General features: G+C 54.5%; 1 protein-coding gene across 1 annotated transcript; it reads right to left on the bottom strand.

Moving 5' to 3' along the window:
- Positions 1-1,279: 1,279 nt before the first annotated feature.
- PRKCD (protein kinase C delta) lies at positions 1,280-30,462 on the bottom strand. Its single transcript, XM_059076003.2, has 19 exons — positions 30,234-30,462; positions 26,793-26,906; positions 14,218-14,351; positions 12,880-13,079; positions 11,508-11,568; positions 11,173-11,335; positions 11,044-11,075; positions 9,814-9,899; positions 9,428-9,557; positions 8,690-8,790; positions 7,499-7,595; positions 7,221-7,318; positions 6,882-7,055; positions 6,495-6,586; positions 5,863-5,925; positions 4,734-4,872; positions 4,392-4,580; positions 3,671-3,799; positions 1,280-1,736 (listed from the first exon to the last, which is right to left on the bottom strand). The coding sequence occupies exons 3-19, from the start codon at positions 14,330-14,332 to the stop codon at positions 1,578-1,580; spliced, it is 2,028 nt and encodes a 675-aa protein (XP_058931986.1). The 5' UTR covers positions 14,333-14,351; positions 26,793-26,906; positions 30,234-30,462; the 3' UTR covers positions 1,280-1,577.
- Between the last annotated feature and the right edge of the window lie 28,671 nt (positions 30,463-59,133).

Consider the following 59,133-nt stretch of genomic DNA (forward strand, 5'->3'; position numbering starts at 1 on the left):
CTCCTCTCCAGCTGTGGAAACTTGTACCTCAGCCCAGAAAAATGAACTTGCTGGAAGTCAGCTGCTTGGCTGCCAGGGCCAGCCAATCCGGCACTGGGGGCACCTTGCTCACCACCAGGGATGAGGGCCGGGGGCTGGACCAGAGGGGCTGGAAGGAGGGCCCTGCCTGAGGCCTGTGCCCAAAGAGAGGTGGAGAGGAAGAAACAGGAAGCTGAGAGCGGGTGTTGAAGTGGTGCGGACAGAGAGCTGCACGCTCAGGGGGACACCAGCTGCCACCAGTTTCCTCGCTGCACATGGGCACACTGAGCAAGTCTCTCAACCTCAACACGGCCACTCGGCATTTTCTCACGTTTTTCTCCTACCCTGCTCCCCTTCCTGTCCCCAGGTAGGAAAGAGCTCCTGAGATATAGATTCTAGAACTCAGACACAGACTCCTCTGTGGAAAGGGCAGGGACAAACATGAGATGAGGAGTTACACCGAGTACCGCCTTGCTTTGTCCCCATTTTACAGATGAGGAAACGGAGGTTTCAAATGATTAAGTGACACCTTAAAAGCCATATCTTTTGGCTACTCTGCGATTTTAACCCAGAGCTGTCTGAAGCCTGAGCTGTATTTCCTTCCTTTCCCCTGTCCTCCTCCCCAGTCTGGGCTGGCCTTGACGACTTTGCTCACGTCTCCCGGCCAGACCTTGCACTGTCCTGCTTTTCAGCGCTTGCCCCCACTCTTCTGAGACAGACTCTCTGCAGCTGGTCCCACCTCCTCCCATCATCCCACAGAGACACCTCGGGCTCCCTCAGCCACCCAGAAAATTTTTCTGCTTTTGGCCCACGGCCCTAGAGCCAGAGGAAACCCATAAAAACAAACACATTTGCATGAAAGCCCAGGGGTCTGCATCTGCAGCTAACAGCTCGGTTTAACTTCCAAGACACAGCTGCCAGAAGTGGGAGCAGCAGCCACCAGCTTCCTGGGAGAAACGTGTCCCGACAGCCAGGTCGGTATCTGTTGGTGTTTATTTAGACACACAAATAAAAGAACCTGGTGGTTCAAACAGCTTGTGCTCCTTTTTTTTTTTTTTTTTTTGCGGGGGGGTGGGGAGGGTGTGTGTCATATATATAATATATATATATTTTAAAAGATCAACATATCACCAGTCCCCCACATTTTTCTCTACTGAGCAATATATACAGCATATATATATATATATATATATATATATAAATATATATATATATATATATATATAAACATATTTTTTTCAATAGATAACTACATTCAAGTAATGAAACACAGGATTTACAATTTCCCTCTGAGGGCAGAGGAAAAGCAAATTCACATACAATTCACAGAGGAAGTACCATGAAAGCCCAGCCAGACAGGAGCTAAGGCCTCTCTGGGGGAGAAAGGAGACAGGCAGCAGCAGAAATTATGACAATCACACTGCTGCTTATCGTGGGGGACAGGCAGGTGCCGGTGAAGTGGGAGGCCCTGCCTGCTCTGCCTGGACCAGGTCAGCAGGCCGTACTGGCTGACCCAGCCTCCCTGGCTGGGGTGGGTTGGGGGCATATGTCTGGCAACCTCAATTTTCCAGGAGCCTCTCGAATTTGGGGTTCACAAAGGAGAAGCCAGCAAATGCTGTTTGGTCCATGGAGTCGATGAGGTTCTTGTCGCTGTAAGAGAGGCGCGGCTTCTCGTTCAGGAACTCCTGGTCGAAGTTGTTGTAGTCTCCAGGGGACCTCTGCAAGCAGAAGGCAGGGGTACGTAAGAGGGACTCAAAGGGCAACCTTCCAGTGGGTTCCCGATGTTCCAGGGACCCATTCCCGGAGCCATAATCCCTGTTGGGCTGGGCCAAGCCAGAGCTGTCCTTATTTAGAACAGAAAAGGGAGTCTTTCAGCTGGAAGGTGGATGCTGTTACCAATGGAATGAGGGAAGCCAGCAGGGGACCTGGAGGAGGAAAGGTGGTCATCCACCCAAGCAGGGTTCTAGAAGACCACAGCCCTGGGCCAAAGCCCACCCACCACCTGTTTTTGTAGGTCCCACAAGCTAAGGCTGGCTTTTGCATTTTTTAATGTTTAGGAAAAAATCAAAAGGAGAATAACACTTCATGACATGTGAAAATTAAATGAAACTCAAAGTTCAGCATCCATAAATAAAGTTTTATTCGTACCCAACCACACCCACTCACTGACATATCATCTATGGCTGTCTTGAGACTATCTGGCCTGCAAAGCCTACGATATTTACTATCAGGCTGTTCACAGGAAAAGTTTGCCAACTCTCTGCTTCTGAAGGTACAATGAAAGGTTGATTGAAAGAGGTCTTAAGCTGGTGGCCCTCAGGCCAAACTGAGCTGCAGGTACAACCATTTTGACTAGCCATGGGTTTTAATGGCATTAAATGGCAATATTTTTAAATTGGGCAATTTGACATAAAAATCCTGGTTTCTGGCTTCTTTGAAAACTGACAGAGCAGAGCAGCCCTGGGCCCATTTCCTGGCACATCCGCCCACTCTTGGTGCTGAAACCTGCTTGGCCAGCTCATCACAGGCCCCACTTCCCACTGACAGGGGCTGCAGATCAGCTGCCTGGTGTTATTTAAAATCAATCTATTCCTCTTTCTATCAAAAGTGAGACACTGCAAGTAGGCTGTGTGATTTTCCTACAGCTGGCCTGGCCTGGTAGTGACGTGCCCAGGGCAGGAGGCACTGAGTTTGAGATCCCTGGAATGGGGGAGTGCTCTGTGGCTTCAAGACACAAACACGGGGGAACATTACGCAGGCTGCTCAGTGGGAACAGCGTGTCCTGACAGAGGAGGGGAAGCAAAGGAGAGAAAGGGGAAGGGAGGGAAGAGCTGCGATCAGAGAAGGGCCACAGAGTTCAACTTCTGAGAAGTCCAGCTTGCCTCTGCTCTCCTGCTGGCTCCTTGGTGGCTTCTCTAGATTCTAGGCCTTTATGCAAACCATCCCTCCTCTACCTGGAATACCTCCCATCTGCCCTTGGCCTGGCCAAGCTTCCCCAGCCCTGCCGACATCCCACTTCCTCTCAGACACACTCCAATCTCTGTATCTTGGGCACCTGCCCACAGACCCTCCCAATGGCAACTGACTGTGTGTGGCCTCATGACATGTCTTGTACTGCTGTCATTTATCATAAATGACCATCAGTGTGCAAGTTTCCTATCTCTCTGAGGAGCTGGGGCCCCTCTAGCTCTGGGACTGGGCCTCCCACCTCACTATGCAGCCCGGCACAGTGCTCTGCACTCAGAGGGCACTCAGCATTTCCGATATTTTTTGGAAAATATCGAAAATATCGGATAGTTTTTGGATTGGATAGATGGGTAGATGGAGGGAGGGGGGCCTTAACTCTGATCCCCAAAGCATACTCCCCTGCACACAGTGGGTTTTAAAGAATGTATGCTAAAGGGTGGCTGGATCCACTGTCACCAATGTTTGTTGAATGACTGACTGAGGAGAGATGGTGAGGATACAAGGGTAGAGGCTGTGGCTCAGTGTGCCAAGGAGGTTGGGAAAACAGATTTGCTAGAAGAAGGGAGAGGAGGAGAGCATGTGAATGATGCAGGAGAGAGGCAGTGCAAAGCAGGAGGAGTCTACCCTGGAAAGCAGTGAGGGACAACACTGAGTGGGCAGCCCCCACTGGAGTGGAATCACGTACCACTCTGGGCTTGAAGGGCGGCTCCACTGCACGTTTCTCCAGCAGAGCCCAGTTGATGGTCTTGAAGAAGGGGTGGATTTTGATGTTCCCTGTCACTCCCAGCCTCCTGGCTGTATCCCGTTCAAGCAGCTGCAACGCAGCAGGGAACCTGGTTAGCACCCGAGGGCTGTAGGAAATGGGAGCCTCAGAAAACCCCCAAGCAGGCCGAGGGGTGCCCAGGCTGGTCCAGCCCAGCCTGGTGTCACAGCCCAGGGCCTCTGGGGCTGAGAAGTCCTCTCTGGCCTCTGGTCCCAGGTCCAGTGGAGAAACAGGGCGTGGACTGGGGCTGCCAGGACTCTCAGCTGGTGGGACTTGTGAGTAAGAGCAGTAGCCCTTATTGGGTGTTTACCATCTGCCTGGCATCGTACATTTATGTTTTTTTCCCCAAAACTCTGTGAGAAAGGTTCTCTTCTGGCCTCATTTTGTAGATAAGGAGATAGACTCAGAGTTTAGCCTAAGGTCTGTCTTCTGACCCTAAGCCCATCATTGCCAGGCCAGGCTGATTCAGTGCAGGGAACATAGACAGGAGGTCCCAGGAACGTGGCAGGAGAGTGACCCCCCCAATGTGTTAGGACCAGAGCACTGGTGAGGCTGCCATCCCTGAGACAGGAGGCTTCTGGGATTCCCGTGACCTGGCATCTGCCAGCTCCTGCCCCTGTCAGCCCAGCTCAGTGGCTCCTACCTTCTCCAGGATGTCCTTGGACTCCCTGGTGATCCAGCGGGGATAATACGGTGAGTCCACACGGATGGACTCAAAGAGTTCATCCTCATCGTCACCGTGGAAGGGGGACTGACCAATGAGCATCTCATAGAGAAGGACTCCGAAGGACCACCAGTCCACGGAGAATGAGTACTTCAGGCCCTGCAGGATCTGGGGCAGAGGGGGTGCCGGAGCTGAGGCGGCCCTGGAGCACAAGCCCCGGCCAGCCCTCCTCAGTCTCTCGGCTGTGACTCGGACATCGCCATCCACCCCCTGTGGAGACAAGGTGTTGGCCAGAGGCGGGGCCAGGAGGGTACCACTCACCTCGGGGGCGATGTAGTCTGGGGTGCCGCAGAAGGTGCTGGCCTGTTTGTCCCCGAACATGTTCTCCTTGCACATGCCGAAGTCAGCAATCTTGATGTGGCCGTCCTGGTCTAGCATCACGTTGTCCAGCTTAAGGTCCCTGTGGGGAGGGGACAGGAAAAGGAGTCGTTAGGGTCCAATTCCCCTCCTCCCTGTAGTCCCCTCCCATGTGCCCAGTGTCAGCCCGGAAAGCCTAGGACTCTCTCCAGGGGACGAGGGAATGAGGAAGAGGAGGGGAAAGAGGTGCTAAAAACAGGTGCTTCCTGCAAGCCGCCCACTATGTGCTGGACACACACCATCCTACTTCCTGAAGCCCAAAATGAGGCTCAGAGAGGTGGTATCACTTGCCTAGGGTCACCCAGCTAGTCAGCTGTGGAAGCGTCCTGGATTCAGGTTTGTCAGACTCCACAAGGGCAGGGAGCCCATCTATTTTATATAGGTAGTTGAACAGATAACTTAGGCACACGGTAACAAGCACCAGAAAAGCAGAGCAGCACAAGGTCCACCTTCCACTAACCTCGCTTGCCAGGCAGGGACAGCACATTACAATGTGCATCTCACGCAACCTTTTAAAGCCTGGCCCCTAACATCCAATATGCACTGTCCCATGGATTGGTTTTCCACTTGACAACATACCTTGGGATCATCCCACAAAAGTACACACAGCACGGCCTCAGCCTTTCGGATGAGTACATATTAATCCATGGCAGGATGGGACTGTCATTTATTGGGTGAGAATTTATGAAACCAGACCCCATTGGTGGAAGCTCAGAGTGCTCAGATGCAGCTGCAGAGGGAGACTGACGGCTCCGAGGGAGGGAGACACCATACCGGTCAGTGCTGCGCTCCCGCCAAAGGTGTCGAGTACGGGCAGGGAGTTCCCAGTCCCTGGATCTGTGCCAGCCTCAGCTTAGGGACCACAAGGAATTGTAGCAATGGAGTAGGTGGTTTAAGCAAATATCCAACTAAAGATCGACTCCAAGAGGAGATGGGGCCACAGCTGGACCGGGATCCACTCAGAGCATTTCAGAGGATATGATGAGGTTGGGGCCTCCCCTCCTTAACACCCCCCACCTTCTGATCCCCACACCTGTAAATGATCCCTTTCTGGTGTAGAAACTGTAGTCCACAGACTATCTCAGCCGCATAAAACCTGGATGAGACACAAACACACACACACACAAAGTGTCCTGAGATTTCTGTAAGCAGCCCCTGCTTCTTCCTGGGTCTTCATCCCCAGCCCCAGGGACAGGAAATGCTGAAAATAACTTCACGGACAACCTGGTCCTGATCAAGCACATCTTGTATCAGGCAAGTAGGGGCTGGTAGCCAAGGTAGAAAAGAAAATTGTGAAGAAAAAAGCTCCAAATGAGACAATTCTCTGTCCTAAGAGTGTATGCATTTATACAGATATGCCTATGTGCACACACACAGTCTGGGGGTGCATGCTAGTTTGGGGGCCACCCACCTGGGTCCTGCATTGTGCAGGATCACCCACCCGCTGAGGCCCAGGGAGGGGACAGGACCTGGCATGTCTAGGTTGTGTTCCCAGCCACAGCTCACCCCTCACCCTTAGCTTCCCACACGGGGCGGGGGATGGCCCTGGCCACCCCAAGTCTCTCCAACCCCAGCTCCAGCCCAGGCTAGCCTGACCAGGGGGAAGGAAGAAGGAATGGAAGGCAGATGGGCAGAGGGCTCTTCCCCCAACAGGGCCTCACGTACGTGGCACGGTAGAGCTCGAAGCGGCCTTTGTCCTGGATGTGATACATCAGGTCACCCCCATTGAGGAACTCCATCACAAAGAACAGGTGGTCCTGTGGGGGGAGGGTGGTGAGCAGAGGCACAGAAAGTGGCAGGAAGCTCCCTCACTGAGGACCACTAGGGGCAAGCCCCAACAGGAAGCAGGGGACATCTGCTCTGGCGGATGTGAGGGGGGAAGAACGGCCCTGCCCTGAGGAGTCTGAGGAAGGGGGACTCAGCCTTGCCTTAATTGGTCTGAGGAAGAAGACTGGGCCCTGCCTTGGAGAATCTCAATGGGAGACATGGCCCTGACCTGAGCAACTGAGGGGGGCTGTGGGCCAGGGGCACTGATAGTGGGAGGGCTGGCACCTTGGTCTGGAAGGTGCAGAAGAGATGGGTGAGAAAGGGATTCTCCCCAGAGAGCGCCAGCACCCGCTTCTCCACCATCGTGCACTCCACGTCATCATCGATCAGAACCACGTCCTTCTTGAGGGCCTTGATGGCGAAGAATTCCTTTTTGCCCTTCAGCTCTGCGAGCAGCACCTGACAGATGGACAGTGGTGCTGAGCAGGGGAGGTTCGGACCAAAGGTCAGGGCGCACGGCCCAGCCCAACCCGGAAGCACCCAGGGAGGGTGGGAAGCAGGTGACCCTTGGCTACGGAGCCCAGGTCCCTCGGGCTGCCTGCCTCAGGGCCATGAGGCCCTCACCTTCCCGAAGCTGCCTTTGCCCAGGACCTTGATGAAGGTGAAGTTCTCAATGCTGCACTTGGTGCTGCTCTCCCAGATCTTGCCATAGGTCCCAGTTCCTGCCCGAGAGACAGCTGCTTCAGACTCATGTCTCATGTCCAGAGGGTGGTCCTCCCCTGCTGGGTCCCTCCCCACAGAGGTGCCTCCTCTCCAGTTGCACTCAACTGTGTGGAGAGGCTGGGTCCCATGCTGGCGTTGGGGGGTAGGGGCTTTCCTGGAAGGAATGGGCACAGCTTCACCTGGGACATCATCTCCAGAGACTCCTGGCTTCTTCTCAAAATTCTGGTAGATCCCAACAGTCTCTGCAGTCTCGGAGTCCGACCTCCGGGCAGGTCTCTGGAGGGGGGTAGGGGTTGGGGGGCCAGAGGTCATACCATGGTCAGAACTCCCAACCCAGAGGGAGGACCCCAACCATCCATAACTCTACCCTCAATACCAATGGGGGACAGCAGGGGCAGAGCCCGGGGCCCCAGGTGGTACATGTGCATGTACACATGTGTGAACAAGTGCGCGCGCACACGCGCGCGCGCGCACACACACACACACACACACACACACACACACACACTTCTGGCACAGAGACGCCTCGGTGGTCTGGAAGGCACTGATTACAAACAAAAGTTCTGGAAATTGAACCCTAACTTCCCAACCACTTACTCAATAGATTTTTATTTGTGTTGACTCCACTTGTTTTTTATTTTTCCTCACTTGTGATAGATTCTAGAATCTTAAAGTTCTGTGGCCTCCTTCAAGCTCTACCCATACCCAAACACACACACACACACACACACACACACACACACAAAACATATACACTGGACTTCCCTGGTGGCACAGTGGTTAAGAATCCACCTGCCAATCCAGGGCACACGGGTTCGAATCCTGGTCCAGGAAGATGTTACCTGCCGCGGAGCATCTAAGCCCATGTGCCACAACTACTGAGCCTGTGCTCTAGAGCCCGCGAGCCACAATTACTGAAGCCCGCATGCCTAGAGCCCGTGCTCCACAACAAAGAGTAGCCCCTGTTCACCACAACTAGAGAAAGCCCGCATGCAGCAACAAAGAGCCAACACAGCCAAAAATAAATAAATTTTTTTAAAGAAAGTAAAGGAGGAAAAAGATTTTAGGTAAACTCTTAAAAAAAAAATATATATATATATATATATATATACACATAAAGGCTTTAATTCCAAGAGTTCCAACATTTCAGTCATCCAGGTTCACTCTTGGGAAAAGCACTGCTTGAATAACTAATTTCTTAGAAGAACATGCCCACCACCCTCTAATGTCCAATCCTTGAACTGGATATTCCAGAAGTAGGGTCTTATGTATAAACGCCCCTCACTGCAGTTCCTCAGGAGTGGGCATGAGCCCTGACTCGTCCCCAACCCTGCCACCCTCTGTCCAGGGTTCCCACAGTGCCTGCCCACCTGGGTGACTTGGTTCAAGGCCTCGGCCAAGAGCTTCTGGTTGATGCCACAGAGGTTGGCCACCTTCATCTGGCACTTATGGTGCACGTTCATGCCACAATCTGGGGTGGGAGAGAAGCAGAGCCATCAGGGCCCCCGCCCAGGCAGGCAGCCAGCAGGCTCCAAGAAAACTGTCCCCTTGTCCCAGGCCCAGCCAAGAGCAGGGAGGGATGGGGGAGAGAGCAGGAGAGAGGAGGGCTTTTGGCAGGGTCTGCTGGGTTTCCTGCCTTTAGATAAAGATGTATCTGAAGCCATCACGAGCACCTCAAATCTTTCATTATTTAAAGAAGAAAAAGAAAAAACAAATGTCTGGGACAAGCTAGACAAGTCATTCTTCCTCCAGATGTCTCTCGTTTCAATGAAGCCTGAGGTGGGGGAGGGCCTGCAAGGGGCACGAACTGAGCTGGTGTGAGACAGGCCCTGGCCGAGGAGCACCTTCCGACTGCTTTCCCCTCAGTGACTCTCTGGGGCCGACTCGACTCTAACGTGGAGCTCTCAGCGGTGGGGCCACCTTCTGACGGTCACACAGCAGTAAATGGCAGAGTCAGTCGGGCCAGTGGGGAGGGGCCAGGAGGCCTCACCCACGTGAGAGTACCCAAGCGAGGGGGCAAAGGCAGCCTCAGCTGGTCTCAGCTTCCGGGGTCCGGGTGGGCCCCCCTCCCACTTCTGCCAGCAGCCCCCACCCTAGCCGGCACGCACCTTCACACTTTAATCCCTGCTTCACCAGCCCCCAGAGCAGGCTGCCGCAGTGGTCGCAGAAGGTGGGGCTCATGTAGTTATAAACCTTGAACCGGTGTGGCATGTCAATGTTGAAACGTTCTTTCTGGAACTAGGGGTGTGGGGTGTCACAGGTCAAGGGTCACATGCCAGCTCCAGCCCCTTCCTCACCCACTAACTCTCCCTGACCCAACCCCATGCATGGCAAGATCCCCAAGAGGGGTCCGTAGGGACTGGGAAATTCAGGGATCCCAGGGGCCAAGCCAGGGGAAGGAAGGAAGAAGGAAAATGGGGAGGAAGGGTGACCCCACAGGGAAGGGGTGGGGAGAGTTCGAATCCCTCCCACCCTGCCCTGGGCCAGGCCTCACTATGGTGTCCCGGCTGTTGGCTGCAGTGCCCGTACACCGGCCAATGATCTTGTCGATGCATTTCTTGTGGATGGCAGCGTTGCATTCTTGAGGAGGCCCAGGCCCAGGAGGGGGATGGGAAGGCCCCAGAGGGGCAGAGTCTGTGAGCTGGCACCCCCCGGCCCAGTCCTGCCCTCCACACAAAGCCCCCATGCTCCCCGACCACCCACACCCTCACCACACGGAGCCCTCGGCCTAGAGCTTGATTTTTCTCTCCTCCGGTCAGTCCCTGTGGGAGGAGTCTGGGAAGGATGGGGCAGGGAGGACAGGTCGATCTGGGGGGCTCTCGGAGGTTAGGAAAGGCTCAAGGAGTCCCGGTGGGCAGGGAGGGGGGCATGGCAGTGAGAGAACTGGAGCCCTCTTTGTGGCTCAGGACAGCAAACAGCTCTTAAGCTCTCTCACCCACACCCACACCCACCCCACCCCCACACACACACCCACACACACATACACTGACAGATGCACCCCAATACAAAGGCACTCAGATACACGTACACAGCATGTATAATGACAAACCTTCTTACACAGAATGCTTACCGGGCACCAGCCACACTTAAAATACAGCTTTACATATTTTATCCCATTTGATCTTCACAATGACTCTATTGTCCCTATTTTACAGATGAGGAAATTGAGGCACAGAGAGGTTAAGTAACTTTGTCTAAGGTCCTACAGCTAGGAAGTGGTAGAGCTGGGATTCAGACCCAGGCAGGCTGGCTCCAGAGCTTGTGCTCACCACCACCGGTCCACACTGCCTCATGCATGCACCGACGGCCGTAGAGAACGGTGTGCTCATACGTGTGTACCAGATGCACACAGCTCTCAAAAGAAGCACACATGCAGCCAGGGATGTGCTGGCAAAGGTCTAATAGCCTCTCTGTGGGGAAGGAGCCCCGATGTGCAGCACTGGCAGATTCTGTGTACATACTCCACCCGGGCCTATTTCAGGCCGCCAACGTGATGTCACTGAACAGTAAGCGCTGGGAAGAGACACGCTGGCTCCAGCACTCACTGACGCAGCCGCCGTCCACACACACACTACCACATGGAAAGCCTCACGTGCGCACACTCAAGCACAGGCTTCGTCCAGACACAGCGTCCCAACACAGGGACACAGGCTTCTCTGTGAAGGCACGCAGGCACATGCATGCACACACATGTGGATACAGACCGGGCTGTGGAGACACTTACGCCTGCACTTGTAGCCTTGCTTGTTGAGACCCCTGAAAGGCAAGTGCCCAGCAGGGTGAGTGAGGGGAAGCACCGGGGATGGGGGCCCTCCCTCACCTACCCCACCCCAGCGGACACAGCCGGTCTCACCAAACAAAGTCTCTGCACACAGAGCAGAAAGTGGGCTGTCCAAAGAAGGTGGCGATAAACTCGTGGTTCTTGATGTAGTGAATTTTGGCCTGTTTGATGGCTCCACGGCGGTTCATCGTTGGGAACTTGGCCCCGTCTTCACTCCGCATCGACTGCTTGCAATCTGGGGGCCGGGTAGCAGTGAAGTCAGCCCCAGCTCACAGGAGGGGCCACACCCCTTCAGTCCCTCCCAGGGCAGTCCTGGACAGAGCGTCAATGGAGGTTGCTTCCCTAAACTTCAGATCTGGCTCTGGCCTCTGAACTTCCGTCCCCAGCCCAGGTAGGGAGGGGCTTACCTATGTCTTCCAGGAAATACTGCACAGACATCAGCACCTTGGCCTGGGGTTGCAGGTCCAGCTACAGGGGTGAGGGTGGGGGAGTCAATGAGGGCAGGCCTGGGCCAAGCCAGACTCAGAACCTGCCCCCATGGTTGGTCCCTGAAGGGCCAGGGAGTCCCAGCAGCCTAGCCAGACAACTGTCTGCCCAGAGTGGGCAGGGCCCCACCCCTGAGCCCCGTCCCCAGCCCTCACCCAGGGGTATTATTACATTTGGGGAAGTAAAAGGATCCAGCCCACACCCAGCTTGGCCACATGGCTCCGGGAACAGAGTGGGAAGGGAAACTCCCCACCCCCAACCCCGGCTGCCCGCTTTACAGGATCTTAGAATGGAGGCACCGCATCCCCCCACATATGCAGACACACAGACACATGCATACTGACACAGGGTGCTGGTTCTCTCTCTCTCCCTCTCTCTGTCGGGGGCTCTATCTATCCAGTCTCCTCACACAGACTGGCTTGTCCTAAGGGCAAGACCCTCAGCTCCCCCAGGGCCTGGTGACTGACAGTGTCCCTTGGGGTAGTGGACAGAGAGCACAACAGGAGTCTCTGCCTGATTCTTCAAGGGTGGGTGCAGCCCTGGGTCAACCTCTCTTGGCCCAGTTTCTTCACCCCTCACTGGAGGCTGAGTAGAGTCTCCATGGTCACAGGTCTTTCCTGGTGGGGACATCTTGGTTGCAGGAGCCCACATGTAACCCCAGGGGGCAGGGACGCCCTGCCAGCACTGACATCCTGTGGCCACGAGGGACATATGGCCACATGTGCGTGCAGAGTCCAGGTTTCAGCAGGTGAGTGGCGGGCCATGAGCCTTCTCCTCCCTGACCACCCCTGCTGTGGAAGATCATAACTGGTGTTCCCTGATGCCTGCCTGGGTTTGGAATATCTGTGAAGATTCCAAACAGAACTGAGAACAATGGGGTTCTCTGAGAAGGGGGACCTGGTGTTGGGGCTAGGACCCACCCTTTCATACAGCTTGATATGTTTTACTATGTGCACATCCTGCCTTTGCAAAATTAAAAGGGAAAAAAGCAGCTGTAATACCAAGGAAGGCTCTCTTTAGCATCGCCTACGTGCCAGGTTCTGCAGTAAGCCCTTTGCAACCAACTGCTCATTTCATCAGAACTGACCCCACTGTAGGTCTTTTAGTAGTTTCTCCTTTAACAGATTCAGAAACAGACTCAGAGAGGCGAAGGGTCTGATGAATCGCAGGACCAGGATTCGAACACAAGGTGTCGGCTATGGAGCTGCCCCAGTGGCCAGAGTGGCCAGGTGCCCTCAGCCGTACCCACTCACTTTGCCCACACACATGCGTGACTGTGTCTGTGCCCCTCACCCAGAACTCGGCCTTGCCATTGTTCTTCTTGCAGCGCTCGGCCAGCACCGACACACCCACTGTCACCTCGGACACTGGCTCCTCCGCGGCTCGCATCAGCACGATCTGGATGACGCGACCTTCGTAGATGTGGGCATCGAACGAGGACTTCCACTCGGGGTACATGGTGGGCTTCTTCTGCACCAGCGTCTTCCCACGCTCTGCAACGGGCCAGGAAGGCAAGGTCGGGCTAGGGACCCTCTGTGCTTCAAATCCCGGGCCTTCCCACAGACTTCCATCCTATGGAATCTGCCTGCTCTCTCCCCCAGGGCCCAAGTCTCCACTCCTCAGCCCTCAGGACCATGCTCTGCTCGCCTCACCAGCCCCATCTCACTCACAATCCGCATGAGAGCACAGAAACGCTGGCAGTTTCCCCAGGGTGCCCTGCTAGGTTCCACCCTGGGCCTTTGCTCCTGCTGTTCCTTCTTCCTGTGACCCTCTTCCTCCAGCCCCTCTTAGATGTCACCTTCCCTTAGAGATTTACTCAGTGACACTGCCACAGGCTCCCACATGCCAGCCATGGTGTTGGAGGCAAGGAACATGGTACCTGTCCTCCTAAAGTCCCAGTCCTGGGCAGAGACATGAATCAGTTTACCCCTCAAGTGAACATTAAATCACAGCTGTCATGAGACTGAAGAGGGTAAGGTCACTGGTTCTAGACCCGTCCATGGTCAGGTGGCCTGTCCCAACCTAAGGGTCAGGGAAGGCTTCCTAGAGGAAGGGACAGCTCAGCTGAGATCTAAGGGATGAACCAGGGGTTCACCAGGTGAGGGCAGAAGCAAGAAGGAATGGCATGAGATGTTTGCTTCTTCCAGGATGACCTCCCTGACTGCAGCCTGGGATGGTTCCTCATCTGGACTTCCTTATCACAGGATTCACTGTCTGGCTCCTCCACCAGACTGTGAACCCCATGAGGACAGGGCCTGGTCAGCCCTGGAGCCATGGCAGTGTTCTCAGTGCCCAGCACAGGGCCTGGCACAGATGGACATGTGGAGCTCCTGCAGGGAGCCTGTTCTTGGGTGAAACAACCAGTAGGGGAGGAGCCAGAAGCCCTGAGCTCCACAGAAGGTTCCATGTAGCCAGTGCAGGAGGTCCTACAGGCAGTGAGTAGCCTCTGTTGTCCTGCATTGCAAACTGAGCTGGGTAGGGAGACGAGGACAAGGAAGAGAAGGATCCCTCAGAGGCTCTAGGAGAACAAGGCACAGTCCCTTCCATTGCCTCCTCCTGGCCCTGGCTTCCCCGCCCCACCAGCTGCTGCCAGTGCCTGCAGCACAGGTAGGGTCCAGCCTACAGCCCTACCTGTGCTGAGTGCCTCCTTCATCCTCACAGCACAGAAGGGCTGGCTTGCCTCATCTGCGGCCTGCAGGGAGCCCAGCTCATAGGAGTTGAAGGAGATGCGCAGGAACGGTGCCATGTTGGGGCTTACAGCAGGGCTGTGGAGACAGAAGGTGTGAGGCAGGCAGCAGGGACAGCCCTGGGAGGTGGTCAGGTATCCACTCCCCCCAGGGCTCCCACAGCATTGAATTTGGCCCACATGGTGCTTAAAATGCACTAGTCCTAGTTGCCACCATTAAAATTGAGAAGTTTTATGTAGACTAGATTGGTGGCCTCCCTGGTGAAATTGGAAGGTACAACATCAGGCCTACTGGGCAATATCTGGCTGGCACTGCCCCCTTTGTTGGGCACCCTTGACGGTTGACTCCAGTTCAGAGGCCCCCTTCCACGTCTCTCCAAATCCTATCTAGGCCCTGGAGGCGTGTGAGCCTGTGACTCCCATGTCATTCATTTGGCGAGTCATTCAATGCCTCCTTTAATACCCAATGGTTGTTACCTAGTATGTGCTGGCCATAGCACCTTGGTGCCAGCCAAGATGGGCAGTACAGCACCCCTTCCTCCCTGTACCCTGCCCCATGCAGCCCTCCTTGGTTTTCAAAGTTTGTTTTTTGCTCATAACTACCCAGGCAGACAAGTAGGGCCAAGACAAGTAGCAGGGCTAAGATGATCATCCCCACTTTTCAGACGGGAAACTGAAATCCTGAGGTTAAACCAGAACCCAAAGCTGGGATTCTACTAATTGAGCACCTACTTTGTCTGGGACCAGGGTAGTGAAAGGCCCACACACATCAGCGTGCCTGACACTTCTGAACCTGAGTCTCTTGGGGTCAGGCGCTCTCGCCTACCTGGAAGTTTGTCCACACTTTCAGACTAAGTTTTTCCAAATACAAAACTACTTTAATGTCGAATGTAATGCTGACTTTGCTTCTTAAACCACACAGGTTGGCCTCACACGCCCCCATTCCTCACAGTTCCTCAAATCGAGGATCACTACGGGTGGCCCTGAAGGTCTTTCGGCTTGTCCTTGTGGAGGATGCTCAGCTGTGCAAGCCCACAGGTGTACACTTGTACACCTGCACAGACACTGGCTCCGGGCCTAGGCCCCACAGGAGGGAGCTCCACAGCCGAGGCTGCAGGAACGCTCACTAACGTTCATCCCCATATATACGTATTTGCTCCATCCTGAACATAAGCCGGCATGGAGGCAGACTCAGACACGCACCCCTACCCACACACGCGCCTGTGTGCACAGGCAACGGCCACCCTGGCCCTGGGACAGCTCCCCCAGCTCCTCCACATGGCCACAGAGTACCAGCCAAGCCTGCTTGCAGCTCCAAGCCCAGATGAGCTCACAGGAAACACTTGCCCTCAGCCTACAGCCCAGCCCAATGGCCCGGCCAGTCCTCTGAAGCCTGCAGCCAGAGTAGAGGGGAGGGACCATGCGGGGCAGGCTCCACCACGTCCTCTGCCCGGGCCAGGCTCCTACTCAGAGAGAGTGAGAGTGGGTGTGTGAACTCACGTCTGAGACCAGACAGGCCAGCGACAGTGACCTCTCAGCAGGCAGGGAGGGAAAGCCAGCTGTGGGCGGCTGCTGCTTCCTCCCGGGGCCCAAGCAGGCATGAGTGTGCAAGCTGGTGTTGGGGGGAGGGGGGCGGTATGTGTGGGTGTGACTGCACAGCCATGCAGATGTGTGTGCCTGTGAGGACGTGTGAGTGGGTGGCAGGTAGTGTGCACTCAGCCAATGTTGAAGTGGACAGCGAGCTGTGTGGGCCTGGCTGGGAGCGTGCGTAGGAGCCTGGGTGAGTGTCTCAAACTTCTAGGCAAAAGGACATCGTGCCCCTCCTGCCATCCTGTGTGGTCTGGAGGTCCAGAATGATCAGCAGGGCCCCTGCACAGCACACACTTGCCATGTGTCTGCATCCGCGTTCCAGGGCCTGACCCCCGGCAGACATGGCTCAGCCTCATGCTTCCCAATAGGATAACCTCGAGACCCAGGTGGGGCCATGATGAACTTCCTGAGTGTCTCAGAGGAGGAGGGGGCAGGTGGGCAGGGACAAAGGAGGAGCAGTTGTGCTGCAGGGGGCTGGGCTCATATGGGAGAGGGGGTCAGGGCAGCCCTGGGTGGCAAAATGACAGTCAAGCTGCCTGGGTATAAGATCCTATCAGCGACACTGCCTTGGCTGTGGGACTCTGTGGGTCACTTGGCCTGAGACTCAGTCACCCCCATCCTCCAGATGAGGAACAGTCCCTTGCTGCAGGGTTGTCACGATGATGAGAACTTACATAGGACGAGAGCCAACACCAACCCCACAGCCTCAGGGCAGGGGCCTCTTACCACTACAACCCCTTCTTGCTAATAGCACCCCTCTTTCATCTGTGCACCTTCCTTCACCACTTACAAAGTACACTCACATCCCCACCATATCCACTCCACACCGCCCCCCGTAGCCTGGGAAGACAGTCCTGATTACTGACTCTACCTCTCGGGGAAACCAAGTCTCCAGGAACAGAGCTGCTCATCCTGGAGTAGCAGGTGGGCCCAACACCTACCGGCCAGCTCCTCCTCTGTCCTTCCCCCACCTCCCCTCGGGGCCCAGTCCAGGTGGCCCATGGGGTCCGGGTCACCCAGCAGGAGCCGTCCATGGACCACCCAAGGCTGTGAGGCAGAGACAGGATCATCAGCCTGCCCTCCAGCTCTGCAGCACACTCGGAGCAGTTGCTGTTCGCAGTCAGTTAGAAGCCACCAGAGGGAAAACCACAACCACAGCAGGCCCCAGTCCTGGCCCCAAACCTGCACAGCCAGGCCGCAGCGTCGTGAGAGAGAGGACCCACGGGCTGCCCTGAGGCTACTTGGCAGTAACCCTAGGGTTAGGTCACCTAGCCCCAACTACCTAGGACTAAAACTAGGGCATGGGCCCTGGCCAGGTTCCATCACCTCCTCCACCTCAACTGCACCGCCTGGACCCCCAGAGGAAGACAGGCACCACGAGCTGCCATCTTCTTCCATTGATAGCCATGTGACCCTGAAAGAGGTCTTGGGCCCCTGCACACCAGGACCCCCTGCACAGCAGAGCCAGAGTTGCCCACCTACCTTGCAGAGCATCTGAACACTGGTGGGAAGGCCAGGGTGCAAAGTGACAGCACAAAAGCAAGGTGGGCCAACTATTTATAGCCCCTATGCAAATTGGCTCAGGCCCACAGGCCCCAAAGGAAGGCCACTGGCTCAACCTCATCCCCACTCTGCAGGGCCACGGAGGTGGCAGGGGTTGGACTCCACACAGGCCTCCATGGGGACCAGCTCCTTGGAGCCAGCTGAGGCCAGCCAGGCCTTTCCCAATCGCCTGTGGGCTCGAAGTCTCTACTCTCCTGCTTCTCTAGCCCACAGCAGAAGCAGCCCTGTGAAGCAGAGAGCTCCGGACTTGGGAGTCAAAGGGCCTGGGTGTGAATCAGTACCCTCACTTATAAGAAAGATCATCCTCCTCTGAGGCCAACATACACCAGACCAACCTTGAAATGGCATTAGCTCACTTTATCCCTGTGCAGGTCCCAGAGGTGGATATTTTACTGATGAAGAAATAGGCTCAGAGAGGCTAAGTGGCTTGCCCAAGATCACAGAGCCAGTAAGTGGTAGAAGGAGGACCTGAATCCAGGCCTGCCTGACGTTGCAGCCCACATTCTTCTGGTATGCCATGTCAGGAAGAGGAGATGAAGGGCAAGAAGGGGCAGAGGTAGAGATAGACAAATGTGCAGGGAGCAATACACACAAACACACCCATGAGGACAAAGTAAAAAGGAAGAGGGGTGAGGGTACCAGGAGACAGGTCCCCTGTGCTTGACCACCCAACCCCCTCCAGGCTAGTCCTAGGTCTGACCTTGGGGACCCACCACTACTGTACAAAGAGGGTGGTACAGACCCCTGAACTGCTACTTTTTCTCCTGACCCAGCTGTTTGGGATAGACTCCAGTTCTTAAAACCTGGGAAAGGTCTGGCTGCATCCCAGCCCCAGGAGATGAGGGCTTGCTGGCCCTGCTCCCCACCCTGCCCTAGACGAACAGCCGAGAGGTACGGAAAGGCGGGACCGGGCCGGACCAGAACAGGCAGCCCACTTCCTCCAAGGCAGCGGAAACCTTCTCCCAGCCAGTCGGGGGCAGTGGGCAAGGCCGACATCGAGGTGACCAGAGTGACTGTGCCAGTTGAAGCTCCTGGGGCGTGGAGGACAAGTATGCACATTACACATCCAAGTGTGTGTGCGTGAGTGTGTTCCAGTAAAGGGGGCAGGTGGGGTGCATGGCCTGAGGGGCACTATCAGGAACAAAAACGCATTTTCTCATTTTTCTACCACAATCACATATAACTTGTTGGATAACAATTTTGTTAGAGGTAAAAAATAGAACCCATCAAGCCAGAAATATCTCCCAAGAGATGGGCCTTCAGAAACTGACATGTCCATCTCCTCTTTGTACAGAGCAGGGGAACTGAGGACTGGGTCCTGCAATGAGGGTCCCCTGGCCCGCAGATAGGGCCGGGTCCCCTCCACCCTAGTCCTTCCCTGACATTTGATTCTGCCTCACAGGCCACAGGGTGATGCCTGCTGGACAGAGGAGCAAAGCAGGGCCTGAGAAGAGATGCCTTGGGCAGGCTCTTGGGGAGAGTGTGAGAATGTAGAGGGGGGCTCCCTCACAAAGTCTGCCTGGGGAACAAGAGGAGGCAGGCTGAGGTCAAGCAAAGCAAGGGTGAGTAGGACCAGCTGAGGCCCCTAGTGGGTCTAGCGTCTGGCTCCCTTGAACAGACCCCTGAGGAGAGGGGATACACCCCTCCCATGCAACCCTCCCCAAACATACCCGCCCAGCCTGGGGCAGCCCCTGCCACCTGCCCACGGAAGGCCACCACCCACTGCCGGTCAAGGCTGGTGGTGGTGGCAAAGCAAAGTGGAGCAGTGTCGGCCTAGGCCCTCCAGGGACACAGACCCTGCCTGGGGGGAGCTCAAGGTCCGGCCCACATCAGTCTTGAGGGATGAACAGAAGAAGGAGGACACAGGAGGCCCAGGCAGTGGGAGGGAAGGAGAGTGAGAGGCAGTGTGATTGCAGGAGGGAGAAGGGCTGGCCCTGGCAGGGTTGCAACAGGGCAAGGGGGCTGGGCGTGGCAGAAGCTGCTGGGCAGGGCAGGCAGGCTGGTAGCAGCTCAGCTGGAAGACTGGCTTCCCCAGATGGCCTTCCCAGACAGAAGCAAGTTAAGGAGGCCACAGGAAATGGGCTCAGCAAGAAGAACAGGAGGTGGGGGAGGGGAAGGGCTAGCAAGACCCCTCCAAGGCTCTTCCCCCAGGGCCTGTGCCCCAGCCCCCATGTCCTGGGAGAGGGACCAGCCAAGGTCTCAGGTCATGGCCAAGTCCCACAGCAGGGGATGCTCCCCACCCCTGCTCTCCCCCAGGATTAGCACCTTATCCCCCAGCCAGACTCCTTCTCAGCCCCTCCCTCGCCCCAAACAGACCACCCACTGCTGTGGACTCTCCTCCCCTTCCCCAGTGACCTCCCCTACTACCTGTCACCACTCCCCGTCCCTCCCCGATCCATTCTTCTCACAGCTCAGAACCTCCTGGACTCCCACTGCCCATGGAGAAGGCCCATACCTCAGCCTGGCCCTGGCCTCCCCGCCACCTCAAATCTCACCCCTGGCTACTCTGTGAACATATGCCTCACTTTCCAGCTTTTGCACAGGCTGCTCCCTCAGCCAGAATGTCTCCCTGAATTCTTCCATATCCTTACAGATTGCTCTGAAGTCCAGCCCTTCCTTCCCCACTTGTCAGGGAACCAGCTGTTCCTCCATCTCACGTGCCCCAGCAGGTACCCTGTGCGTGTGTCTGGGATCACACTAAGCAGAGGACCTGGGTGTCTGCCTGTAGCTCAGCCTTGTCAGCTCTGGCCACACATCTGACTGTCCTGAGGACATTCAAAAACTCCACTGCCGGCTGACCCGGCCCACTGATGGGAATCAGAGGTGAGGCCTGGGCAGCACAACTGAACCTTTTGCAACTGTCCTTCCCTCAGAACCAGTGAAACACCTGGCTTTTCCCTCAGGAAAACCCATGCCTGTGGCAACAAGATTCTGCACATGAGAGAGTGGGGACTGTAGGTCTCGAAGGCCTAGCCTGGTCCCAGGTCACCCCCAGCCAGCGGGCATCACAGTAACAAGACACACCAGGCCCATGGAACTCACAGCCCCACAGGGGACAGCCACATAAGTGTGTAATTACAGAGAAGATGACCGCTGCTCAGGCAGTGAGAAGGCCTGGGGTAGAATGGGGGCCAGAGGGGCCTGTCAACCGGGGTAGGGAGGCACGGTTTGCCTTAGGAAGGGCTTCAATCTGAGAGATGTCCAGGGTGCCATGAGCCCATCTGGCCAGAGGGTCTGGAAGGGTAACGGGGACAGGTCTTGGGACCCTGGCTGTCACTGGCTCACACTCACCCCTGCCGGCCCATGTGGGGTGTAGGACCTGTGTGGGGCACAGTCCACAGCAGGCACAGGCCTGAGCCACTTTGCTGGCCCTAGGACTGGAGAAGCCCTGGGCTCAGCCAGAGGGAGGGCTCCAGGTACCCCTGAGGGGGGAACAAAAGTCCCTTCATGGCAAGACTGAGGACAAGGGGCCTCTGAGGAGCCAGGGTGGGGGGTATGTCAGGGCCTTTCCCAGAATAACCACACCTGTGTGCCCACACGGGCACACCCACCAAACCAAACACAGTTACACGTGGGGAGCCCTGACTGCAGTTGGACATACACACACAGCTGTAATCATAGGCACATACATAATCCTATGACAATTCAGTAACGCACACGCCGAAAAAGACACCCCTGCTCCCCGGCTCTCACATGTTGACAGACATCCAAGCCCACGCAGATCATACAGGACATTCATACCCTCAGGCATTCACCAGCACAGAGAGATCTGTGTGCACACAGGGAGCTGCGAGCACACAGGCACAGAGACACTCCAGGCTGGCCGAGATCAACTCACAAGCCTGGAAGGACCCACACGTGCCTGACTACGGTCTGCCACTGGGAAGTCCAAATGTAGCTTTTTCTCCTGAAGCCCGTGGGGCACAACAATTGGGGACAGGGGAGGGAAGGGCAGCAGGACATCAGGCAGGCTGGGCTTCCCCACTGAGGGAGGTGGAGAAAGTCCCTCCTGGCCCGGGGCAAAGTCCAAAGTGTACAAGGGAAGGAGTGGGCCGGTCAGGCTCATCACTGGGTGGCCTCCCACTGCCTGAGGGGAAGTCAGTGGTGGCTGGGGACGAGGCTGGGGGCCACAGGTGCAGTCACAGGCCTGGCGCACAGGAGGAGGGGAGGGTGCATCTGTGCAGGTATAGCAGCCATGCGGGCACCCCACACAGGACCTCCACGGAGCTCCAGACTCACTGGGCAGAACCCGACAAAGAGAGGGCAGGTAATTCACCCAAAGCCACAAAGCCAATGGGGCAGACCCCAGGAGGGCAGAGAGGGACTCTCCGGTTCTAGCCCCAGAACTGCCCGTCTGGCCTCCCACGGGACAGGGCACGTGCTTGACAGAGGGCATGGCTCCTCCACCAGCCCCCACAGAGATGGGCCCGCAGTCCACTCCTCAGCCCCTCTCTGTGCACCTCCTTCTAGAGTCCCTGTGATTTTCCTGATTGTCGACAACAGCCTTTGTGTTTGAGAGATGGTGAGATGGCCATTTAAGGCTTTTGTCGTCCATCCCCACAAGGCGGGTAGGGCCTAGATGATGCCTCCCCACTTTAGGAGTCAGGAGAAAGCTGGAGAGAGGCAGGACCATGGTGTGCCATCCCACGGCGGGCAGTGAACACAGGAACTGGAGAGCAGGGGCTGTTTGTGGGCTGGACAGGTCTAGTTCAGATGGGGTCTACCCTGGGTGCCCTGCAAGCTTGGCCAAGGCCCTCTGGCGTCATCTGTGAAAGGGATGATCTTGCCCTGCCCAGGAGGTGGTGCTGAGTGTAGGAGCTGTACTGTCATCCTTATCAGCGCTGTCATCCTCATGCTGGGCCCTCTCCTCACCTGCCCCACCACCCATTTCCAGCTGTCTGATAGCCACAGGGGCCTCCAAACTTCATTGGATCAGTGGGTAAAGGGGCTCTCTCAAGCCACTCAGCCCTGTGGTGCCCTGCTCTGGTCTGTTGCTCTGGAAAGAGACCAGGCTGGGCAAAGACAGCTGAGTCCACTGGCAGACCCCCAGCCAGCTACTGTCTCTCTCAGGACCTCAGTCTCCCTACGTTGACAATGGAGACCTCTCAGCTTCCTCCAGCTCTGATACTGAACGACCCTGCAGTTCTCCTCCTACCTCCTCCCAGCCCCAGCCCACAGCAAGCGGACACCTGCTCCAGCCTCAGACCTTGGCGACTGGCTACTCCACTGTGCCTGTTTACCCAACACAGCCATAGACATAATCCAAAGCTTCCAAGGCTGTTGTGAAAACAGCGGCTCAGCCACCACAAGCCTGCCCTCCTGGGCACCCTGGCAGGGACCTTCGAGGGACATCCACCCCAGCCCTGTACCCAGGGCCTCTCAAACTGCCCCACCAAAGGCCTGCTGAACCCTCTCCTCCCTAGTGCAGGCTTTACATGCTACCTCTCGAGTCTCAGGTCTCACTTTCAGCCCAGACCCTCCTGAACTCCAGGATCCCCAACCTCACCAAGCTCTGGAGGTGCTCAAACACATCCAAATGAGGCCTACTGATGTTCTCCACGCAAGTACCCCTGGTCTCTTAGCAGCACCAGCACTCAGGCCAGACAGCTGGCGGTCGTTTCCACCTTCCCCTTCTTCCCAGCACAGCAAGGCTATCACTTCTGCCTCCTGTCCATCCCGAAGTCCTCTCCTCCCTCCATCACCACCCCATACAGACACCATCGCCTTCTGCAGGCCTGCACCAGCCTGCTCACTACCCTCCGTCCTCTCCTCTGGCCCCCATGGTCCCTCTGTCCCAGTGACTACGCAGGTCTTTTAAGACAGTAAAGCAAATCTTGTCACCCCCTGCTCAAGTCCCCAGTGTTTCCCATTTCCCTTCTGATGAGCCCAGACCCCTCTCCCCGGCCTCCTGGCCATACCCCGCCCTGCTCCTGGGCCCCAACCCCAGCGACCACTCCTGGTTCCCTAAACAGCCATGTTCCTTTCTGCTCAGGAGCCTCTGAGCTCGCTGTTCTGTCTTCCTACTCCTCCCAAAACACACACTGGCTCTTTCTCATCATTCAGGTCTCACATGGACACTCCCTGATCCGCCCATTTCACAGGTGAGGTGACTGAGGCTCAAAGCAGTCCAGTCCCTGGCTTGAGTACACAGCCAGTAAATATCAAGCAAGGATTTGAAGCCAGATCTGTCTGATGCCTGCAGAGATCTTGCTCCTAAACCTTTGATGCCCTTGCTCACACTCCTAGCCGAGGCCTCTGCCCATCTCCAGCCCTCCAGGCTCCTGGCCCCTGCCAACTGCACTGCCAGCATTACCATTCAACACCTGAGAAACCCAGCCCCTTGGCCCTGGTAGCAAAAGCCAAAGCTCAGCCCAACCCTCACTGGGCTGACCTTCTGTGTGTCCCTAGGACAGGCAGGTCCCTGCCACCAGCTGCCACATGGCAAGGATGTATGTATGGATGTGTGTAAGGGGATTTCCAGCTCTCCCCACTCCTCCAGCCTCCATCAGTCCCACACGTCCACCCTCTTCCCCAGCCCAAAGGCCAACTCCAAGGGTCCAAAGGGCAGGCAGGCTGGCGGGAGGGCTATCCAGCTACCCCTTCACCGCCAGCCTCAGCTTTTCCAAGCCCCATGTCCTGCACGGGGCCAGGGCAGGGGAGGGGCTTTGGGGAGGCCAGAGGGGGCAGCAGGCAGCTGCGGCCTGCCTTTCCCTTCCCTGTATCCATTTTTCAGGAGATTTATTTTTCTCCCTTTGAAAGGGAGTGAGGGGGAGAAGAGCTGAGTGGGCACAGCTGTTCCACCCTGGAGTTCTTCTCCTCTGAGAACGCAGAACCTATTGAAACAACAGAACTGTCCCCACCCTGCTGCATTGCCACTGGAGGCAGAATCGAGACCCGGCTTCTCAGCCGCAGCCACTTGGCCCCGTGACACTGGGCCCGTGCCCAGGCCATCAGACGATAATAATCCCATCATCAGTACCACGTGCTGTTCTTCAAACAGTTACCATGAACCGGGTGCTGAGTGCTTTATACAGCTAGTTTCTACTTCTTACACACGAACAGCGTGCCAGGCACGGTCCTGGCTACTTTGAATACATCATCTGTTGTTTCCAGCACAACCTGGTAAAGGTGGATGCTATCATGGTCTCAGGTGTCAGAGGGGGACACTGAGGCACTGGGTGTCAAAGCCACTTGCCCAGGTCCATTCATACAGCCACTTAGAGCTGCCTAATCCCAGAGATGCAGCCCAGCTGATGTCACTCACACACAAGGGGCCATCCCTGCCTGAGCTAATGCTCTGAGCCTCAGCTTACAGCTTGGAGGAAAAGAGGAGCTGGGGTCATGGAGGCTGCAGGGGACTCCGTGGCCTCTGCACCCCCAGCCCACTCCTTGAGTTTCTGTCCAGGCCTGGCCAGCCCTGGCCATGGAAAGCCTGGCCGGTCGACCTAATCCACTGGCCAGACACTGCTCCTCTCGGAGGCAAGTCTGGGGTGGAGCAAGCCACAGATGGAGAGCTGGTCAGTCCCACTTTAAAACCACTTCCTGGGCAGCCCAGAGGAAGTGAGCCTCCGGAAACACCTCGGACGGTCCCTCCTTGGGCCCAGGCCTTGGAAAGTGCACAGACCACCCCAGGAGAAGTCCCCTGACTGCCTCCCAGTCCCTAGGGCCCAGCAACTCCACGTGTACCAGGCATGGACACTGCAGGGAACAGAGGAGCTGATAGGATCCCCCACCCGCCTGTGAGCACCTTGGCCCCGTGACCACAGGCAGCCCACTTCCTCCTCTGTGGCAGCAGCCACAAACGGTGCCAGCACAGCTGACATGGCCCCTCCCCTACATTTATCCCCCCTCCCCCCAGCGCCAAGCCCTGGTCAGCCTGGGGGCCTAACCCAGGGGGGCAGGATAGCTGGTGAATGCCTGGGAAGAGCTCACCTCCCACTGTGGCCCTGTCCCCTGGAGTGCCTGTGGTCACATGGCCACACCTCAAACCTCACCCTCAGTGCCAGATGCAGGCTGAGCTGTGACCCTGACCAAGGACCGCCCCCCCTTCCTGACCCAGAATGGGCACAGTGTGGTATGTGTGGGCAGGCGTCTGAGTGCACGGATGACTGGGTGAGCGTCTGTGTGCATGTTTGAGCGTGCCTGCAGGTGAGTGCATGTGAACAGCTGTGTACGTGTGTGCGCATGTGTGCTGCGTGTGCAGGCACTCATGGGTCTGCGGGTATGGGTGCTGAATGCGGCTCAGCTTGTCTCCCTGTGTGTGTTTGTATGTCTATGCCAGCAAGGTAGGTGAAGTTTGAGAGTAGAAAGTGGGCTGGCTTTAAGGCTAATTAACTGAACTTAGGGAATGAGGTTCAGTGGTGGGCAGGAATGGCCCCCTGATCTCACACAGCAGAGTCTCCCAGCCAGCCAAGGACACATCACCTCCTCCCCACCAGGTCTGCAGGGAGGCTGAATAAACAGAAGACCCAGAGTAGACCCTGCCCTTGTTCAGCCCCTCCAGGAAGTGAGGGCCCTGACCTCTTGCCCTCCCCTCAAGGGGGAGCCCAGCCCCCACCATCTATTCACCCCTGAGACCTGTAGGTGCCTGGCAGCCAGTAGGGGTGGGAGTGAGGGGTTCATCTGGGAGGACTCCTGGGGGAGGAACACCTTGGCCACCCTGAGCACCCTCCAGTGCTCCCCAGAATCCTGTTGACTGGACTACGGACACTCAGTGGGCAACTCACACTTACCCTGTAATGTGGGCTGAAGGAGGCAAGTCTGACCTCAAAGGAGGGAAGTTTTAGCTTTATAAGGGGCCTGAGAGAGTGCAGCCTTTCCCAGTATTCCTTAGAGACTCCCAGCTCACCCTGAATCTGGGGGCTGGGGCTGGGGATTTACAGCCTCTCCTCTGGCCCCAGAGAGGCTGCAGAAATGGGGGAACTGGGGTGTGGAAGAGAGCTGTGCCAGGAGCTGGGAGACCTCGTTCCATTCCAGTTCAGTGTCCAACCCCTACAGGGCCCAGGGCAAACCTCAGTTTCCCTTCGTGATGATAAGGACAGCCTGAGGCAGAGAAAGGGGCCAAGGAAAAGCTGATACATTTACTCTCACCATGGCTCAGACACCACCTCCTCTTGGCACCAAACCACTGGTGGGCCCCAGGCCTCTGAGCTCCAAGGCCAAAGCCTTCCCTGGGCCAGAAGCCAGTTCTAGGCAGGGAGCTCTCAGGGGCAGGACCAACTGCTACCTGCTCTGGGTGCCCAGCCCCATACCCAGACCAAGGACTCTGTGTGTTCCCCCACTCCAGTCCCAGTGCAGAAGGGGAGGAGCCCAAAGAGGATGGTCATCCCTGTACACTTTCCATCTGCCTAAGAGGACCCCATCTTACCTGGGGCTCCCCGCTCCCCTTTGTCCGTAGTCCTGGCTCCTGCTGCCACCACCACCACACAACCACAACCAGAAGTAGGCCCACCGTCCTCACCTGGGCCAGTTCCTGGCAGACCTGTAGGAACAAGAGAAAACAGACAAGCTGGGAGGCGCCACCAAACAGGCTCTTCCCATCAGTCAGCCCCAGCATGGCTGACAGAGGCCCGGCTCAGCTTCGTCTGGTTCTGAGACCTTGGCCTCTGTGGACCTGGCTTTCTCTTCTATGAGATGAGGTATTGGGCTTGACTTTTCCAGGGCACTGGCTATGTGTCCACTCCATGCTTGGGGTCAGAACACTATGTCTCAGCCCTTGGAGCATTCCCAGACTACAGATACAACAAGAAAGCTGTTTCTAATCCTCCTGTCTTCAAGAGCCTGCCCTGTGGGCCTGGAGACCTAGGGTGCAATCAGGTACCACCGCTCTGTGGCCTGGGGCAATTCCTCTGAGCCTCAGTTTGTCTCATCTTTAAAGTGGGGAGACTACATCTCCCCAGATGGTACTGAGGCTCCAATGATGTGGTGTGCCACCTGCTGTGCTGAACTCACACTGGGAGCGCCAAATGAATAGAGACACATTTTTATTCTTTGTTTTGTACCTTCCAGTTCAGGTGATTCTCACATTACTGTCGTGCCCATTATACAGCTGAAAAAATGGAGGCCCAGAGAGATCCTAGAAGGAAGGAACAGCAAAGGCAACAAGGTGCCCTGGGTCTCCTAGCTGAAAGGCCTGAGCACTTTCTCTGCAGGCCAGGCCTCCACAAAAGTTTCTCCTCCCCAGATGTGAGCCACTCCTCCAGCTGAAGACCCCCATCACCACACCCTCGGGGCTGAGGCATCCTCCAGCTTTATCTTTTTGTCTGTGCTTTAAGTTATTTCTAAATTTAAACTCCAATTAGCTGTGCCAGCTAAACGGTGTCAGTGGCCTGAAGTCACAGCTTCGAATCACCCCCACCACTCTCTCCCCATCACTGCTGCTGAGACTGGTAGGGGGTATCATGTGGGCTCAACAGGGCTGGATGCAGGTGGGGTCTCTGTCAGCCATCTTCCCTCCACAAGCAGTCTGGTCAAGCGGATGGGAGGGGGCAAAAGATACATCACAGGCAGGAAATTGGGTTGGGACTATCTGGGTTTTTATTAGCTCCAGCTCCCAGGAGAATGGGGACCATACAGTTTGTGGGGAGGTGAGTGGTCACCAGACAAGACTTAGCATGTGCTCAGCTTTCACTATGGACCAAGGCTGTGCTAAAGGACCTCTGACACAGGACTTCTGGTCCTCACAACTTTCTCCACCCTGCAAATAAGGAAACTGCCTTAGAGAGGGCTAGTTCCCAGCTCTTGCTCTTAAAAGGCACAGCATGTATTTGAGCCCAAATCTTTCCTGGGTCCAGAGCTCTCGGTCTTAGTCACAACACTGTGACCTCAGGTGTCTGTGAACTTGGGAGAGTGGAGGAAGGTGAGAGATGGAGGCTTTCCCCCTCTCCCCAGGAGCTAGGGCTGGGCTTGAGTGTATCACGTGCACATCCACACTCTCACAGCCTGCCACATGCATGCATACACACACACACACACACACACACACACACACACACACACACACACACACACCACACACCAGGGCTCTCACCTTCCCTCCCAGCACTGCCACCCCAGGGCACAGGCAACACACACCTTGTGGCATCCCCTCCTGCTACTGACACCCACGCCCAGGCACTCTCGGTTCCCCACAATCACAATGACTCCCCAAGCACACATCCTCACAGTTTCAAACAGTCAGACTGTGAGTCTCCCACCAGTCATACGTTCAGTCTCGGCCCCAGCCAAACTCCTGTCACATGCCAGATCCCTCATACCACCCTACAGCCAGGTACAGCTGTCCAAACACCTCCACATCACACACACACATACCCGCACAACTGCCTTCTATCAGCCTGCCCACCACACCCCAGCTCAGTCCATGGCAGGAACGAGGAAACCCAAGGGATCAGTCCCCTCCCTCAGCGACTAGGTGAGCCTGGTCACAGCCTGGTCACAGCGGCTCAGTGGCAGAGAACAAGAACATGTAAGTGCACACACATACACACACTTATACAGACACACTCACACATGAGCCTGGTGGGTTGACACTAACACTGAGGGCTGTATGTATTCATGACCACCAAGACATACCCAGTGTACAACACAAGACCCTCCAGGCACATGGGGACACACATTCCAACACACAGATGGGAGTCTGGTAACAAAGAACATAGTACACACATAACTGCAGAGGGCACACAGAGTCTCAGGACACTCAAAGAGATATATACACATACACACAGTCAAGTCACACATGTTTAAAAGGACACACAGGGTCAAGTCCCAGACCCGGTGACAAAGAAAACACAAGGAGACACAGATACACAACATACCTACATGACAGATACGGACAACTCAGCAGAAGACAGGGTACACGCACATAGGGTAGGGGCCAGGAGAAAAAGGAACGTCGCCTCACTCATAGGAAATCCTTCTGAGCCAGTTCTGCTGGGGGTCTCAGTGGGGCTCTCCCCTCCCTGACAAGGACAAATGGAGGAGTTGGGGAACTGCGGCAGTTCTGACGGTGCCCACCTCCTGCCTCTTCACCCCTTCCCTCCTCCGCCTCCTCCCCTCTCCTGGCTGGGCCGCCAAAAGGGTGGCATCTGGACTGGGAAGAGGCCACTGGAAAAGGGGGCTGGGGGGGCGTAGGGGTGGGAGGGGAAGGGCAGGGGATAGTGTAGACTGGAGCCACGCCCAGCCCGGAGACAGACGGGGAGACACGCACAGAGACTGAAAGAAGAGAACGAGCGAGGAGGAGGCGCCGCGCCGGCTGGGCTGGGCAGGGTCCCAGCGGCGGGAGGCGAGGCCCAGCGGGCGGCCTGGCCTCAGCCCCGCGGTAGAAAAGATGAGGCGGCGGACAGGCAGAGGGCGGCGAGCGTGGCCGGGGGCGCCGCTAGCGGAGGACAGGATCTAGGGGGTGGCGGGAGGTGGACTGGGGGTGGGGTGTTGGGGCGCAAGCGGGCGAAGGGCAGCCGGATGGGTACTAGGAAGAGGCGGACGGGGGAACATTGAGGGGGTGGGGACGGATGGACGGATAGAGGGCCCCAGGAATTCGGAAGGGACGGTGGACCCTCGGAGGCACTGGGGGCATACGCGGGTAGAGAGGGGCCGGGAGTAGACGGACAAGAGCCCCTCAGCCCTTACCGCTGGAGAGAGGGCCAAACAGACGGACGGTGGCACGGAGACACCGGCGGGTCTCGGAGCGCGGCGGGACTTTCGCCGGCCGCGGCTCAGTTTCGGAAACGGGAACCGGAGCGGGGAGGGATAGGGAAGGACGGTGAGCCCTCGGGGCAGCCCGATCCCACGTCCAGGCCCGGCCCTCACTCACCTCCGGGCGCGGGCCAGGCGCCAGGGGTCGCGGTGGCTAGAGTCTGGCTCTCGGCGCGGCTCCCGGGCGCGCGCGGGAATAGGGGTTCGGTGCGCACCCGACCCGGACGGGCCCGGTGGCCGGTGAGGTACCACCCGGGCCTCGGCGCGGCGGGCGAACGCCGGGGGTCGCTCAAGTGATCCCGGGTCCGCAGCCTCTAGCTCCCGCGCAGCGGCACACGGAAGTGTGAGGGGGCGGGGCGGCGCGGCGCGACCTCACCCAGGTGCCGGCCCCGGCCGCGGCCCCGCCCTGGGCCCGCCCCCAGGAGGGCCCGCCTCCACCCGCGGCCCCCGGGGGTCTAGCTGCTAGGCTTTCCCTGGCCCGCCACTCAGTGTCTGGGCCTCTCCGCCCGCCCCGGCACCCCTCGCCCCCGCCCGCCATTAAGGCACTACCAGCCCTCAGAAGGGGCCTCATTTTACGGAGGACGCCGAGGCCGGGGTGGGTGGGGGGTGATCTCCCCGCCCCAAGCCCCGCACAGCGAGCCGGAGAGGCGCCGGAGGGGGTTCCCCAGCTCCCAGCGCCGGCGCCCGGGACTCCCGCCCCGCCAGCTGGCCCGCCTCGCCGGGTCCTCGCTCTTTCTCTTCCTGTTGGCTGGAGTGCGGACGCGGCCGGGCTCAGTGCCCGCCGCCAGGCCGGCTAGTCCCGGCCCTGCCCCCGGAGACGAGTGGGAAGACTCCAGGGCTGGAGGCTCTAGATGGTCCACCGCTGCTGGTCAAGTGATTCTGGGAGCAGCCCCTACCCCGATCCACCAGTATTCCTCCCTCCTGCCCCTGCTTTTCAGAGTTCCCCATCGCCTCTGGGAGGCTCCTGATCTTCCTTTCCAGACTTAGAACTTGGTTGTCTGGCATAACTCGTTCATTCATTTCATTCACTGGGTATCTTCTGGGCCTCAAGTCTGGGGAAAGAGTAAGGCCCAGGGAATCCATTCCCTTTCCCCCAAAGATCAGAAAACCAAACCAATGACTCCATACTCCAAAGAAACGTCACTTTTCAGAGGAAAAGAAGAGGGTTCCAGTTCTAGGCCTACCTCCTGGGGGACCACCTAGAGGACAGTCTGGACAGCTCTTCCCAGCTGAGACCTAAGGGATGAAAATGGGAGGCAATCCCTGAGGAAGCCTGAGCTGATCAAGGGGCCCACAGCCAACACAGGCCATGGCCAGGACATTAGTCTTCTCAAAGAGCAGGTGGTTGCAGCTGTTAGAGTGGAGTGGGCTTGTGGGGAAAATGGATGGGACAGAGAGGCTGCAGGCAAAGAGACGGGCTGGGGCTTCCCTGGTGGCGCAGTGGTTGAGAGTCCGCCTGCCGATGCAGGGGACACGGGTTCGTGCCCCGGTCTGGGAAGATCCCACATGCCGCGGAGCAGCTTGGCCCGTGAGCCATGGCCGCTGAGCCTGCGCGTCTGGAGCTTGTGCTCCACGACGGAGAGGCCACACAATGAGGCCCGCATACTGAAAAACAAAAAACAAAAAACAAACAAAAAAAAGAGACGGGCTGGACAGGGGCAGAGGTGCTGCCATGTTGTTCAGGTGGGAGGACCCTAGGTTGGGGAAGATGGGTGGGAAGAAGGGGTCACACCAAGTGTGTTACAGGGCTGTGGGGGTGGGAGGAAGGGGTGTCCAATGAGACCTCCAGGGATGGAGAGCCTGGCAGAGATGTGAATTCTGAAACTGTTTTAAGTGTGTGTCGGGGGGGTGTGGGGGGGGTGGGGGGGTTGGTCTGGACTGGAAAGAGAAAAACCACAATGATTCTTCCCACAAATGGGAGGCTGGGGGCGGGGAGCAGGTGGCTGCTACTCTACATTCCAGAAGGAGACCTAGTTTGAAAACTGGTTAATGTCTAGGTTCCCAGCACTGGCGCCTGTCCCCTACCCCACTGGGGGAGGCTCTATCCACCAAACTGAACCTTCAGGTCACACTGGACTATCATTTGGGAAGTAGGGCTTATGCTCTACTCCTCACAACCATTCTTTTGTACACACTGTTCCCTGGGACTGAATGCCATTTCCCACCCATCCCCAAATCTCTACCTCTCTTGGTTATGTCCATTCAAACGCCACTCCTCCGTGATGCCCATCTGTGAATCCATGGCACTTCCCTGAGCTAAGGGACTCCATTCATTAGTGTGATTTGTGTCCTCACAAATCACACTACCCCCACCCCATGGCTTCCCTGGGGTTGGGCTGGAGGAAAGGGGAGCAAGGTGAGCTTCAGGTGACTTTTGCTCACCTGGGATCAAGTTTCCCTCCTGGCTCCTCCCTCCAGGTCCACAGTGGCCAACCTAGCCTCTCCCTCAACATCAACAATAGGCCCAGCCTGTGCCAGGGATCACTGGAGGGAGGGCAATGGAGGGCTGCCTCTTGGGGAGCTCCAGGACCAGCCACCATACCTTTGCTCCCACACCCCGAGGTTCACCTTGGAAAATGGAAAAGAAGAATAATCGCTATCACTGATGGAGCTTCCCCAGTGCCAGGTCCTGTGCTGGGTACTAGATGTGTGCAATCTGATCAGTCCTCAAGGCACTTTAAGGTGAAGGCCACTATTAGGGCCACTTTTGGTGATGAGCAAACTGAGTGTCAAGGAGAGATAAAGCCACTTGCCCAAGGATTCACAGCTAGTAAATGGCAGAGGTGGGATTCAAATCAAGGTCCACCTGGCTCCAAAGTCCAGGGGTTCTCAGTCTCAGCACTACTGACCCTTGGGTCAGATGATTCTTTGTTGTGGGGGCTGTTCTGTGTGTTGGAGGATGTTTAGCAGCATCCCTGGCCTCCACCCACTGGATGCCAGTAGCACTCCCCTCCCTTAAGTCGTGACAGATAAAAATGTCTCCAAAAAGGGAACCCTCCTACACTGTTGGTGGAAATGTAAATTGGTGCAGCCACTATGGAAAACAGTATGGAGGTTCCTCAAAAAACTAAAAATAGAGTTGCTATATGAGGCAGCAATCCCATTCCTGGGCATATACCCAGACAAAACTATAATTTGAAAAGATACATGCACCACTATGTTCATAGCAGCACTATTCACAATAGCCAAGACATGGAAACAACCTAAATGTCCATCAACAGATGAATGCATAAAGAAGATGTGGTACATATATACAATGGAATATTACTCATCCATAAAAAAGAATGAAATAATGCCATTTGCAGTAACATGGATGGACGTAGAGATGATCATACTAAGTAAGTCAGAAAGAGAAAGACAAATACCATAAGATATCACTTATATGTGGAATCTAAAATATGGCACAAATGAACCTATCTACAAAAGAGAAACAGACTCACAGACATAGAGAACAGATTTGTGGTTGCCGAGGGGGAGGGAGGTGGGGGAGGAATGGATTGGGAGTTTGGGATTAGCAGATGCAAACTATTATATATAGGATGGATAAACAACAAGGTCCTACTGTATAGCACAGGAAACCATATTCAATATCCTGTGATAAACCATAATGGAAAAGAATATGAAAAAGAATGTACATATATAAATATTAAAATATATGTATAACTGAATCACTTTGCTGTACAGTCAAAATTAATACAACATTGTAAATCAACTATCCTTCAGTAAAATAAATTTTAAAAAAATGTCTCCAGACACAGTCAAATGCCCCCTAGGGGGCAAAACCACCCCTTGTTGAGAACCACTACTTTAGAGCAGGACTGGTGTTGCAGGAACAAGAAGGATTTAAATTAGACACCAGGAAGCACTTTCCTGGCCCTCAGGATTATGCAGAATCATGAACTCAGGGGCTGTGGGCACACACTAGCTTCAGCCAATCTTTCTCCTATGGAGATTCCAAGGGGAGGCGAAATGTCCCCAGAGAAGGGCAAGGGGCTGAGGCTGTGCAGGCCACACTGTGGCCAATGCAGAGAAAGGATGCAGGTAGGCTTCCCTCTAGAGACAGGCCCTGGGATCAGGGGACCCAGGGAGAACAGGCTTGTGTGGGGTCCAGGGAATCCAGGCCAAGCTCGGCTGGAGCCACTCTGCATGTCAGAGTTGCCCTTTGGTGCCACACTGGGTGGGCCAGGGCACAGTCCAGGTGAACTTGCTTCTGTGCCTCCACAATCTGACTGGTACTGACCTTAGAAGGGCCTGCTGAGGCTTGGGAGCAAGGCTTGGCTGTGTCACATGCTAACTGTATGACCCTGGGCAGGTGACCACACCTCTCTGATCCTGAGTTCTCACCTGTGAAATGGGCTGATAACAAACCATGTTGGTGGTTAAGTGTTGGGTAAGATGATGTGTATGCAGTTTCAGCCAGGGTGGGCACCTGGTGAGGCTCAGCTCACAGTGGCCAGGGGCACAGGTAAGGTCACTTTGCCAAGTCACAGACTGTCAGCCTCAGAAGAGCCCTTGTTAGCCCCTCATGATATAGGGCATAAATCCCCAAGCAGGGCTGGGTCCATAGCAGCAACCCAGAAGTGGTACTTTCCCTTTTCCCCTATCCAGGTTTGCAGCCAAGGAAACAGACCCATCAGAGTTAGCACTGAGCAGTCTCCAGACTCCTATCCCCAGCATCCACCCAGGGCTGCCCCCCTGCAGGCTCCCTGGAGGGTTAGTCTAGAGGATGGCCAGCCTGACCTCTGCAGCTTCCACCCCACCCAGAGGCCATTAAACCTGGGGGCCCTCAAACCCCTCCACAGGAAGGCCAGGACTCAGCCAAGCAACCTGGAAAAGGCCTAGACCTCCCTCCATCTCTGGGGCCCGCCCACCTGAGGGGGCAGGACGGGGTCCCCCACTTGATCCCTGCCAAGAGTTGGTCCTTATTCTGGCTTCTCTGCCTATGCTGCCTCTCTGTTTCTGCTTCTCTGTATCACCATCCCTGTCCCTGAAGCTTTGGCTGCCATCACCATCCCCATCACATCCAGAGCACTGGCCTGACCAAGGGAGAGTGGGCTCATGTTTCTGGAGCAGGAGGTCTAGGCTAGCTGGGATGGTGCTCCTAGGCAACTGCTGGGGATGGCAGAGCCTGGATGGGTCCTGTTGGGGGTAGTGCACGCTGGTGAGACGTGCACTTGGAACATGGTCCAACCTGCGGCTATGCCTCAGGTCACCAAGATGACCATGGGCAGGGGTTTCAGCCTCAGGCACTGGGTAGGCGACAAGTAAGGGAAGTGGCCTTGGGGGTAGTACCAAATGGTAGGGAAGTGCCAGGTCAGGGGCCTGAACAGGCCAAGTTTACATCCTGGCTCCACCCTGGACCTGTGCCTTAACTGTGCCTCACCTTCCTCATCTGTGGAATGGAGAGGAGAACAGTAATATTGGCCTGGTGGGTGGTTGAGAGGATGGAAGAGATCAAGATTCTGGGGCACTAGGGGCAGAGCTCAATCCATGTTGGTGTTAACTACCAAAGAGTTGGTGAGGCCGGCTAATGGTCCACAAGTTCTGTCCTCAACACATCTATGTTTGGGTGAAACTTGAGAAATACTTGCAGTAGACAAGGGGAAGGTGCTTTCTGGGAGTTCAGGGCACAGGGCTTTCCCCGGGCTCTCACAGAGCAGGCAGCCCCTGGACTACCCCAGTCCTGCACTGACCACCGCACAGCCCCTGCTCTTCTGAGTCCCCTCTTTGGGCTCCTCTACTCCTCTGCCCACCAAAGGGGCATGGATGGGCATTGGTGTTGTCAGGGGCAGTCACGGACTAGCAGCTATCCCCTGGCACAGAGACCCAGGTAACCCCCCCAGCTCTCCAGCATCACCCCTACTCCCCCATCACCCGCACGAAGCAGCACCCCCTCTGCTAAGATCTGCCAGGTCTCACGCTAGGCTCTGATGCCTGCGGAGTCGGAGGGGCTCTGTCACCCACAGGGCGAGGAGGGCTGCCGGCCTCACCAGCTTGCTCACCTGCCTCAGTCTCCCTCCGCAGCAGGCAGCTCACCGTGCCCAGCTTGGCCGGTGGGAAACGGGGGACGGCGGGTAGGGGTGGCCCTGAGCTGGAAAGGGTGGGGAAGGACCGCCAGGCACACCCCGGTTCCCTACCCGGACAGCCTCGCCCCCCAGCAGCGGCTGCGGCGCACACGCACCCGCAGGCACTTCTCCCGCGCTCCGAACCCAGCCTAGCCTAGCCCAGCCCGGGGGAGACCTTTCCCTACAGCGGGCGGAGGCGTCCGCCTCGCCACGTGACTTAGGCCCGGCCGTAAATGACCCGGCTCTATTCCCGGGTCGGGCCGCCACCTGGAGGCTGGAGTGGCGCCGCCTCCTGGGCCCGGTCGCTGGGCGGTGTCTTCTCTTTGCCCTTCGCTGCTGGCTCCGTCCAGGAGAGTCAAGGAGACTTGAGCACGCCCGATTCATGGATGGCGCAACCTAGAGCCTGGGCGAGAGTGTCGTCGAAGGCAACAAAGCCTGCCCCCTGGGTGGAAGGACGGGGGCTGGGGGAGGCGGGTGGTGAGAGATGGGGAGAGAGACTCACAGACACCTAGAAAAGTAATGAAGTAATGACACACGTTGGCTGTTCTGATGAAAAACAGCAAAAAAGGAAAATAATGACAAGCTTACATAGAAAAGTAGAAATTTCTCATAATTGCACGGATAATTTCATCTCCTCAGACAGACCTACCCTCCACACTGTTATTGTATCTTAGAAATTGTCCTATTGGAAGGCACAAGCAGGGCAGGCTTTCTGGAGGAGGTGACTGTGAGGAGGTGACAGCAGTCTGGGGCTCAGGACGCCTTAATCATTTTACCCTAGGACCAGGATGAGGGATCCCAGGTTCCTGACCCAGCCTTCACCCAGGGTTTGCCAACAACTCTTAGCAGGGCTGTGAGCAGGGGCAGTGAGCAGTGCCTGGAGAGAGAAGTGGTTGGGCCAGTTGGACCAGCACAGCCTGAGCAAGGTACTTGCACAGCCAGCACCCTCCATCCTGGGTGTGCTCAGGTTTTGCTTTGCTCTTGAAGATGCCATTCCATCAAGCTCTTAGGTGTCTAACAAGGCCCCATGCAAAAGGTCCTTCTCTAGGGAGACTTCCAGATTCCTGTCTCTAACTAAAGAGGTCCTCTGTTTCCTATGAGCCCTCCCCTCAGTTCTAACCCACTCCCATCTCCTCTGTCCAGGGCCTCTCCTGAGGCACCAACCACATGGTGCAGACGCTCCAGAGTAGGAAGAACTGGCATGTAGCTTCCACACTAACTCACTGTGTGGCCTTGAGCAAATGCCAGCCATCTCTGAGCCTCAGTTTCCTCATCTGTAAAATCCCCATCCCTTGAGGCTGCTCTGAGGATGGATTGAAATGCTGGCTGCAGAGGGCCCAGCCCTATGCCCAGCACTAGAAACAGGCAGCTGGGCTGTTCATGTCCATCTCCCCCAGTATGCGAGCTCCCTTGGCAGACATATGCCTCCTCCTCAGTGCCCAGCAGCCTGTGGTGGGCAGAGACAGAGGTTGCCAGGTGAGGAGCCTCCCCAGGGAGCTGAGTCTCACCCTTAGGCTACTTGCACACCCCACCACCTTCACATGCCTGGGCCTTGCCTCTGCCCACAGGATTCTGCAGGAATGGACTGTGGCCATCTTGGCCACAGCGGCTAGGCCGGTGGCCAGGCTGCTAGGCAGGCCTGGGGAGCAGGAAAGTTGAGCCCTTGGAGCCAGAAACACAGCCAGTTCCCAGGCCAACCCCTCAGGGCCTGTGGGCACCAGGCAGTCATCCTAGAGCAATAGAGGGAAGAGTGGAGAAGGCTGGAATTTATGGATGGGGGTGGCATTTGGGTCAAAGGCTGGATATATAATCTAAGCCCTCAGGTGGGGCCCATGTGGGACCCTTTACACCCGCACTCTAGGCCAGTGGGCCGAGGACTCCCACTAGCTGCATCCAGCTGTACCAAGTTTCCCCAGGTGGGCGCTGGAACTGTGCCTCTTGTCTGGCCACCTGCAGTCTTCTGTACTCAGGACCCCAGCTCCACACCCCCAACAATTCTTTCTTCTCACAGGAGCCACACACTCCTCCTGAAGAGTCCAGGACTGCTCAGTCCCAGCCCCGAAGTGACCATGGATCTCTTGGGATAAAGGACAAAGTCTTGACAAGACTGTCAGGCCCAGCCTGGTTCAGCCCTGCCTCCCCGGCCCCTGCCAAGCGCCCCAGCTCCTGTGAGAGAAATTTCTTTCAGTTCCTACCAGACAACCTCCTGCAGTTTCTCACCTCCAGGCCTTTGCCCATGCTCTTCCCTTTGCAAGGTGCACCATGCCTAGCTAACTCCTTCTCAGTCTCCATATAGGTTCTAGCTTAGTTACCACCTCTTCCAGGAAGCCTCCCCTAGCCCCTGTACCAGGTTAGGCAGAGCTCAGACATCAGGGCAGAGTGTGCCCTCTCTCCCTGGGGAACACCACCACTGGGGGGTTGGGGATCGTCCTTCCACCTCCCCACCCAGGCCTGCCCAGCTTCCAAGCCCCAGCGCAATGCTTTACCTCAGCCCTCAGGTGTCTGAAGAGGAGAGAACAGGGTGACCAGCAGGAAGTAAGGGGACAACCGGGGGTGGGTGTGTGGTAGTTCTCAGGATGACTCCTGCAGCTCTGGCCCACCTGCCCTACAGGGCCTCCCCTGGGAGCTGGTACCACCAACTGATCCTCCAGGTTTGCCCGGGGCTTCCAGGACTTGGGGGGCTTGGGCTCTCAGCTGAGCCCCAGCTCAAAGGGAACCCTGGCAGCGGAAGATGGACCCGGCATCCTGGATCTTGTCTGATGCGAGGTAGGCATGAAGTGAAACTTCTGGAGAAGGACAAACCTCTGGGCTGGGGTGGGCCTGAGCGCACACAAGTAAGAGAGTTTGTGTCAGGGGTGAGGATTGTGGCAGAATGGAGCTAGTCACAGGCCCCCGATGGGCATGCCTGAGGAGGTGCCTGGCAAGCACTGTGAAGCTGGAGGCTCACCCGGCGGTGACTCTGACTTGCTGCAGAATCCCAGGAGGCCCCTCTGCCCCTCCAGGCCTTGATAGCTCCAGCTATACAAGAGAGGTGACAGGATGGGACATATTAAGTTATTACTAGGATGATACTGGCCCCTGCCAAGGACAGGCTGAGCAGTTCAAAACAGCCTCTTGTTTAGTGCTTGGGGCAGCTCCAGTTTACAGGTGAGGAAACTGAGGCTCAGAGGGGTGAGGTCACCACCCAAGGCCACTCGGCAGGTCAGGAAGAGGTGGGCCCCCAGGTCCGTGTGAGGTCGCAGCCTCCAGCCTTTCTGGAGGGGGACCTGGTGGCTTCAGAGGCAGGGGCTCCTGGTAGTTAAACCTGGTCTCTGGGTTCCCCTCCCAGCTCAGCCCTCACTGTTTGTGTGACCTCGGGCAGGTAGCTCAGCTTCTCTGAAACACGATGAAGGATGATAAGAGCCCTAGCTCCCCATGGCCACGAGGATTAATTGACCCAGTGAGGAGAAGGAGGAGGCCACTGCCTTCCCTACCCCATCTCTCCCTCCTCCCCAAGTCCACATGAGGACGTGCTGGGAGCATGGACAGGAGTGGGCCACTCTGAGGGTTGCAGGCATCAGGTCCCGCAGTTCCACCCAGATACATTCTTCTCTTTATCCTTGGTTAGGAACCCCCCGCCCCCAGGCACCATGGCGAGCCCTCCAATTGCCATCTAATTGCCTCCACCTGGGTAGAGCAGGCATTCTGATCCCATTCCACAGAGGAGGAAACTGAGGCTCGGGTAAACCCCCGCCCAAGGCCACACAGGTTGTTGGAGGAGAATGAGGCAGGAGCCCAAGGCCTGGCTTGTCCATGTGTCCTGCAGAGAGTCCCTGCCCCTTCCTTAGACAAAGGCAGGATGCTGTGGTGGGGACTGGCTCTGCTGCCCTCCAGTTGGTTCTGACAGGGGCATTGTCAGGACAATTCCTCAGGAAACTGGAACAGAGCAGATGTTCTGCCTGGCTTAGGCCGGGCCCAGATGGCAGCCTGGACTTTGGCCACTGTCCTCACCAGAGGAGGGGATGGAGTCCAGCATGATTTGGGAGGCCGGGCATCTGTTTTCCTCTGCCTGGCAGGGATGCTGGGCTGGAGCAGGCGCATGCCTGGGTGACTGCCCTCCAGGGTCCCCTCTTCCCTTCCACGTGCCTGAGGGGTTCCCAGCCCACAGTGCAGCCCAGGCCCCTGAGCCTGGGCCTCCTGAAAAGGGTCTGTCCTTATCGGTTGTGTTGAAGGGCAGTGGCCAAGCTCAGGAGGCCCAAGCCTGAGACCAGGAGTGCCCTGGCCGTCGGGGGTGGGCTTCTTGCTGTGAGTTCAGCCACTCAGCTGTGTGACCTTAGGCAAGTCACCTCCCCTCTCTGGCTTCAACTCCTTTATCTCTGAATGGGGTTGTTTATAGCCCCTTAGAGGCTCAGGGAATGTAGACAGAGGATGGTCTAGCACTGTGTCTAGATCAGAGTGAGGTCCCAATAGATTACTGCTATTTTTGTTATTTGATTTAATTTTGATATTATCAGGGTGCATTTAAGGATGGGATGGGAAGCTTACATGGCCGGAAGCCCTCTGCATAAAACCTAAGGCTCTTAGAAGCTTAATGCAAACCATCTCATCTAACTCCCCATCAAATAGATGGGAGACTAAGGTCCCAAGAGGCAAAGTGACTTGCCCAGGTAACCAGCACAGACTCCAACAGAGCCAAGAATAGAACATAATTCATTGTTCTTTCCCTCCTGCAATCATTTAGCAAACACCAACTGTATGCTAGACCCTGTACTAGAGCTGAGGAAGCAAGGACAGCTCCACCACAGGGTGCCCCTGGCCTGGGCCAGAAAGACAAGGAGGAATTCCTTCTCGGGCAGTGGCGAGGAGACAGAGAAAGCGCTCACAGCCGGAGCAAAGACTACATCCAAGGCCAATCCTAGGAAGAGCGAGGTGAGCCTGTGGGGCTGGAGCATGGGGTGCACAGGGTACCCCAGGGGTCAGTAGGAGATTCACATTCTCAGGGGCCTTGGATTCCATGCAAAGGCCTGGGTCTGCATTTGGGTCTGTGCTGAAGATAATGGGAAATGAAGCCTTGGGAAAGGGTTTTTCCAGGCAGAAACTGGAAGCGACAAGGTTGGGAAGACAGGCATTCTAGGCAGAGGAAAGGGCAAGGGCCTGGAGGCAGGCTCGGCTGCAACAAGCCCCTTTAAATGAGTGGAAAGGGCAACATGGCCTTTATCATTCATGCTACCTGGGTCTGTGGGTCCAATAGGGCAGGGATCAGAGTGCCCTGCCGAATGCTGCTGATGGCACCTGCAGTGCAGGGGTGGAGACACAGCTGATGCAGAGACCTCCACCCACCCACCCCCATACCCCTCCACCACCGGCAATGCCTGAGGCTGATTACAGCCTGCTTCCTGAGCACAAGGTTTGCCTACATGAAAGGGCACACATGGGTGTGGATCCAGGGAGATTTCTTTAATCTTTGCCCTTCTGACCTTTGCTCTGTGAGGTCAGTGCTCAGCCCCGAAGGATGGGCTGTTGGGTCTCCGACCAACAGACTCATGGATGAGGGTATGGCTGTGTGTAGGGGGTTCCCGAGTCACCTCGAACGCTCTTCCTTTCGTTTCCTATTGGTTCTGGAACCTTTACCTATGGGTCTTTGGGCTCCTTGGTGTCATCATTCTAGCACGTGACCTTCCTGGTGCCTGTAGGATTGAGCCTTAAACTGTGTATGTCTTTGTTCCTTCCCTAACTGCAGGGTCACACCCCCTTGAGGGCCCTGTCCTCTCCTCCAGATCACTCCCCATGCCACCACACACATGGCCTCCACCCTGTGGGGGGTCAGGCATACCCTAGGCTCTTAGTGAAGACTGGCTTTCCCAGGGCGGCACCCCATGCCCAAGCAGTGTTCATCAGTATCTGTTCACCTCACGTTTGTCGGCTCCCTCTGGGACCTGGGCCTCCACGGGCAAAGGGCCAGGGAGCTGCTTCCCCATGGAAGTCAGGCTGGCTGGGATTGGCCTGAGCCTCTGGGGCTCCCTGTCCTGTACCCTCCTGCAGCTCTGGCAGGCCCTGCCCTGGAAGCTCCTCTGAGGATCCAGAGACATCCCAGCCCTGCCCTGGGGAGAAAGATGCAGTAGATGGGGATGTGCCCAGAAGAATCAGGAGCAGCAATGCGCGATGAAACAGCTCGGGGCAGACATGCCTGTGCTGCTGCCCATAGTACTCAGACATAGGATCCTCCCCCTGACCTGGAGGCTGACCCCTCGAGTCCCCACCTCTTGCTGCTTTAAGATGGGGAAGTTTGGGGTGGGAAGTCACCCTTACTTCCTCCATCATCACCCTGCAATTGCTGACATGGTTGAGTGTACAAGGACGTGTCTGTGCATAAATTCTTGTGTGTGAGAGGCCTGGAGTGGGGGCAGCAGTGTGGGAGAGCAGGAAGGTGCAAGTGCACACGGCGGTGAGAGGAAGGCCAGGCTCCAGCCAGCAAGGGTGCATGACCTCCAGAGACGACTCAGGCTCAGGGTTTGCCCTTGAGGCACCCTCATTCCCAGCCACCCCAATGCCAACATCTGCCCTCCTAAGACCAAGGCCTGGGCACCTGAGGGGAGGAGGGGAAGGGGACAGTGGGGAGGAGAACGAGGATGGAGAGTCCACTGTGGGTCCTCTGGAGCCTCCCCATTCTGGCCTCACACTGTGTCCAAGAGGCCCTGGAGTACTCTCCAATCAGCTCTCCTGGTTGCCAAGGGTCCCCAGAGCAGCCTTTGCCCCCAGGGCCTGGGCAGAGGTGGGTCTGTGGAGACTGTGGGGTCCTGAACTCTTGGATCCTGCACTCAGAGGTCAGCTTCCTTGGAAGGGCCTCCTCCCCAAAGAACTCAATCTTTATCTGTGTCTGGCAGTGGTCAGCCGGTGTGGGGAAGCCCAAGGGCACTGACTGGGCATCCGAATAAAACTTCACAATTGCTGCCCCCGCCCAGTGCCACAGAGCTCTGCCAGAAGGTAATTATAGGTGGCCTGGGATGGCTGGCTCTGCTCATAGCCCAGAGCTCAGCAGGCCCAGGGGCCTCAGGGCTTCAGGGAACCCCTGCCCACCCCATTTTGCTCTGCCCCAGCCCTTCAGGTTCAAAACATTCCAAGTCCCCAGTTCCAGGGCCCTCCACCAGCCTTGATGCCTACCAATCTTGGAAGAGGTCCCCTGGCGGTCCAGGTGGAATCAGGACTCTACAGAGGATGTGGTGAACATGAACTTGGTCTCAGAATCTTAGAATCATAATAAAAACAATAATTCTAGCCCCTGCATATCAAGTACTCACTACCTACCAGGGCCTGAACTAATACAATGTTTATTACCTCACAATCTTTCCACAAAGCCCTTACAACATGGGGACCATCATTAGCCCCATTTTACAGGAGAGGAAACTGAGACCCAGGGATGCTAAATGACACGCCAATTCTCACACAGCCAGGACGTGGCCAAATTGAGCCTTACATCCCAGACTGCTCTGAATTCCAGGCCAGAGTTCATAGCCGCTAGGCCAGTCGAACCCTAAAGCCACAGAAACAGGGACTGGGGAAGGGGGGACAGTTGGAAACTGGCCTGGGTGGAGTCAGATGAGCCATGGGTGTGGAGGTATTGGCAGCTAGCAGGGGAGGGACACAGCTCCGCTTCCAGAGGCTTGTTCCCCAGCTGTGAAGGCTTGTGCAGACCTTTCTGTGTGGCCTCACAGGGTGGGTGTCCAAGGGGCAGTGACAGGCTGGGGAAACAAGGGTAGGCGCACACATCTGGCTGCCCCACTGTCAGCCTCTCGGTCCTGCCCAGGTTCTCCCAGACCAGAGGGAGCATCCTGCCCATCCCCACCTGCCCCAGCCCCCACAGTATTCTTCCCGCACGACCTGGGAAGCTATGTGAGGTCAGGGGATCACACAGGAGCTGCACCTGGGACCCCTATGTGCCCCTTGCACTGCCCCAGGCCCAGTGGGGATGCCCGAGTCTGCTGGGCATAGAAGGCTTGTGTCGGGCCTCCTGCAGCACAAGCCTCCACCTCCTGGGTCCTTGCCAAGATTTATCTCTGGAATTTGCCTTGGAAAACTGCTGGTTCCTTCTGACTAGTGAGGGCAGAGCTGTGCCTGGGCTCAGAATCTCAGTCCACACTGTCCAGAAGTTCTCATGGGCATCTAACTTCTCATTTGCTCTCTGTTGTTCTTTCCCATTCTCTTCTCCCTTTTCCCTTTCTGGTTCTTGCAGTTACAATAGTAAAGAGGCCCTGGGTTCATAGCTCCATCTCTATGAATGACTAACTCCAAATGACTTCTGCGCTGACCTTGTTAGTAATCAACAATGAACCCACAGACCTTTATTGGGTCCCTACTCGTGCTGAGAATTGAGGAGAGGTGAAAGGAGGGGCTGACAAATTCTAAAGTAGGCTACTGTGCCCCCCTCTGTGCTGGTGGCCAATATTGCTAATGGATCACAGCACTTCTAACTGAGCCCAGAGGGATACAACTCAGAAACCTTCTCAACAGAGCTGCAGGGAGCCATTGACAACCAGCCGCAAGTGACACATCAGTTGAAACCCATTTACCCTCCATCTCTTCTGAAGCTCACCTTCTGCCAAGGATCGAGGCCAGGGTCAGGCCAGGGCTTCTTGTGCAAAGCTGTCCTTGTCCTGTCCCACCTCACACTGCCTGTGCCCTGATTTCTTTGTCCTCGTTCTCAGCACCTGACACAGGATGGGGAGAGGGCAGACAGGATCATCTGTCTTTGTGTCTCAGGTTCCTCCGAGGCTCTGATGGCCTGGTTAGGGACTTGGCTCCTAAGTAATGCAGTGCCTTTGGATGGAAGGCATCTGGGCCACTGCATCTAAGCATCTTTCAAAGCTGCCTCCGCCTGGGACCCAAGACCCTCCCCAGACACATATCTTCTCAGAGATGCTCTGGGACCTGGGGGTCATAAGTCCCCTCACTTAGTTTCCTGCTCCCGAGGTGCTCACTGTGCATTCCTTCCCAGGTCGGCAATAAGATCCTGACTGCTGCCTTGCCTTTGGTAACCATTCATACACGTGGATTAGCATCCACTGGGTGCCAGAGCCTATGGCAAGGGTCAAGGACCCCCCAGCAGAAACAGCGGGTCCCGGATTCAAGAAGCTTGAGGTCTGTAGGAGGAAGAGACATTTTCCTGGATGGATGATTGAGAAAGCATTAAACTCAGGATCAGACAGGTGGGAAGTCAGTCCCAGCACTGCCACTGAGCCTCAGTTTTTTTGCCCGTAAAATAAGGATAATTGTAATAAGAAACACAATAACACCTGCTTCACAGACTTATTTAAAGGTTAAACAAGATAACTTGTGCCATCCTTTAACATTATTTGTTGAGCACCTACTATATGCCAAGATTTGCCCTCAGTTCCAGGAATATGATCACTCTCTTGGAGCTGACAGAGAGAGAGCAGACAAGTCACTGGAAATGACCACATCCTGTGAGCAGAGCCCACATAGGGGAAGCCTAGCCACTATGAGAGCCAGAAGAACTCCTGACTCCACCCAGGAAATCAAAGAAGACTTCCTGGAGGAGGTGACTCCTGAAGGAGGAGGATGAATTAGCCAGGCTTAGGGAGAAAGGTGTTCAGGGCAGAGGGAGCAGCATGAGCAAAAGCTAGGCAGTGAAGATGGTGCATAAGAAAGGGCCCAGCACTGGGCCTCAGCACTTGTTTAAAAAATACAAGGCAGAAGGGTGGCCCAGACAGACTAGCCTGGGTGCTGGATGTGGGGCAGATGAACTGGGTCAGGTACGTCCGGGGAGCTGCATTATTTACTGTCCCATCTATAAAATATTTACACAGGCTTTCTGATGATTTATGGTGTTTGTTTTCTTACCTCGGGGCTCCTGGCAGGTAAACCATGTGCCCTGCAGCTCACCCTGGAGAGGAGTCCCGGGGCACCGATGCCAAGCACCTAACTGGGCCAGGAGGAGGGCTCTGGTCCATCAGCCCAGGCCATTCAGCAGCTCTAAGCTCTTCTAATGAGGTGTGAGCCCTGCAGACCTGAAGTCCCCACCCCAGAGTCCCCAGGGCAGAGTCAGGAATCCAGGGTGACAAAGGTCCAGGCTATGGGGAGAGGCAGACCCAGATGGTGACCCAGTGCTCCCTGGCTGTGTGGTCTTAGATGAGGTGCCAGACCTCTCTCATCTTGTCTTCTCCCCTGTAAAATGGGGTTCATGGTGGTACAGTGTTCTGAGGAGTAGATTGAGATCACATAGCACAGGGTGTCAGCTCAGTGACAGGAAGCTTGAAACTCTATTCATGTTACATTAAATGTCTGTGAAGTGGGCTTCCCTGGTGGTGCAGTGGTTGAGAGTCTGCCTGCCGATGCAGGGGACATGGGTTTGTGCCCCGGTCCGGGAAGATCCCACATGCCGCGGAGCAGCTAGGCCCATGAGCCGTGGCCGCTTAGCCTGCGCATCTGGAGCCTGTGCTCCGCAACGGGAGAGGCCACATGAGAGGCTCGTGTACGGAAAAAAAAAAAAAAAAGTCTGCGAAGTGTAATATTAGGACAACCTGTCAACTGGAGCACACCTCATAGAAGAGCACAACTCTTATAAGTGTTTTATGTGGGAAGTGGGTGCCTTTTAATTTGCTTGGGTTGAGAGCCAAGAGCTTGCGGGAACCTTAGAAGGGCTTGACCTCAGCCTCCCACAGAAGGAGACCTGCTGTCCCCTCTGCTCGGCACCTCTCTCAGAGTCTTTTTAGAAATCTTTTTTATAATCTCTCTAAAACGGGCCCAGTTTCCTGTCCATTTCTGGAAAGGAATAAAGGAAAAACCCCAGATAGAGGGAGGGAGGTGGGGTGGAGGGCTCAAGTGGACCTCTGCCCGGGCCAGGTGGTGCCTTCTACTGCTCTGAGGGGGAAGAGCCCTCAGCCAGCGAAGGTGGAGCTGGGGTGGGAGGTCCAGACCCATGACTGATGGGCTGGCAGGCTCATGAAGACTGGACTACAGGGAAAAGCGGACACAGGGCTGGGTGCCCCCAGCCTGAGACAGCAGGATGGGCAGGTATGGTGAGGTCAGCAGATTTCTGAAAGGAGCTTCTGGAGAATCATGGCCTGGATGTGGATGAGAAATCAGCCCACATACCCAGGGTCTTCTTCCAGGACCCACCTGGACCAGCTTGACCAACCTCTCCATTGAGCAGATGGCCACACTAAGGGCAGAGGGAGTAGGGATCAGCAGGCCACACAGGACTGGAATTGCGACCATAACCCAGGGAAATCCATGCCCTTGCTCTAAGAGTCACAGATCCATAAACTTTCAGAGAGCAAGTATCCTCAGGAACCATCAAATCTGACCTCTTGCCACAGTAGACAGAGGAGAATGTGCCTATCCTTGACCTACTTACAGCAAATCATTCCTCACCCTTCCCCTGCTCTGATCCTCGTCTATAGCAGAGGGGTCATCCTCTTCAGGCTGCATTCCTCATACTTCTGTGGCTTGGTTTAGCCTGTTGGCGGCACTGGAGGAAAGGTGGAAGGAGACAGGAAGAGAAATGCCTTAGGCAATGTTTCCAGCAGTGCCTGCCTCTCTTCTGTGGCCTCAGATCTCCTGGACAGGCCCAATGAGGTTCTAGCTTCTTCTGGATACCCAAGTATCAGTCAGTAATACTTTAGTAAGAATCAACTGATGGGGCTTCCCTGGTGGCGCAGTGGTTGAGAGCCCCCCTGCCAGTGCAGGGGACATGGGTTCGTGCCTCAGTCCGGGAAGATCCCACCTGTCACGGAGCAGCTAAGCCCATGAGCCATGGCTGCTGAGCCTGTGTGTCTGGAGCCTGTGCTCTGCAATGGGAGAGGCCACAACAGTGAGAGGCCCGCATACTGCAAAAAAAAAAAAAAGAATCAACTGATGAAGTTCCTTAAGTTCACTACATTCCCAGACAGCTCTCCACAAAGCAGAAGGAAGCTGGCACAGAGTGAGGGTGAGGAAGGCAGATCTCCAAAGGGAGAGGGGGCTGAGGAAGCAGAGGATGGGTGCCACAGGCAAGCCCTTTGATCCTGGACAAGTGGCCTTACCTCTGTGGACTTCAGGGTCCAAGAGGAAAAGAGAAGCCACTTGAGGTGTTTCAAATAGAGGGAACTGAATGTAGGGAATCCATTACACAGGTGATGGAAAAGTAGAGAAGCTATGGGGAAAGGCAAGGCAGCCCAGAGAGTAGCACCAGCAGGGAGCCACCACTGCCTCCAGGCTAAAGGGACAGAGGAGGAGAGAGTGGTGTGCATGTGCCACCCCTGGAGATCCCCTCCCCAGAGCCCAGCAGCCTGGTGGATTTTCCCCACCTTGTTTCTCAACCGGGTGTTTTGGGCAGCAACTTCCCCATTGAGCACATATTTCCTTCCCTCGGCTGCAGTTCTGGGACACAGCTGTCTGGAAAACCTGTGGCCTCCTCTGCCCAGATCATCTGGGAACTGGAGCAGCTGGGCCTGTGCATCACTCCCACACTTCCCAGAGGGAGAGCCAGGGGCTGCTGCCCAAACCAGGTACTGGGGGAGACAGCTGAGGACTGAGGCCCTCTGAGCAAGGCTCCAGAAAGCCAGGAAGTTGAAATCTCTACCCTACCATCTAGACTCCAAACAGCACCACCCCCTAAGTGTCTCAAGGCCAGTGCTAACCAAGGGACCCATAAGTCTTTACTGAGCACCTACTGTGTGCCAGGTACCATTACATCACCTTGGTTTAACCTGACTCCAAAGCTGTGAGGTGGGTATTATCATATAACCCCACTTTATAGATGGGAAAATCAAGGTTCTAAGGTGCTAAGTCATTTGTTCAGGCTCCCTACACTAAGATGCTCTATACCTCAGAGCCCTGAGATATAGACATGGAGAACCCTTGGCGTTCACCCTTTCAACATAGGGGTTTCAAGTGCTTGAGAGTGACCCCAAAGGCTGGGGATTTTCTGTCATTGGTAGCATTGCCAAGGCATGAATTTGAACCCTGCATAGGTAAGGCTGGTGGTGGGAGGGAGTCACTGACTTTGAGGCTTAAACGGAGTAAAGCAGGCTAAGCATTTCACCAGCACCCCGTGTGAAGGCATGGGGGCTCTTAGGCTCTGAGGTCGGGTTACCACCCCCTCCTCCATCCCTTTACCTCCTCATCTGTTAGATGAGATACATAATCCTGACCTTAAAGGGTTCTTGTGAAGACTGCAATCACATATGTAAAGGTTCCAAAGCTTCTGGCACATATAGGGGCTGTTAGGACAATGACGTTCATCTTGGCCTTTGCAAACTGTGACATAATTCAGGGCTCTGTGGTAGGTTGTGAGGCCTGAATTGGTAGGAGCTCCAAGGGCAGGCAGTGTGATCCTGGGGGGCAGGGTGGCCAGAAGGTCCACGTCAGTGAGATGCAAAGGGCAAGCAGGCAGGAGGCACCAGGGTGTGTGCTCAGGTCCTCTGGTCTTTGGAGTCACAGAGGCCTGAGTGCAAATGGCAGCTCTGCCCCTTCCTGGTGGTGTGACCTTGTGCATGTTACTTCAGTGGGACCTCACTTTCCTCATCTGTAAACTGGGGTGACATCACTGCCCATTTCCTAAGGTGTGTTGAGGAGGTTAAATGCAATAATACACCTGAAGCCCCTGGTATACGCCTGGCACACGAGAAGAGCTTAACAAACGTCAGTAGTTACTGTTAGTTAACATCAGTGGTTACTATTATTTTCATGAGGGACCAGCACTTCAGGACATGAGTGGAGGTGATGGCTCCTCCATGGCCACAGCAGTGATTCCCGGGCCCCAGCAGCCTTGGGAACTACTTGCTTCTCATCTCTGGCCTTCTCTGAGGAACGATTCCTCTAGTCCCCAGGGAGGAGGTTTTTCTCCATCACTTCCCACCAGAATTGGACTAGGGGGAGTTAGACTCTGTGCCTCTCAGGATTTGGGGTCTGACTCACGCCCTGACTCGCTTGTTTATCAACTGTAGATTGAGCCTATGCGCCCAAGCAAGGGCTAGACTGGGGAGGGGAATGGACAGTGATTAAAAACTGAGCGAGGTCCTGCCAAGAGGAGTTCACAGTCTAGGGCACAAGGCAGACCAGACTGGCTGAGATACAGGCTGTGATACACGTGGCGGTCAATCTTCTTAGATTCATGGTATTTTCTCAGCAGCTGGTGCAGAATTCTCATCCTCCTTAACCAGGTTACCTTCTCCGGCATTCGAGCATTAGCAGTACCCTTTCTCTTACCTATGCTCATGTGCCTGCCCTTCCGGCGGGCCAAGGTGTTTTTCCAGCATCAAGCCTGGGAATGGACTGTCACAGGCTTCCAGATGATCAGCCCATCTTTGATCAGCTTCCGAATCTGCTGACAGGATTTGGCATTGGTCATTTCATTAGTCTCATTGGGGTCCAACCAGACCTTCTTTTTGCCACAGCAGAGGACACTGAAGACAAGCCTTTTCTGAAGCCTGACCATACTCATGCCTGCGGCCGCAGCAGCAGAAAAGTGAACTGCCATTTTTGATTCCATTTTGCTTTCCCCGAACCATGACCCAGACACCAAGCCTGCCCAAGGTGTGTGTGTGTGTGTGTGTGTGTGTGTGTGTGTGTGTGTGTGTGTAAATGACCTAAAGTTCCCCACCACACTAAAAAAAAAAAAATTAAAATGCTATTTCTCCCTTACTGCCCCCTGCCCCAGAATAGAGATCTCACCTGTCATGGGACTCAACTTCCTCAGATCTCATCAAAGACACACTCAACTTAACATTTCCAAGGAGATTCTTGACCATTTGTCCTCTGACAGACACCCAGAGGCTGAGTCCTCCTTTTCCCATTCCAGGTCCCAGGTCTGTGGGCAGATTGCTCATGCACTCCATCCACTTCAGTCTTGAAGTGGTAAAGGGGAAACAATTTCAAGGGCGTAAGCCATATTGCCCCCTGCTTTATAACACTGCTCTTCTAACCTATGAACTGAAGTTAGCTATGAGGACCTGAATTGACCCAGGCTGCTCCAGTGCTCTTCCTGCCTCCGACATCTCTCTTCTGGTTCTGCCTACACACTCTTCCCAGCAACCTTAGTCAAGGTCTGAGAAAGCCTGGTGTAGTAGAAAGAGCCCTATTGTCTTGAGTTCCAACCTCTTCTTTGCCATTTAACGGCATGTGATCGTGGGAAAATCATTTACAATAAGCCTCAATTTTCCCTGTCTTTGAAATGGAAATAATAATAGGTGTCATGCCTGAAGGGTTAAGAAACTTAATAATTGTGATTATAAAACAACACTCAGGACCCCAAGTAAAATAGGCTATTTCATTAATTGCTAGTGAGTACAAAGTGGGAGCACAAAGTGTTCCTTTTAAAAAAAAAATTTAATTTTATTGGCGTATAGTTGATTTACAATGTTGTGTACAAAGTGTTCTTTAACAGGTGAATGGTTAAACTGTGGTACACCCATATCATGAAATAAATAAAAGAAACAAACTAATGATACATTCAAAAACTTGGATGGATTTCCAGAGAATTATGCTGACTGAAAAAGTCCAATCCTAAAAAGTTACATAGTGTATGACTTCATTTTTCGAATGAAAAAATTTTAGAAGTGGAGCATAGATTAGTGGTTGCCAAGCGTTAAGAAGGGGGTGACATACGCGTGATTATAAAAGAACAACATGAAGAATCCTTGTGGTGTTGGAACTGTTCAGTATCTTGACTGTAGTGGCAGATGTAAGAATTTACACAGGTAACAAAATTGCATAGAACTTAATATACACACATACACAGGTAAAACTGGGGAAATATGACCAAGACTAGTGGATTGAACTAATGTCAATATTCTGGTTGTGATATCATACTATCATTTCACAAAATGTTACTACTGGGTAAAAGTGGGCAAAATGTACAAGGGATCTTTCTGTATTATTTCTTACAACTGCATGTGAATCTACAATTACCTCAATTTTTTAAAAAGGATATGATAGATTATTAATGTTTCTGCTGGGTTTAGGAGAAAGAAGGCACTGCTCTTGTGTTTCCACTGCAGAATTCCAAAGAGGAAGATTAAAAAATATTACTCTCAAAAAAAAAAAAAAAAAGAATTGGACTAGGGGAGTGGTCGCGGCCTCCTGGACTGTGGCACTTGTGACAGCTCCACCTGTCCCTAGACGGTCACTTAGAAAATAGGTCTGGAGACCCAGCTGTGAGGAGCTGGCTCCCCTACCCTGGCCTCAGCTCCGATGTCACTCTGCAGAGGCCCTCCCTGACCACTCTGTTGAAGTAGGCCTCGGGATCGCATCACCCTACTTTTCTGACTTCAAGGCACTTTTCAGGATGTGGAATTATCTTATCAACTTGGCTATTGGTTTACAGTCTACCTTTCCACCCTGGAGGAAAGCTTCTTGCGGCAGGGTCCTGGTCTGTATCTTAGAGACCAGTTTGATGCGTAGCTCTCAACAGGTACACAGTAAACATTTGCTGGATGAATGGACCACAGAAGCAGAAGGTGTGTCTTGGTGGAGGCACAAGAAGACCACTGGACAGAGAGGTGAAGGCCTGAGTCCCAAGCCCAGCTCTGCCCCCACCAGCTGTGTGCCCCTGGGCTCCAGTCTCCTCATATGTACCATGAAGTCTTTGGGGAGAGGGGCTCCAAGTCCCTTTGTTTTCTGACATTCTGTGCCTCTGAGAGGTCCACAGAGCAGCAACTCTAGGAAGTTGGCCACCAGGTAACAGGGAGTCCCCATGACAAATGCAGCCGGGTCTATTTTGAAATATGTTCTTGAACTGTCTGTGTCTGGGCTTTGAGTGACTAAGCCCAAAGAATTCTACCTTCCCTTGGGACCACCACCATTAGTAAGTGACCTGGGGCACTGACCACAAGAACATGCACATGCACAAACTGGTTTGCAAGGCAGAAATAGAGATACAGATGTAGAGAACAAACGTATGGACACCAAGGGGGGAAAGTGGCGGGGGTGGTGGTGGTGGTGGGATGAATTGGGAGATTGGGATTGACGTGTATACACTAATATGTATAAAATGGATAACTAATAAGAACCTGCTGTATAAAAAATAAATAAAATAAACAAACAAAAAACCCCATACACACAGACACACTATCACCTGCTTGTACACACTCACGTATACTTGCTCACATGTTCACACCACACGACACAGGTGAACACTCACGCACGTGTACTCACATGTTCTCAGACACACTCACACAGATGCTTACACAATCACACATACACTCTGGCATGAACACATACAGGCAGTCACACACATTTGCACTCCTGCACGCTCACACTCATTTGTACACTGTCATATGCACTCACTTGCACTCGCTCACACTTGCACGTAGACTCGCAATGCTTACATACTCACATACATGTTTGCACGTGCTCACAGGCTTTGCCTGATACACAAGTGCACTCAGACACTCAACCTGCATCCACACACTCACATATACACTCACACACATTCACACATACCCACTCCCATACCCACGTTTGCTATCACACATGCTCAGTCATGCTTAAAGTCAGTCATGCACATACGCACACAAACACGCACGCACGCACACACAAGCACACACGCACACTCACACATGCACACACACACATGCACACATACCATTCTGCTGTACAAGCCCAACCCCCACCCATCTGCAGCTTGCCCCTTCAGAACCGCCCAGGCCTGGCCCCATCTGATGGCTGCTCTCTGCTCTCTTTTCCCTCTTGATTCGATTTATTTTTCTTAGCCACAATGAGCATATTTGGAGAAGTATCTATTTTCACCCTATCTGGAAACGTACTTCCTTTCAGCCATGAGCTCGGCAGACCAGTGAGAAGGCGCCTGGCTGCCGTGGCACAGGCTGGGAGGGGTGAGGCGAAGCCGGGATGGAGACCAGAAAGTCCCAGAGGCCAGACAGCTTCCTAGGATGGTCTGGCTGCCCCTCCTGGGGCTGCTGCCTCTGAAATTCTTTTTTGGGTAACCCTGAAATCAGGACAGCTCCTTCCCATAGAGGTAGCTGTGACTGGGAGAGTCTGGCCCGCCTCTTTGCTCCTTTCATATGATGTGGGGGTTCCACTGGCTCCTTATCACCTCTCTTTTCTAGGAGGGAGTTGAGCGTTTGTAGATCATCTCGTCCCTCTCAGTTTTCAGATGACAAAAAAGTAACATGAGTTATATTGCATGAACATTTCCTCTGTCCCAACCTGTGTAAACTGCTTTGCATGCATCATTTCATTTCAGCTTCAGAAGCACCGCAAGAGATTGTGTTGTTAGTCTCCCATTTCACAGATGAGAAAACTGAGGCTCAGAGACATCAAGGAACATGCCTAAAGCACACAGCCATTTGGGACAGAGTAGGCTCCTTCTGTCTTCCTATTGCTCAGGCTCCAGCAGCCTCACTATTCCTAGCACCCACCCTGCAAAGCTGCCTGGAGATGACCAGGGACTGTGTGGGGGCACTGGCTGGGTGGCCATGGGTTTAAATTGGGATTCCCTGAGGGTGCTTACCCAGAGGGTACCTCCTCTGTTGGTGATCTGGGTGGCTGCCACGTATCAGTCACACAGGTGTCAGGTGTGGCAGGGCAGCCTGTGGGCAAGGCAGGCCCCTGGGACGGTGCATGGCACAGACAGCCTCTGAAACCCGAGGCCCTTGTCCAGTCTGTGCCTCCTCCCCTCTTGGATCAGAGTCCCTTGTATCACACACATGCTCCAGTGTGACAGCCCTCGGAGGCAGAGCAAGGCAAGCCTTCATGCCCCAAGCAGAGTCCATGGCTCTGTGTGCCCCTTCCCATCCCAGTAAGTCAGCACACAGGACGTGCTCAGTAAATGTTAGCTAAAATAAAAAGAATTTTGTTTGTTTGTTTTGTTTTTGCTGTATGCGGGCCTCTCACCGCTGTGGCCTCTTCCACTGCGGAGCACAGGCTCCGGATGCACAGGCCCAGGGGCCATGGTCCACGGGCCCAGCCACTCCGTGGCACGTGGGACCCCCCTGGACCGGGGCACGAACCCACATCCCCTGCATTGGCAGGGGGACTCTCAACCACTGCACCACCAGGGAAGCCCAAAAGAATTTTTTAATGGCAAAGGATTTGAAGAGATATGTCCCCAAAAAAGATATACAAATAGCCAATAGCACATGAAAAGATGCTCAACATCATTAGTCATTATGAAAATGCAAATCAAAACCACAATGAGATATCACTTCACACCCATGAGGATGGCTGTGATCAAAAACATGGACAATAGTATGTATTGATGAGGATGTGGAGAAATTGGAACCCTCATACACTGCCAGAGGGAATGTAAAATACTACAGCCACCATGGAAAACAGGGTTACCACAAGACCCCAGAAATCCCGCTCCTGGTACATAACCAGGAGAACTGAAAACATATCCACACAAATATCTGTACACAAATGTTCATAGCAGCATTACTCATAATAACCAAAAAGTGGAAACAACTCAAATGTTCATCAGCTAATGAATGGATAAACAAAATGTGATATACCCATAAAATGGAATATTATTCAGCCATAACAAGGAACGAAGCAATGATACCTGCAACAACATGGATGATTCTACAAAACATTAATACTAAGTGAAAGATTCTGGGTGCAAAATACCCCATTATGTATGATTCCATTTATAGGAAACGTCCAGAATAGGCAAATACAAAGAGACACAAAGTAGATTAGTCATTGCCAGGAGCTGAGGAGAAGGGGAAAAGGGGATTGTCTGCTAATGAGTATGGAGTTTCTTTTGGGATGATGAAAATGTTCTGGAATTAGATAGTGGTGATGGTTGGAGAATGCCATCCAAGTGTGAATACACTAACACCCACTGAATTGTACACCTTATTTTTTTATTTTTATTTTTTAATATTATGACAGTTTATTTTATTTTGTTATTATTTTTTAAATTTGTATTGAAATAGAGTTGATTTACAATTAAATTGTGCACTTTAAAAGGGGTGAATTTTATGGTACAGAATTATGAAAATAAGTTATATATTTTAAAATATTTAAATGAGCCTGGGACTTCCCTGGTAGTTCAGTGGTCAAGACTCCATGCTTCCACTGAAGGGGGCATGGGTTTAATCCCTGGTTGGGGAACTGAGATCTCACATGCTGTGCGACATGGTCCCGCCCCCAAATTAATTAATTTTTAATTTTAACCTAGAGTGTGTCATACAGAGTGAAGTAAGTCAGAAAGAGAAAGACAAATACCGTATGCTAACACATATATATGGAATCTAAGAAAAAAAAATGTCATGAAGAACCTAGGGGTAAGACGGGAATAAAGACACAGACCTTGGGCTTCCCTGGTGGTGCAGTGGTTGAGAATACGCCTGTCAACGCAGGGGACATGGGTTCATGCCCAGGTCCGGGAAGATCCCACATGCCGCGGAGCGGCTGGGCCTGTGAGCCATGGCCGCTGAGCCCGTGCGTCTGGAGCCTGTGCTCGGCAACGGGAAAAGCCGCAACAGTGAGAGGCCCGCGTACCACAAAAAAAAAAAAAAAAAAAAAAAGACAGACCTACTAGAGAATGGACTTGAGGATATGGGGAGGGGGAAGGGTAAGCTGTGACAAAGTGAGAGAGTGGCATGGACATATATACACTACCAAATGCAAAATAGATAGCTAGTGGGAAGCAGCCGCATAGCACAGGGAGATCAGCTCAGGTGCTTTGTGACCACCTAGAGGGATGGGATAGGGAGGGTGGGAGGGAGGGAGATGCAAGAGGGAAGAGATATGGGAACATATGTATATGTATAACTGATTCACTTTGTTATAAAGCATAAACTAACACACCATTGTAAAGCAATTTTACGCTAATAAAGATGTTTAAAAAAATGAGTGTAAGAAAAAAAGTCAAAATAATCTCTGTGGGGGTGGAGGATGGAGGTCCAAATATTGAATGATTTTCCAGGGTCACAGGGAGAAACGATGTCAGCTCTATTGATGCAAATACAATGAAAATAACACTAATAGCTCCTATTTGTTGAGCATGCTCAGTCTATGTGCCTGGCAGGTGGAAGCCTCTGCATGCATTATCTCATTTAACTCTCACCATAACCCATGTGGCAGGTATTATTATCATTATCCCCATTTTACAGATGAGGAAACAGAGGCTTGGAGAAACGAAGTGTCTTACCTAAAAGACATTTGAACTTAGATCAGTGCATCTCCAAATGGTTGAGGAAAATGATTCTGTGAGACCTATTTTTTAAAAAATTGTTATTGCCTGTTTTGGTTTTTACATGACACTTGCATCCTCGATGCAAGAAAAAAGACACAAATGCAAGTTGATGGTGCTGCTGCTGCTGACAGGCTGTCAGGTCCAGGAAGGGCCTACCCTGGTACCCAACTCCACTCTGGTCCCCAGGCTCGATCCTCACCTTCTTCAGGAGCAGGTGCTGGCAAGTAGCCTTCAAGAAAACAGGCCCGGGAGAGCCTGGGGGCAACTCTCCATGCTGGACTGTTGTTACATAGGGCAGCAAACACACCGTGTGCTCAGGCTTGAGGCCTCCACTGGCTCTGGCCCAAATTCTTTGGGGTTTTGGATAAACAAAGCCTGCCCCGTTTCACCTCTATGTGACTTTCTACGTTTCACCTCTATGTGACTTTCTACGTGTATAGCCCTGGGTCCTGAGAGCCAGGCCCCAGGGACAGCCCCTTCCTACCTAGCATGTGAGAAGAAGCCCTGGGTGTTTATGTCAGGTCCAGGCCAGGGGCGTTTCCTCCCTGGGAGCTTTGTGAATTGCTGAGAAACAGCTTGCAGAAAATGGTAAAGGGGGGCCTTTGAGGTCTGAGAGTCTGAGCTCAATCCCAGCTCTGCTACCTATTGGCTGGGTAACCCTGAGCAAGTCACTGTACTTTTCTAAGCTTCAGTTTCTTCATCTGTAAAATATGGATAATAACTCAGATGATTATTATATAACTATTATAAGCCCACCATGTAAAATTTTGTTTTAAATAGATATATTTACTTATTTATTTATTTTTGGCTGCATTGGGTCTTCATTGCTGCATGCGGGCTTTCTCTAGTTGTGGCGAGGGGGGCTACTCTCCACTGCAGTACATGGGCTTCTCGTTGCAGTGGCTTCTCTTGTTGGGGAGTATGGGCTCTATGCACGCGGGCTTCAGTAGTTTTGGCACATGGGCTCAGTAGTTGTGGTTCGCAGCTCTAGAGCGCAGGCTCAATAGTTGTGGCACGCGGGCTTAGCTGCTCCACGGAATGTGGGATTTTCCCAGACCAGGGCTCGAACCCGTGTCCCCTTCATTGGCAGACAGATTCTTAACCACTGCGCCACCAGGGAAGTCCCCCCACCATGTAAGATTGATGAGAGGGTTAATTGAGGTGATGCATGAAAAGTGGAGGCCTGACTCACAATGTTAACCATTTTTACACTTATGGGGGCCATGGACCCAGAATCAGAAAGTCCAAAGGCTGACTCCCTGAGGCAGCCTACATATGTGTATACCTGCTTGCACACACATCTTCATGTTCCCACACGTTCACTGGCTGCGTGCACTGCACATGACCTTACCTCTTCACATCCGTGCTCATACATAAACTCACAAGCATGTATGCATTCACGTGCATGCGCACATGCTCCCACTCACAGACTTTGTCTGTCTGAAGGCAGATCCTGACAAATAGACCTGCACACAGATACAGATGCACAATTACCTCCCCGCATGCATGTGAACACATGTGCCTGAATTTGTATTCATTCACACATGCATGTCCACATCCATGAACTGCTGTTCTTCTCAGGGCTACCAGCCCGACACTGGTCACACACCAGTGGAGGAGGACCTCCTGCACTCCAGGGCAGTCAAAGGCGCTTCCTGGGTCCTCCAATGGGCTCAGCAAGTTTCCTCCTCTGTGTTCTCTCTGCCTGCATGTCCCTCTGTCTGACCAAGCGCTCTTTCCCTTCAAGGTGCAGCTCAAAAACGGCCCCTGTGGGAAAGCTTCCCTGATGCCCCCACCAGAGAGCTCTGACC

Source organism: Kogia breviceps, chromosome 10, assembly GCF_026419965.1.
Source record: "Kogia breviceps isolate mKogBre1 chromosome 10, mKogBre1 haplotype 1, whole genome shotgun sequence".
NCBI classification, from domain to species: Eukaryota; Metazoa; Chordata; class Mammalia; order Artiodactyla; family Physeteridae; genus Kogia; species Kogia breviceps.

Bases quoted from the DNA above. Each gene is read 5' to 3' on its own strand.
- PRKCD (XM_059076003.2), bottom strand. From the start codon at position 14,332: ATGGCACCGTTCCTGCGCATCTCCTTCAACTCCTATGAGCTGGGCTCC. The intron at 13,080-14,217 runs GTAGGGCTGTAG...GGCCCGTTGCAG, and splicing joins GAAGGAGGCACTCAGCACAG to AGCGTGGGAAGACGCTGGTG. The intron at 9,558-9,813 runs GTGAGGCCTGGC...CCACACCCCTAG, and splicing joins CCAACAGCCGGGACACCATA to TTCCAGAAAGAACGTTTCAA.